Source organism: Podarcis vaucheri (assembly GCF_965113315.1).
Source record: "Podarcis vaucheri genome assembly, chromosome: 9".
In the NCBI taxonomy this organism is placed as follows: Eukaryota; Metazoa; Chordata; class Lepidosauria; order Squamata; family Lacertidae; genus Podarcis; species Podarcis vaucheri.
The window spans coordinates 45,086,214-45,149,349 of NC_138767.1; the positions used below are offsets into that span (position 1 = coordinate 45,086,214).

General features: G+C 45.4%; 1 protein-coding gene across 1 annotated transcript; it reads right to left on the reverse strand.

Annotated features, from left to right (window-relative positions):
* Window positions 1-41,362: 41,362 nt before the first annotated feature.
* On the reverse strand, window positions 41,363-60,397 carry TMEM192 (transmembrane protein 192). The gene is made up of 6 exons (XM_082237299.1): window positions 60,268-60,397; window positions 55,861-56,010; window positions 54,211-54,475; window positions 50,019-50,153; window positions 44,458-44,560; window positions 41,363-43,539 (listed from the first exon to the last, which is right to left on the reverse strand). The coding sequence occupies exons 1-6, from the start codon at window positions 60,328-60,330 to the stop codon at window positions 43,416-43,418; spliced, it is 840 nt and encodes a 279-aa protein (XP_082093425.1). The 5' UTR covers window positions 60,331-60,397; the 3' UTR covers window positions 41,363-43,415.
* Window positions 60,398-63,136: the final 2,739 nt, after the last annotated feature.

The window sequence follows — 63,136 nt, forward strand, 5'->3', positions numbered from 1 at the left end:
AGAGTTCAGTCCAGAGCACCACCAGCTAAAAAGATCAGGTAGTGCATGATTAGAAAGAGCTGTGCAAAACCTTGGGGAGCTGCTGTCGGCCAGAGTGGGCAGTACTGGTTTAGGTGGACTGACAGCCCGTCCTTGTAAAAAAGCAGCTTCCTGTGTCAAGCCAAGAATTGCTACTTACATCATCCAGATCATTGTGCATGCTTCCTTTGTTTTGTCTACAAATCCCATAAAACATACCCAATAAAAAAAAATCAAGCATAAAAGCCTATTTAAAAACAAATTGAATTCCAATACAGACTGGGATTTTAAAAAGCAAATAAATCTCTACTTAAAAGCTTGTTAGGAAAGTTAAATCATCAACAAACACCAATGATGTAACTGGAGGGAGTTCTGAAGGTGACATGACACTAAAGGTTTGATTCGTACATCATATGGAATGGACTTCCTGATGAGACAATATCTGCCAGAAGAGGCAGTGATCATTTGGCTATATAAGGGGTGTGGTCATTCTTGATGTGTCTTTGTCAGAAGTAATTTAGGGATTAGTACCCCAATACCAGCAACTTGAACCTAGCCCAGTAGCCAACTGGCAGTCAGTTCAATTTCTTTCATAGAATCATAGAGTTGGAATAGACCACAAGGGCCATCGAGTCCAACCCCCTGCCAAGCAGCCTAACATGATGCCAATATCCTGCCCCTGTTAATAAAATGTGGTGCCATGGAAGCAAAGCCAATTAAGTATACCAAATAATACTCCGGTTATTTTTTTTAAAAAAAATGATTTATGCTTTATGGCACAGTGTGAATACTTTGGCTGTGGCTCAGGAGACCTCACAAGTTTGAGGTTTCCATTGTTGGCTAAGGAATGGCAAATGCCTCATGAGCTCACAGGAAGCTTCTGTTTCCTATGAAGAACTTTGGAAAGCCATGCATGTGTGTGCATGTAATATTTCTGGGAACTAGTCCAGCATCATTGCAAGCAGGGCCAGCCCATGGTATTTTGCTGCCTGAAGCAAAGCACAAGATGCTGACCACCTCCCATTTCACATTCAGCAGAAGACTGGGCTGGCAGCTTAGTCACTCTTTGACAACGTGACAGCCATTGCTCCTGAGAGCAGCAGGCTAGCTTAGGGGAGCACTCACAGCTCGCTCCTTCCTTCCTGTAGCTCCCAAATTCCCCCTCCAGCATCGAGCCTAAAGCAACATCCTCACTCAGGTGAGCAAGGAATAATGGCAGCTATAGCACTGGGAACTTTGAACCCAGGCAGTTCTCCTTATGGCCAGGACTTTGCAGCATGCAAATTAATCTCTGGGCAACAGCACTTAGGAGGCTGTGCACTTTTGCATGAGAGTAAGGCCCGCTGAACACAATAGGATTTACTCCTGGGTAAATATCAGTCGCTCAGCCTGTTATGCAACTATCTGGCCATTTATGACATTCACATTGCAGTCATGTGAGAGTGGGGCCCCACTCTCTCCATTATGATTCTGTAGCCCCACTCCTGCTGTCTGTTATGCACAGGGATCCTATAAAAAGAAAGGTCCCCCAGTTGAGTTCTTCCCCATCATCACCATTATGGGTGGACAGCAGGGACAGGGGCTATGGAGCTGTGACAAGACACAAGAGGGGCAAGGCCAGTGAGCACATGCCACTCTTCCTCTCATAGTCATAATCATGGGTGGACTTGCAAATAGGGTGCATATTTATAGCAAGTCTAGGTAAAGGCAAAGGTAAAGAGACCCCTGACAGTTAGGTCCAGTTGCGGACGACTCTGGGGTTGTGGCGCTCATCTCGCTTTACTGGCCGAGGGAGCCAGCATACAGCTTCCGGGTCATGTGGCCAGCATGACTAGTCTCTTTCTGGTGAACCAGAGCAGCGCACGGAAATGCCGTTTACCTTCCCGCCGGAACGGTACCTATTTATCTACTTGCACTTTGACATGTTTTTGAACTGCTAGGTTGGCAGGAGCAGAGACCGAGCAACAGGAGCTCACCCCGTCGCGGGGATTCAAACCGCCGACCTTCTGATCGGCAAACCCTAGGCTCTGTCTACCCGTTATCAAATAGGCAGAATGGAACTCCAGGAAATGGAGGTGATTTTCTGTTTCCCCAAGGCAGAAGCGATTGTGTTTGTAGGCAGCCTGAGCAAAAACTATATGGGAACTTGAAAGAGTTTTGAGTGTGAGGGATTAAGGAGGAAGGGTATTTCATTTCCCCTCAGAACAGCTACCTTTCCAGTTCTCTGGAAAACCAAGGCAATTCTGAATGGTTTTCTTTTACATGTTAAAACAAAACTAACCATAAAATAAAGCTTTTTTAAAAAAAATCCAGACAATTATATAAAATTCAGCTAAAAGAGAATACACTGTTATAAATAAATCAAACTAGAAATATAACGGCAGAGAGGGAAGGAAGGAAGCATCTCCCAGCTGGAACACACTTGGGGAGGGGAATATGGGCAAGACTGTTCCATATGACAGGCAGCTCGGGAGAGAAAGTTTACCCTCCATTATTTATTAACTCTGTAAATCATTTTGTAGTACAGTAGGCAGATTGTATGGAGACTAAAGAGAGCAAAGCGTCCGAGGAAGACAGGGGGGAGGATCTGCATTTGCAACAGAGAAAAGCACCAGAAAACAGACAGGAATCCTCCTCAACAGATCCATAGGCAATTTTGAACCAACTACAGTGGTACCTCAGGTTACATACGCTTCAGGTTGCAGACGCTTCAGGTTGCAGACTCCACTAACCCAGAAATAGTACCTCAGGTTAAGAACTTTGCTTCAGGATGAGAACAGAAACATGCTCGGACGGCGCGGCACCAGCGGGAGGCCCCATTAGCTAAAGTGGTGCTTCAGGTTAAGAACAGTTTCAGGTTAAGAACAGACCTCCGGAACGAATTAAGTACTTAACCCGAGGTACCACTGTACAGTGGTACCTTGGTTTGCATACATTTTAGATTACAAACACGTCAAACCTGGAAGTGTCCCAATTTGCAACTTATTTTTGGATTACAACCTTTTTTTTTTTTTTGGATTATGAACAAAAAAAATTGGAAGCCCCATTGGCAAAAGCATGCCTTGGGTTACAACCTGTTTTTGTTTACAAACAGACCTCCAGAACGAATTATGGTTGTAAATCAAGGCACCACTGTAGTTCACCCCCCAACAGAGGCATGTAAGTTAGGACTTGAGCCAAGAGCCATTCTGCTGCAGATTTGGAACTGGAAATATTAACTGCATTTGTATTCACTGTTCACTCCAGGAACAGTTCTAACGTCTGTCTAACAAATCTGAACTTTGCCATGTTAGAAATCAGTTGCCTTGATTGCTAAACTGTATCTGCCTAAAAACCAGAGGCAAAGTTTCTCCCTGGCTTTTCAAGCCAGGAGACATAAATGCGATTCTCGACATAAGGTTCTTCATTTCTTTTGACTTGCGCAGCATGTTAGCAGCTTTCCCAGACATTCTGCAGGAACAGACTTGAATCGACACCGAATGTAACATTTGAACTAGGCTGAATCACACACAGGGAAGGAAGAATAGCACTATCAGGGTTCCTGAGAAATCACCTGCTTCTACAAAAGCCTGCCGCTGATATTGTTCCCTGCCAGACCTGTGTGCGATTATCAGGACTGCAGGGTGCAAACTGATCCTTCCAACCCCTTTCTTATTTAACAAATGTCTCGCTGCATGCTTTGAAACAGCTTACAATAAACATTCACGGTTATTTGAATATTCCAATCTCTAGAAGAGCCAGTTGGTCATCAACAAATATTAGGACTGGAGGACTTGACCTTGAGCTTCTCACAATAAACTGGAAACAGCTACAGCACAGGCACAGCCATATCTCAACCTAGCTATCACAAGTGGTTTCACACGGTACTGAATTCTAAAAGTAGGGTGGAATGAGCTGGAATGCATTTTTACGTGACAAATGGAGAGAAAGTAAGCTTCAGATGTGGCAATAGCTTATGCATCACCCCTCCAAACAAGTTACTCTTTTGAATGCTAGAATGCACACACAAGATATTTCATGTTTCCACTCCTCCTACACGCAGCTGACTTGTGAGGCTCATGGCTCTCTGTTTTGGGATGGGAACACGTGTTAGAAACAACAACACAGTCTTGAATTCCCTAGTGAATCTGGGGGCGGGGTGTGTGGTCTACAGTCTAATAAGTCATCCTTTTCACATAGCTGTTGGATTCCTCCTTGTGAAAGTCTCGGCATATCAAAAGATTTGGAGGTGGGAAGCAATGTCTGTTAGGAGGAGGAGGAGTGTTGCAGCATGAACTCAGAAGGAAGGCTGGCCTTTTCATTCCCCCCCCCCCCTTGGCCTGAAATAAAACATTCAAAAACTGAAGGACGAGTGATAAATGCTCTGCTTCTCAAGATAGACAGTCAAGATCAGATTCTACTTGGTAGAGGAGAGGCAGCCCCAAAGATGAAATTGAAGCTCTTTCAAGATCAAAGTACCTCCTCCTCCTTAAGGAATAGTTTGTGGATACCTAGTTGTAGTACAGTGCAGATGGGTCTTGGGCCTTCCAGCTGTCATCCAGCCATTTTCTACAGGATTAAAAAGAAGAAGCCCCTTTCCTTTCACAAAGCAGAGTCTTCACAGGCCATTGTCCTCAGGAAGTGCCCTCACCAAGAGTAATGAGCCAAAGAAGTACATCTAGGGAAGTGGAAAGCTTTGATAATACACAGAGATTAAAATCGCATTTGTCATCTCTTTAGCTGAAGGACTGACTTTCCCTGTTAGAATATTCAGCAAACCATGCCAGATAAATATTTAAATGAGTTGTATGTTGAATATCTTTGCCTATCTGAAGTACAATCTTTGGCAGCAAATTCAGAGTTCACAACATCAATGTCTATCACTCATGTCTATCAATGTCTATTCACATCTTTAAGACACATGGCATATCCACCCACATCAATCTCTAAAAATCTCTACTATCACAACAAAATTAGTCTTAAGTCTCCCACTATGAAGAAACATGCAGGTTAAAAAAAAGCTCCTAAGGCATGTGTATTTAATTGTTTGTGAAAAAATTAAATGATTGATTTGTTTGTTTTTAGTGATTCTTGTTTTTATCTGTAAGCCACCTTAAGTTCTATCAGTGAAAATTGCAGGGTTTGGATAATATTTCATGATTCTGTGCAAGCTTGAGTAATGAAGTAGAAATGGCAGGACCGCATATATTTGTTTTTAATCATACAATACATACAGAGATATTTCCATATTCATTATATATGAGAGAGAAATAAATGGATTGGGAATTCATCTTTCAGGACATTTACACCACCTTTGATTGCAGCAGAAACAGAGACTACTCGACTCCATTATTGCTCCTGCAGGAATCACCTATGCATGAGGACAGTATAATTTGTGAGCCAATCATTTGTGACATTCATCCACATCAACCACACAGACTTCAGTTTACATCTGAAAGCACCAGACACAAGTTAAAGTGCTGGAGACAGAGATTAGTGAGATACCATTTCACACACTCCCTTGCTCATGCAGAGTGCCATAAGGGAAAACATGAAGAACCTGCCCTTTTGTCTGCCAAGTCCTTTTCAGCTACTGACAGTTGTTGTTATTATTATATATACCCGGAGGTCTCAGGACAGTTCACAGACCAAAACCACTATATATATATATATATATATATATATATATATATATATATATTCAAAATAAAAGCAGCAACCCAATAATACCCTCCCCCCAATAACAGAGGGACCACATGTATTCAAGACCCAGTGCAGAAAAAAACTCCACTGAATTTGGTATGGGATACTTGACAATGTATAGCTTTGTTTTTTAAAAGATCAAGTTTCTAGTCCTTATTACTATGACTATAACATTTCACAATGTAAAAGCCATAGAGTGGCTCAGGAGGATGTTCCAGTGGTTGCAAGGGGCTTCAGTGAACAACCTAGCAAACCAATACAGAATATATACAAATTTACTTAACTTGCATAATTCATAGAGGATTCAGAATTTGATTTTGATGTGAAGGAAAGCTATCTTGACTACAAACTGAAAAGTTAATGAAGCAATGAAAGGTAACTAATGCAATTGCACTGCGTGTGAAGTAATAGAAGGAAAAGAAACACATTTCCCCCAGCAATGGGATTATCATCTATTTCATTCAGATGCTAAATTGTATTAGACGCCATGAACAAACCTCACCTGTTTAGTGAGATATAACAAATTGCAGAGTACTTCGTTTTATTTTGATGCTCAACCTAGGCCATATGAGGTCTTATAGTTTTGCTGCATTGAATTTAAAGCGCATAGAGGAGCAAGGTCACTCTGAAACTAACATAAAAACCTATAAGAGTGTGCATGGGAATGTCCTACTACATAGTAAAATCATGGATCCTGCATCAGACAAAAACAGCAACACTCAACCAGCTATTGTCCATTGCCTTGGCAGCCTTCACATCAGCCTGGATCTAAAGTTTACCTGCCACCAGTGGAAGAAATTTCCTCCAATGTAAAGTGTCTTCCAAAAATCCTTCCATTGGAGTAAAAGGACTTTTGGATTCATCCCATGAAAAGTGGGCCATGCGTTCTCTAAAAAGACTAGGAGAAAGTGCTAGCAAAGGTGACTGACTTCCCTTGGTCAATTACTAATCAGTAATTTTAAATGTTTCAAAGAGGGATCCCTCCCTATAGACGCATACACCTCTGTGGTGAGGTGGTTAGCGGTTCTTCCTAACAACACTGTACTTCTGAACATTGAACTCAAAGAAGTATAGAATTGGGCTGCCATTCAAATCCCTCCAAAACTTCATTTTTTTTATTTTGGAGATTTAGCAAACCCTAATAGAAAGCAATGCCATGGAAATAAAAGACACCCAAATTGGGAGGCCCAGTATTCCAAGACTTGTTTGTAGTTTATCAGGCACACAAGTATTATTCTTATTCTTACATTTATATTTTACCTTTCCTCCAAGGAGCGCAGGGGGTTGACATGGTTCTCTCCCTGCCCATTTTATCCTCATAACAACCCTGTGAGGTAAGTAGCTTGTAAAACAGTGGCTGTTCTAGGGTTACTCAGTGAGCTTCATGGCTGAATAGAGATTTGAACCCAGGTCTCCCTCGCTCTAACCACCTCACCACACCAGCTCTTGGGTCTTGGAGAAATATGTTTATTCCCAATGTTATTGATTCAACTTTCTAGCCGCCAATAGAAGTCAGCAATGAGGTCTGTACACTGTCTCAGAAGGTCCCATCACCATCCTGCCATTTTCTTTCTTTTTTCACTTGCATAGTGCCTGGGTGGCCATATTCCGAGAAGTGAGTGTCAAGGTTTGATATCCCCCACTTTCAATAGCCCCACTGCCCTCTGAAAACATTCCTGTGGGAGCAGCTGAAGACAGCTTTCCTGCTTCCCAGCCCACAAAATTAGACACTCCAAGGAGGCCATTTGAGTCAGAAGTTCTAATACCACATTGTTATTCCTTTCCTTCTTTATACAGACTACAATTCAACACACAAATTTACGAGCTACTGCAATGCGGTCGCATCTGCCAATCTAAATTACGTGAAAACAACCAGAGAAACTGTGATGAGAATGTAAAAAACCACGCATTTATAATTACTGAAAGCTCCAAGGACTTTCACCAAGCAAATGGTGTAACAAAAACGACTGTATGTGTGCTATAATCCCAGTTCCGTTATCATTATGCATCTTATGAGGTCCACAGATGACATTCAGACTGTAATTCTCCACACACTTATCTAGGAGTAAGCCACATGGAACACAATGGGATGAATTCTGGGGAAACATGCACAAGGTTGTAAGAAGAGCTCCTGGATCAAACCACCGGCCAATCTAGTCCAACATCCTGTTCTCATAGTGGCCACCCAGATACTTGTGGGAAATTCTCCAGCAGGATCTAAACACAAGAGTACTCTCCCCTCCAGGAGGATTACTCTTCCCCCGAAGGTGCGCTGGCAATCTCTGCCAGGGATGTGCAGGGTGAAGCATCACTCTACCTCATGGAAGGTTCAGCCCCACACCCATCACTATTGAAGAAAGGCCTTAACCATGAGCCCCAGTTTGTCCGACATTCTAGATCAGGGGTAGGCAACCTAGGGCCCAGGGGTCGGATGCGGCCCAATCGTCTTCTCAATTCGGCCCCCTTATGGTCCGGGAATCAGCATGTTTTTACATGAGTAGAATGTGTTCTTTATTTAAAATGCATCTTTGGGTTATTTGTGGGGCATAGGACTTCATTCATCCCCCCAAATACATATATAGTCCGGCCCACCACATAGTCTGAAGGACGGTGGACTGGCCCATGGCTGGAAAAGGTTGCTGACCCCTGTTCTAGATCAAACTATTGCTTAGCTCATCGCAGTGCAGGAGCAAGGGGGACCTGGGAAAAGCCAGGGTGTTCATGTGATCCCAGTAAATCATAATTTGACCTACTGTGTTGTGCAAACCAGGCCAATGTGTCACATCAGAAGCTGCACTTCAAGTAGCTAATGGTTGTTCGTGAGTAGAGACTTAAAGTGAAGCACAGTTATTGTTTGCTTCTAGTAAGCCAGCACAGTGTCCTCAAAGAGGGTTTAACCACCTCTTAATGCTGAATAGGGAATTTTGCACAGCTCTATGTGCTGTTGGCAAATTATGATGTCAGCACAATTTGGATTGGTTGCTGAATGCTTACATAACCGTTATCACACTATTGATTAACGTGTAGCCAGATTCTTGTAGTCAGCTGTCAACAGCCTGGACAACTTTAGCCACAAAAATCAGCAAAAATTACAGTGCTTGGAATTTTTAAAAAGTAAGGTTTCCCCAATCTTTAATGATTTTAAAAGCAAAGTACTTAATAAAATGAAATGTAATTCATAATGGAAGCAGACGTTTTATCACAATGGGCCTTTAAACATTCTGGAGAAGGAACATTAACTGCATATATTTGCATGCATTAACACATGCTGTTATTTAGCAATAAAGCCAAGGACCATTTGAGGCAGTGGAGGTCATGCTGGCACTCCAAGGACAACCATTTTTGAATTGGAACAAAAAGGCACCCTTGGCTGGCTGGCTCCATGATCAACACAGCATCGATTGAGGGGTTGAGTAGCAGCAGGGGTACCAACCTGAATAAAATTTGGGGGGGCAGGTAAGCTCTGCCCTGTATAATCAATCACATGATGTGGTGCACGCACACCATTTGAATGGCACTGCCCATCAACTGGGGGGGGGGGCTCCACCACAATTTTATTGGGGGAAGCTGAAGGGACCCTGACCCCTAGGAGTTGGCTCTTATGAGCAGGAGAGGGGCGATTGCACACATCATGCCATTGGACCCCATCCTCTTTTATAATGGCTCTAATTCCCACAAATAATAAATAAGAGAATTTTTACTTATATGCCAAAGCTGTGCCCAAAGCAGCTTACAGCCAACATTCAAAACATCCAAAAAGAGAGCATTGGATATACAAATATGGAACATACAGAAATGTAAAGTATTGCACTTGGGCAAAAAAAATGAGAGGCACAAATACAAGATGGGTGACACCTGGCTTGAGAGCAGTACATGTGAAAAGGATCTAGGAGTCTTGGTTGACCACAAACTTGACATGAGCCAACAGTGTGACGCGGCAGCTAAAAAAGCCAATGCAATTCTGGGCTGCATCAATAGGAGTATAGCATCTAGATCAAGGGAAGTAATAGTGCCACTGTATTCTGCTCTGGTCAGACCACACCTGGAGTACTGTGTCCAGTTCTGGGCACCACAATTCAAGAAGGACACTGACAAACTGGAACGTGTCCAGAAGAGGGCAACCAAAATGGTCAAAGGCCTGGAAACGATGCCTTATGAGGAACGGCTAAGGGAGCTGGGCATGTTTAGCCTGGAGAAGAGGAGGTTAAGGGGTGATATGATAGCCATGTTCAAATATATAAAAGGATGTCACATAGAGGAGGGAGAAAGGTTGTTTTCTACTGCTCCAGAGAAGCGGACACGGAGCAATGGATCCAAACTACAAGAAAGAAGATTCCACCTAAACATTAGGAAGAACTTCCTGACAGTAAGAGCTGTTCGACAGTGGAATTTGCTGCCAAGGAGTGTGGTGGAGTCTCCTACTTTGGAGGTCTTTAAGCAGAGGCTTGACAACCATATGTCAGGAGTGCTCTGATGGTGTTTCCTGCTTGGCAGGGGGTTGGACTCGATGGCCCTTGTGGTCTCTTCCAACTCTATGATTCTATGATTCTATGATTCTATGATTCTATGCCAGAACCAACTACAAACAAAAAACCAGCTGCACTGTTATCCAGGCAGACAAAAGGTGTCCCCCAACTTTATCATAACAAACCTGCCAAGATCAATGAAAATATTTGAGGCACTTCTGGTAGCTCCAGTTCAGCCTTTTTACACGCTTCTCCAATCCAGTGCCCTCCAGATGTTTTGAAGTACACCTGGTCAGCATGACCAAGGGATAGGGATGGTGGGGTTTGTGCTATGAAACATCTGGATGGCAGCAGGTTGGGCAAGGCTGTACTAGAGAAATTAGATACAGGTGTGATTAATAAGGGGGTGAGGGGGCCATTATCAATCACAGCACTGGGTAGGCAAGACATGTAGACAACACCTACCTGGGTAAGTGGTTGTGTAGGAAGGGGCATGTTAACACTGTGTCTCCTGACCCATTCAAAATATGTGTCCATAGACTCAGTGGTGTGAGAGGTTTCTTGAAGCAGAGCCCTTGGCCTGAACCCTTGGCCTACCTGGCAGCAACCCAGTATGCCAAGTCCAACGTTCAATGTTTGAGGGTCAATCCACACAAGCAAAGTCCAGGAAACACAGTCCAAGGCCACTCCAAGTAAGCCAAGTTAGAAGTCAGGATATAGTCCAGAGTCAAACCTGAAGCATAGTCCCATAGGGGTTCAGGCGCACTGAAGCCAAAGTCCATCAACATGGGTAGATGGGCAGACACAGCAGCTCAGCTCTGCTGCCCTTTTCTGCCTTGCCTGCTGATTGCAGCAGCTGGGCTTGATGAGGCAGGTGACCCAGCCATCACCTCTTCCAAGCCTACTCCAGCTGGAGAAATCATACAGCTCCTCCCAGAGCTAGCGAGCCACACCTGGCCAACCAGGGAGCTGGGCTGTAGGTCCTTGCCTGTCTCCAGCCTCCTAGAGCACAACTCCTGCTGCTCTCTACATCTCAGAGCCTGCAGTGTTCATGAGGACAGGGCCCACTCTGAATCTGGTCATGAGTCCTCTGGCTCTGGCTCTTGTGCACTGACCCCCACCCCCTCGCCATCCTGTGAGTACTTCCTACACCAACCATTCCTTCCCTAGCCCCTGCTTGCCCCAGTGTGTCCCAGTCCCAGCTAGATCTCCTGCCGGGATCCTCTTCCTCCTCCTCATTGTCCTGCCAGTTCATGACAACCCCACAGGAACTGTTCCTCATGGAACAGACGCCAAAAGGAATCAAAGGGAGTGTGTCTCTTTTGTAGAAAATGTATACTTTTTGTATACATTGAGCTAGTTAGGAATCCTAATTTAGTCCCCAAACCAAGCTCACCTGCCTTACACCTTGCAGTGCAGGGCATTAACTGATCCATACCACTGGAAGTCTACTCTTCCCCTCCCCCAAGTTTGCCTATGTGTTGTACAAAAACCAGTTTCCCTCGTGGGATTGTTTGGGTTTCTACTCCCACAAAAGTCTTGCCATGGGAAACAACCTCTCCGCTCTGTGTGGTTTGTTTCCAAGTGGTTGTTTGCATGTAGAAGCTGGTCAATGAGAACAGAGGAAGGGCGAAGGCAGTTGTGCCTCTCCAAGTGAGGATCTGCCATCATCCCACTTGAAAACCACAAATTCCTTTGGTCATGTTGTGGTGGGGGAGAAACCTAATCAGATCTGGCGAGGTTTTGAAGCAAGACAGGAGCCTTTATAGTATTTTCTCAGCTCATATTTCACCAAGGTAATTGTCTTAGGTTGTACTACGGTGCCAGCTGGAAAGGCTCGAGGGCATAAGAGCTACTTCAGCTTTAAAAAAAACTGCCAAAATACATATTTCCATAATAGGCGATCACACAAAGGGCTTTTTGCAATTGGTTTTTAATTCCAGAAATCCCCTGTTGTTTCCACTTTACTCTTGACTCACCCCCAGCACAGTATGGTTTAAAAAGTGGATTGTACCCACTCTGGCAGAATAAAAATAATGGAACAAAATCATAAAGTCTTACTGTACATTGATTTTTTCCCCTCTCTCTTTTTCTTACTTTGCCATTTGTTTATTGCCTCTTTCCACAACTATTTAGTTACTTCTGCAATATGCTTTTTATTAAGGCTGGATTCCTCCCCCTTTTACAAACAAAGTGAGTATTGGAATCAGTAGATAGTTAGCAGTCAAGTCCAAGAAGAGTGTGAAACCATATCGCAAACCCAATTGCTGACTGGAGTGCAATGTTGTTGGTCTTGGGTTTAACTCAACTTTTTAGCATTTTGTTTATTTCCTTGTTTGCAATGCAATGAACCCATTCTATATGGAGCGATGGGTTTTAATCTGAGAACACGCATTCAGGAAACAAATCTGTCATGAGCCAGTGCTGTAGAGTAGTTAGAGTGCTGGATGGAGACAGAGAAACCCATCTCTGTTCAACCAATACAAGGTTAATAATGACAAACCTGCTTGGGTTGTCTTCAGGATCAAATGGAAAGAATTTATGTGCAATGCTTTGTATACAGTGCTATACCGTATTAATACTATCTAGTAATATTAAATGGTATTTCCCTGCATATGTATTTATTGATTTATTTAAGAAGATTTATTAACCACTTAATTGAATAGGTCTCTAAGTGGTGTCCATAAGAGAACTGTAGATAAAACATACCGGTAGCTAAAATCCACAAAAACATTAAAAAAGAACATATACAGTATACTTAACATAATAATCTTTACAACACAGATAAAATCAGTAAAAGTGCCTATTTTAAAAAAGAAGTTTTCAGCAGGCTTTTAAAACAGTTTAACAAGGCTGACTGCCTAATTTCAATAGGCAGGGAGTTCCAGAGATTGGGAAAGGAGGAACTCAGATCTTCACAGTCACATCTAGTGAATAATCCACCTCAAAGTTTTCCACAAAGGTTTAGAAGCAATTGAAACGGTAATAACTCACTGCTGTTTTACTTTTTTCACCTGTGATGGCAATATTAGAAGGTCCTTCTGAGAAAGAGGAAGAAAAGCCTAGCAAAGAAACTCGGCAGTAGGTCTAAGGAAGCAGGAGCTGGAGACCTTTTCACAGAAGGCAAAGCTCAATTGAGCAAGCTACCGGGTACTTCGAATAAAACCTGGAGGGAAGATTCATATGCAAAATGTATTTGACACCTTAAGCCAAGAGTTGTGATTGTTTCTAGAAAAAAAGTGGATGCTTAAGACTGACTTTTACAAATGTAGATATTTTGACCCTAATAGACACCCCTCATATTTGGCTCAATATGCAAACTTGATTTCTAGATAACAGTGTTGCTTTATAATAATTTGCAGCAATACACAAGCATTTCAGTTGCATTTGCAAACCCCACTTGTCTTCCTCTTTAGACAGAAAACAAAGACTTGGAGTCATGAAGGACACTGGCCTGCACAAGCACATCCTACAACATAGAGAGGGTTTTGTGTTTCAGGAGTGAAGGAGAGAGCAGGGCAATGTGCTCCTGTTCCTTATGAATCGCATCTGTAGTTAAACGGATCTGGTCCTTGGTCTACTAAAATCAATGGCCCAAATTTTACAAGTTTGCCAAGAGTTTTATCTTCTTGGTCAGTTGCTAGAACTGGAGCTATAAAGCCAGGAAAGAAAGTGTGTATTAATGTGCTTGTTGTGAGCACATGTAAAGGCATTTTGAACTAATGGGGGCAGGGACTAAGGGGAACACAATATATACTGCTTTGTAAAATTTGGAATAGTTTTGGTCGCCTCACTTCAAAAAGGAGTTGGACACGGTTCAGAAAAGGGCCACCAAAATTATCAAGGAGATGAAATGACTCATCTGTGAAGAAAGATTGCTATGTACGGGACTTTTTAGTTTAGAGAAAAGGCAAGTACAGTGGTATCTCGGGTTACATACGCTTCAGGTTACAGACGCTTCAGGTTACGGACTCCGCTAACCCTGAAATAGTACCTCAGGTTAAGAACTTTGCTTCAGGATGAGAACAGAAATTGTGCTCCGGCGGCGCGGCGGCAGCAGGAGGCCCCATTAGCTAAAGTGGTGCTTCAGGTTAAGAACAGTTTCAGGTTAAGAACGGACCTCTGGAATGAATTAAGTACTTAACCTGAGGTACCACTGTAAGAGGTGACATGATAGAAATTTATAAAATAATGCATGGCATGATGAAAGTGACGAGAGAAAAGCTATTCTCCCTTTCTAATAACACTAGAACTCATGGAGGTCCAATAAAGCTGAGTGTTGGAAGATTCATGATGGATAAAAGAAAGTAGTTCTTCATGCAGTGCATAGCTAAACTGTGGAACTCACTGCCTGCTGTAACAGAATGGGAGACTAGATAGAACACTAACCCCAATAAAAAGCAACGCCCTTATAAGCCAGTTTCATTCTTTATTATAGAACAGCTGAGAGAGACAGGTCTTGTACTTTTATGAAAAATGAGCAATAGATTTGAGGCAAGAGGTCCAACTCAAGCAATGGGACTGTGTATGGAGGTATATGTGGACTAAATGGGTGTCCATTGATCTTTTTTAAAAAGCTTTTAAAATAGTCTCAGTAGTATCTAACTCCTTTGCAAATGAAGTCAGATTTATAACTTGGTGGACAACTCTTGGTGGCAAGGTGAAGGTGTCCATGCAGATTTCCTGCATATTTGGGGTAATGCAGTCTATTTGGACTAATGTTGTAAATTTGATTCATGAGATGACTAGCTAATACCGCAAAATCCGAAAATAGTATAATTATTATATTGGTTAATAAAAGTAGCCTTGAAATTGCTGGCATCAAAATGTGCATAGCAGCTAGCTGGAAGAAAATAGTTGATCCATAGATTTCCAAATTGTATAGTAAAATATGGAATACTGTTGTTTTATCAAAACTGACCTACAGCAGAAAATCAACTTGATAATGGAGAGCCAATGAATAAATGTATTGAAATGTTGACTTTGCAATAATTGCAAGTGCAAGGATGCTATTTGACCAGACACTTTCTTTTCTCCCTTGTATTTCCCTACCCTTTTTGCATATGCTTGTAGTTGTTGGTTCTTTGGTTTGTGATTTTAAAAGTTTATATAACTGATTTTTTTTAAAAAAAAACCAACAACAACCCAGCCCTTCAAACTATGGTGAATGGTCTTTGCTTTGTGTCACTGACTAAACCAGGGATCAGGACCTGCAAATGTTTCTGAACTACAATTCCCTTCATCCTTGAACACTGGCCATATTGACCAAGCGTGAGGGGAGTCCAATGACATCTGGATGTCCACAGTCCTGGGATAGCTCTGTTGGTAGAGCCCAATACTCTTAATCTCAGGGTTGTGGGTTCAAGTCCTGTGTTGGGCAAAAGTTTCCTGCATTCCAGGGGGTGCTCTAGATGACCCCCACAGTCCCTTCCAAGTCTACAGTTCTATGATTCAGATCCTCTACTTCTAAACTGAACAACAATTAAGGTTAAACACAGTTCCTAGTTCAAACATTGATAGCAAGTGATTACAGTTAGTTTAGAACAGAAGTGAAAGATTCTGATCTGACAGCTGTACCAGAAGAAGAAGGGACGCAGGTGACACTGTGGTCTAAACCACTGAGCTTCTTGGGCTTGCCAATCAGAAGGTCGGTGGTTCGAATCCCCATGACAGGGTGAGCTCCCATTGCTCTGTCCCAGCTCCTACCAACCTAGCAGTTCAAAAGCACACCAGTGCAAGTAGATAAATAGGTATTGCTCCGGTGGGAAGGTAAATGGCATTTCCATGCACTCTGGTTTCTGTCGCTGTATTCTGTTGCGCCAGAAGCAGTTTTAGTCATGCTGGCTACATGACCCAGAAAGCTGTCTGTGGACAAACATCGGTTTCCTTAACCTGAAAGCGAGATGAGCACCGCAACCCCAGAGTCTCCTTTGACTGGACTTAGTTGTCCAGGGTTCCTTTACCTTTACCTTTTTTACCAGAAGAAGAGAAGGCACATGAGCCCCACATTCATGCATGTAACGCTGAATTATTATTTAGCATTACGTGCAAAGCAGGCTGTTCTTCCTATCATGGTCAGCTGCCTCTCAGCTAAATTAATGCAGTGGCTGTGGAGTCATCAGAAAGATGGCTAAGGAATGCAGGCAGTCCATATTCCATCCTCCTCTGATCAACCCGAAGGTATGCAAATGAAATTGCAAAGCTATAATGGTCCTTTTTCTAAGAGGGAAGCCAGACAAAGGTAATTGTATGACTGAGATGGAAGCCAGTTTCCACAACTAATGATGCACCTGTGCACGAGATTGCTCTCACTCTAAAATGCAGCCACCACCTTTTCTTGCCTTTCCTCTCTAATGGCCAATAATGTGACATGAAGCAAACTCAACAAGTGCACCTTGTCCCAGGTTGGCAATACTCCAGTTATTTTTTTTTACTATCTGGCTGCCATAAAGCTGTTAGAGGCACAGCACCTCTGAAAGGGAACATCTGCAGGTTATATTAGGTTATGCTTCAGCAAAACAGCTCTAAATAGATTGCAACACGTCTTTCAAAGAGAAACCTGAAATTTAATCTGGCAATCAGCCATTGTTTCTCCACTTGGCTCTCCTTGTGTTTTTGGTTTACAAATTTCTAGCAACAGTCAGCCAGTTTTATAGCGACTGCAAAGAGATCCTGAGACCATTGGCTCAGGATTGCCGTAGATCTCAAGCACGTACTTTCTCATCTAGGAACTCTCCACTGTTGTTGTTGTTTTAAATTGTGGGTGTATTCTACAAATCTTGATACAATGATAGTGATGAATTTATTCTGCTTTGTCAGTTGTTCTATGATGCTGCCCCAGTACTATCACAATAAAAAATCACAATGATTTTTAAGGTAGCCTGGTTCCAAACTGCATAGGGTACACGAGTACCAGCACCTTGAATTTAGCAAGTGCAATTCTCCCAACAGCAGCCTGACATGATGGTGGTGATGGTCAGCCCCAGTAGCTGAACAGGAGCATTTTGCACTAGCTGCAGCTTCCAGGCTAACATTGGGGCAGCAGCCCAGATAGAACATGTTAATAGTTATCCAGTATGAAGGTTACTCATGCATGTATGACAGTTGTCAGGCTATCCTGGTCCAAAAATAGCTGTAAGTGTCTTAACCAACTGAAGCTGGTAAAAGGCAATTGTAGCCCCTGAGGTCATTTGAGTCTTTACTGGTGGACATGAGCCTGCTCCCAACTCTGGTCCCACCCACTGATGCCCCCTTAGCTTTAATAAGCCAAGATGGGCTCAAGGAAAACATGGTTGGGTACAGTATACCTGAAGGAGTGTCTCCACCCTCATCGTTCTGCCTGGACGCTGAGGTCCAGCGCCAAGGGCCTTCTGGCGGTTCCCTCACTATGAGAAGCAAAGCTATAGGCAACCAGGCAGACGGCCTTCTCGGTGGTGGCACCCACCCTGTGGAACGCCCTCCCACCAGATGTCAAAGAGAAGAACCTGACATTTAGAAGACATCTGAAGACAGCCCTGCTCAGGGAAGTTTTGAATATGTGACATTTTGATGTATTTTTAATGTTTGTTGGAAGCCGCCCAGAGTGGCTGGGGAAACCCAGCCAGATGGGCAGGGTACAAATAAATTGTTGTTGTTGTTGTTGTTACAGCATGCATGTTGCAAGCATGTTGTCAACATCATCAAGAGGCATCAATTGAAACTGATCCCATGACATCACAGAAGATGTTGTGTTGAACACCTCTCTGGGAACTGCCACAAATGTGGCATCCAGCTGGTTATGGAGCCAAGTGACTTTATCCAAGTGCCTTGCAAAGAAGTTAGAGAGTTAAAATGCTGCATACATTAAAAAACAGACATCTACACTACAAGCATTAAAAGTGGTGGCATAATACAGGTGGCACGTTTTGGTGATGGTACTCAGTCTGGGATCTGTGCTGAAATGCAGACTATGACTTGGTAAGGAGTGGGGATAGGAGTGTCTGCTTGCTTTAAGTGAGATGTACTTTTCAGACGTGGGTGGCGCTGTGGGTTAAACCACAGAGCCTAGAACTTGCTGATCAGAAGGTCGGTGGTTCGAATCCCCGCAATGGGGTAAGCTCCTGTTGTTCAGTCCCTGCTCCTGCCAACCTAGCAGTTCGAAAGTACATCAAAGTGCAAGTAGATAAATGGGTACCGCTCCGGTGGGAAGGTAAACGGCGTTTCTGTGCACTACTCTGGTTCACCAGAAGCGGCTTAGTCATGCTGGCCACATGACCGGGAAGCTGTACGCCGGCTCCCTCGGCCAATAAAGCGGGATGAGCGCCGCAACCCCAGAGTCAGTCACATCTGGACCTAATGGTCAGGGGTCCCTTTACCTTTACTTTTCAGACATATCTGAGGTTGTTGATATTTCTTCTGGCAATCTTAATTCCGGCTTGGGATTCATCCAGCCCAGCCTTTCAAATTCGGGAGGCAGTGAAAGACAGGAGTGCCTGGAGTGCTCTGGTCCATGGGCTCACGAAGAGTCGGACACGACTAAACAACTAAACAACAACAATAACTTTTCAGACAATCCTGCAGTCAGTACCCATTTAAACAGTCTTAAAGGACCATGTAGGCAAGCCCAGAAATCCCAGTTCCTGAATGAAAGAAAAATACTTGCCCCTACAGAAGAGGCGCATTACATTTAACAGCTTACATTTTCACTTTGAATAGATGCTACTTTGCAGCTAGTTGATAAGGGATAAAGATTTGCGGGGGGGGCGGGGGGGGCTCCACAAGAGGGGCCCACAATGCTTTTTGGTCCTCTTGAGGATGCCTTTTCAGAGATGGACAAAAGGAAAGACTTCCTGTCCCGTCCCTGGCTTTTCGCATGTGGGACCAACATGGGCAAACGCAGCAAAGCATAAACAGTTGCAAATGGGAGGAGGAAGGCTAGAGCTCGCTTTGCATATTTAGCCTTGCCTTGGAATGAATCGAAAGGGAAGTTGTTGGACCATTGTTCGTAGGGCTGCTTCTTTCACGGACGTTTACAGAAGCTGCAGTTTACAGGGGCTTTTCTTCCTGTTGTTTGCTTATGGAAAATAAGTGGGAGTGACAAAAAGGAAAAGAAGAGGGAAACAGAGGGAGGCACTGACCACAGTGCAGAACCAGTAACCTTGCCTTGTGTATGATCATTAACCTTGCTGAAAAAGGCAGCTGGAAGCTCATTCCGAAAGCTTGCCATTAGAATGTGAGCTGAGCCACAGATACTGCAGACACATTTCCGGGAGGGTGTCTGCAAATTGGCTGCAAGTGTTACAAATACTATCGGATCCGGTCTGCCAAAATGAGATTCCAGCAGCTCCTTTTGACCTGGTTTTTGCTCCTGGCTGGGGTGCTCCTGATCGACGGACAGAGGCCAGGTAAGGAACCCTGTGATCTGACTCCGTTTCCCCGTCTCATCTGTCTCTTATCTCCAGCGTGTGTATGGGCATTTCTGGGGCAGCTACGTTTGAAGCCAGTCTTTCTTTTCCTTTTTTTTTTAAAAAAAAAAAAAGCTGTTCGCCTCCCATAGTATTATTTTTGCAGCCATAACTCTCTTTTAAAAAGAGAGAATGGCTTCCTTAAGAGATGCTGCGCCTACGACATGCCACTTTGAGATTTCAGTGCAAAGCCATTTCTTTTCGTGCGCACGAGAAGATGGCAAATAAAGAATTCATGATCACATCAGCTCCTCCAGGGCTTGTGCAAGATGTTACATTTAAATGCTACATTTAACTAGCCTGGTAGGAAGATTTTACCACAATAAAGTCGTGAAAGAAGTGCAAACTGTAAATGTAGATGGGTTAATTCATCTCTATGTGCTGTAACCCTATGAGTAAACATCTGAAGAGGGGAGCTTGTGTTATGCAGCTTGTGTCCCTGTGCAAATATTTGTGACTCTTCTCCTACGTGTGTGCAATTATTTCACTGTTTTCCATTCCCTATAATATCTGGCTAATATCTGCCCAGACTGCTGCTTTATTGATTCCTATGATGATTTATTAGTTATTTGACTACCTTTATCAGGCATGGGGAGGTCAGACTTTGCTGCTTCTTTTTTATAACCTCCTGCCTCATTTGACACCCTCCCAGATTCCTACAGCTTTCAACAATTTTTAACAGAGCATTGACAGAGAGATGGGTGAAATCACATCATCTCATATACTGATTCTCCAGAGGAATAAGATATTTGCATAATTGCCCTCCCCGCCACTCCCCACTTTTCAGAGGGCAGATTCACTTTTCTAAGTAAAGCTGACAGCTCCCAGACCATACACTCTGCGGTAGTCTCCTTTGCTTGACTGATACAACTCTCTGGAGCAATTAGCTTGGAGTAGACGGAAGCCTTAGGCAAAAAGAGCAGTGCTTGAGTACTAGCTGGCGGGAATGTACATTCCCAGTCCTCTCTGGTGGAGAAAGCCAAAATGAAACAAGAATGGAACTGAGGGAATACAACAAGTAGCCATAGTTGTGATCCACCTTTTGGTGCACAGATGAAGAGGCAGACTTCCTCTATGGTGAATTCAGAAAATATTCCCTAAGGGAGTGAGTTGCCCTGAAGTCACCTGAGTTTTCCATCCTGCAAAGCAATTCTCTTAACTGAGCAGCAGGCAGAAAGGGATCTACAGTACTTAGTATGCTTTCCCAGATCATTTTGCATATACCTGGGTTTGCATAAACAGGTGGAGGCCTACAGTAAGAATAAGGAAGATGTGCTCACAGTCAGAGCAGTTGTCTATCCACCTTACCATTCCAGAGGCTTTGAGAAGACTATTGCATTTGTTATTTTGACTTGAAGGAACACAGAAGAACATTTTAGCTTCCCGACTCTCTTGGTAGATAGTGGCTTGCTGAGGCCACTCACTGAGCATCAGAACTGAGCTTTGAGCATTTCCCACATCCAAAACTAGGCTTTTAGTTACTACACTGGTCTGGGAACTTTATTTCCCCACCTTTCCAGTGCTGAAAGGCTCAAAGGCACATCAGTAGTGTTGCTTAGTACTTATACAGCACTTTCTCCCTAAGTGTTCTAACATGCTTTGCATGCCAACCCTGTAAGATAAGCCACTATTACAGCCACAGGGGGAGAGGGTTGATTCAGCCACCACCTCTTCTTGCATTTACTCTCTGATGGCCAATGACTTAACTTTTTGTCTTTCTCCGTGATGAATGTATGTCTGAGGTGAGACTACAACAAGCTCACAGCTCAGTATATAACCACAACACTACATCAGCTCTTTGGCTGATTAGGATGGTGCTACTCTGAATATCTCCCCCACTACTGGTGTTTTATTGCAGTCATTTTCTGCAACATGTTCTCGACTCAATAATGAGTGTTGGGTTTATTCTGCTTTAGTTTGTTCTGCAGTGCTTCCACAGTGCTGCCACATTACTGCTGTCAACAAAAGTGGAATAAAAATAAACCAGGATGCTATAACAAGTTGTAGGAGTTTAGTAGGAAGTTATGGGATAGGTTCTGATTAAAAATGAAGCGGTATGAAGGTGGAATCACATATAACTGCCTCAGGAGCATTGTGAACACAAATGGCCATGAATGTGCAATAAATGAGATGTCTGGAGGGACCCTAAACATGGTCTACTTTGTAAACTGCTTTGAGGGTTTCTTTTTCTTTTTTTACAATCCATTTGTAAATTTTATGAAATAAAAAAAATATTTACATCGTTGTCAGGGGTTCAGAAGCAGAGACGCAGAGAAGGGTGGAAACAGAGAGCGAGGGGGAGGAAGCCGAAGGGAGAATGAGTGATGATGACGACCCGAGATCTCCAAGCCTAAGCAGTGAGTCAGAGGACTCCCAAAAGGGAGCCCCAGTGAGCAGAGCAAGGGGGGGATCCGGGGGGACACCCCAGGAGGAAGGGAACAGAGGAGATTCAGAGAGCAGCAGCTGGAAGTCGGGACCCACGCTCAAGACTGAGAGCAGCAGGGAGGAAGGCAGCCAGGCATCGGGTTCCGGAGGCCGTCAGCAGGAGGGAGGGCACGAGTCAGGGGTGGTCACGCCCTCCTCAGAGAGCGAGGCAACGGTCAAGAGGAAAGTAGAGAGTTGGGCGCGCGCGCCAAGTTCAAATGCAGCGGAAGCTGGAGCAGTAAGCAGCCCGGAGAGTGAGCCAGGTCCCAAAGCCCGCCGAAAGGAAGCGGAAGGATCAGGGGGGTCAGCGTCAGAGGAGAGTAGAAGGGAGGAGTCCCAGGGGGGCAGAAGGACCCAGAGACGTAGGGAGAGGCGAAGGAGGTGGAGCAAGGCTAGGGTATTAAGCTGGTGTGCAAGAGGCGGGGACTCAGATGGGTCTTCGCCGACCTAGGGCAGAAGGTGTAGAGCTGCACGCTGCAGTTCGGAAATGAAACCTGTAACTCAATAAAGACTCTTTTAAAGTGGACGCTGTGTGGCGTGGTCCTATGTGAGCTGGGACCTGGTAGCAGCTCTGACAGTAAGACCCATCTCTTCAAAGCTTCAGAAACCTGAAACCTCGCAGCGGGAGCAGAAGCCGCTAGGGGAGGAAGAGGGGTGTCTGTAAGCAAGCTCACAAAGGTTAGCAAGATGACGGAAGAACAGAGGATCTCCGCGCTGCAAGAGGCAGTGACCCAGTTGTCCTCAGAGGTATTGGCTTCCAAGAAACGGGAGGAGGAGACTACAACCGCCTACAGAGACCTACACGCCAGGTTTGAAATGCTTGTTAAGCAAGGGCAACCGGGACCCAGACCGGAGGGCGTGGGATTGGCACGGAGAGCAGGAGGGCTTGTGGCTCACTTCGATGGGACTTTGCAACAGTACCCTAATTTTAGAGCAGACGTAATGTGCGCACTGCAACTGCTGGCAAAAGACTTTAGAGATGAGGAAGAGAAGGTGGGGTTCATATTGTCCCATTTGCATGGGGATGCCAAAGCCTGGCTGCGCAATTTGTGGAGGGATAAAGATCCGGCGCTTCAGAATGCAGATGCCTTTATCAAAGCGATGGATGCGTGTTTTTTGTCTACTATTGATGTGGATCTTGCCAGACGGGAGATTCATGGACTAAAACAAGGGAGGGCGAGCGTCCGGCAGTATCACGCCCGATTTTTTGCGCTGGTCAGTGCTTTAGAATGGGATCGGGATTCGCCCCCTGTCAGAGACCTCTTCTGGGAGGGTCTAAGTTCTGCGGTTAAGGATGAAATTGCAAGGGGGGAGAGGCCCCGAAGCACGCAGGAGGTGGTCCAAAGGGCGCTGACTGTGGGGGTGAGGCTGGAAGAACGTCCATGGTGCAGAGATGAAGGACGTGGAGGGCGCGAAGCAGCGAGAAGTTTCTCTTTCGTTCCGAGGGAAGCAGCGCGTGCGCAATCCACACCTCCGCCAGGAGGGGGAGGGGAACCGATGGAGGTTGGAGGTGCAAGGGCTCAGTCAGCAGCCAGAGCCCTAGCACCGGCAGCAGTGAAAGCGAAGCCTCCTAGAGGGAACAGGAAGTGTTACATCTGCGAGGATCCAGGCCATTTGGCGAAGGAGTGTCCCCGGAGGCTCCACAAGCACACTGCAGCCTCAGCAATGGTGACTGCAGCAACGCAGCAAGGAGAACCACAGCAGGGAAACGACGATGTCTGGCTGGAGACGGAGGCACTGGGGCCCAGCCAGACGCATCTGTGAAGCAGCCCCCAGCGATATTGCAACCCACGGATCCCCTCCCACCCAAACCAGTGGTGCAGCTCACAGCGTCTCTCCAGCTACCCAACGGCGTCACTATCGAAGTGCCGCTTTCTGTGGATTCTGGAAGCAACGCAGACTTTATAGCGCAGAGCTTTGTGGAGCAGCACGCTATACAGCTATTGCCTGCCACTCTGCCCCTGCAAGTCGTCACAGTGGATGGCAGAGAGTTGCTAGGGGGGCAGGTGGTGAAGCAGACGCCACCAATGGTGATGCGCCTTGGCAACCACAGGGAAGTCATCAGTTTTAATGTCACCCAACTGTCGGACACGCCCATTGTGTTGGGCATGAGTTGGCTGGACAGGCACAGTCCGACACTGGCTTGGTACCAGAGACAACTGATCTTCGGCTCCTCTTATTGCGCAGAACACTGCATCCTGCCCCGACGGGAGGGAGAGGAGGAGGAATCACAACTGCAGTTGGGAACGTTGCAAGCGGTCCCCCACAAATACGCGAACTTTTTGGAGGTCTTCTGCGAGAAGGAGGCGGACAAGCTACCCCCTCACCGGCCATATGACTGCAAGATTGACCTCCTACCGGGGGCGACGCTGCCGAAGGGGCGGCTATACTCCATGTCTGAAGATGAAATGCAGGAACTCAAACAGTTCATCAAGCATAACCTGGAGCGTGGCTTCATCAGAGAGTCCAAGGCAGTGGGGGGCAGTCCCGTTTTCTTCGTGAAAAAGAAAGACACGCCCCAAAAAAGACTCGTTGTGGACTACCGCCTTTTGAACCAGATGACCAAACCGTCTGATTACCCCATGCCCAGGATTGACGACCTCCTCGCGACGGTGCGCAAGGGACGCGTGTTCACCAAGTTGGACCTACGAGGGGCGTACAATCTCATCCGCATGCGGGAGGGCGATGAGTGGAAGACGGCCATGTTCACACCGCTGGGCACCTACGAGTACAGGGTTATGCCCTTTGGATTACAAAATGGCTCTCACTGTTTTCAAGCTTTTATGCATCACGTGTTGGAGGGACTCCTCTACAAGACATGCGTCTGCTTCCTGGATGACATCCTGATTTTCTCGGACTCGCAGCAAGCTCACGACCGAGACGTGAGGGAGGTGCTCAGCAGGTTGCAACAACATAGACTGTACGCCAAGCTGGAGAAGTGCCAGTTCGACACGAAGGAGGTGGATTTCCTGGGATACAAGTTGTCGGACAAGGGGATAGCCATGGACAGCACCAAGGTTCGTGCGGTATTGGATTGGAAGAGCCCGCGCAACCGGAAGGAGGTCCAGCGGTTTGTCGGCTTCGCCAACTTCTATCGCAAGTTTATCAAGGGGTTCGCGATGCAGACGGCAGCGATTACGGACACGCTCAGCTCCAAAAAAAAGAAATTCATCTGGACGGAGCAGGCGGAGCAGTCCTTTCAAGCGCTCAAGCGTCTCTTCGCATCGGAGAAGCAACTGCTGCATATCGACCCCAGTAAACCGTTGAGGGTAGAGACAGACGCGTCAGACAGAGCCGTGGGAGCTGTTCTGCTGCAGCGAGACCCGCAGGGGGTGTGGCGGCCGGGAGCGTTCTACTCCAGAAAGCTCAGCAAGTCGGAGCAGAACTACACCATCTGGGACAGGGAGTTGCTAGCCATTCATGCAGCTTTCAAGGCGTGGAGGCACTTCCTAATCGGCGCCAAGCACACGGTGCAGGTCTGCACGGACCACAAGAATCTGGAGCACTGGCGCACGGCTCAGTTCCTGAACCAGAGGCAGATACGTTGGGCGGAGTTCTTTGCTGACTTCAATTTCCGAATAGAGTACGTCCCAGGCGACACCAACATCATGGCGGATGCACTGTCCCGAAAACCGCAATACCTAGAAGAGGTGACGCCAGCGGCGGCCATGCACATCTTCGCACCGACGGCGTGGGCGTGTGCCTCAGCTACAGTAGACCTGGATGCGGTGCGACGTGCATTGCGGGACGACTCATTCGCACAAGACAAGATGGCGGAACTGCTCAGAGGCACGGCTACCACGGACGAGTTCCAGGTGCGGGACGGCTTGCTCCTACGCAAAGGGGCTGTCTATGTACCAGGAGACGACCTTCGCGCCAAGGTACTGCAACAGTTGCACGACGCACCCACGGCCGGTCACTTTGGCACAGAGAAAACGATGGAATTAGTCGCGAGAGACTTCTGGTGGCCCAGGCTGAGAGGGGAGGTCGCGGACTACGTCGCGAGGTGCGACACCTGCCAGAGGGCCAAGCCGGTACACAGACCACCGGCGGGACTGTTAGAACCGCTGCAAACGCCGTTTGAACCGTGGGAGAGGGTGGCCCTGGACTTTGTGACGGATTTACCCAGCTCGAGAGGCAAGACAGCTGTGCTAGTGGTGGTGGACTTGTTCACCAAGATGGCACATTTCATTCCGTGTGCGAAGGTGGCCACGGCGGAACAAACCGCCAAACTGTTCATAGATCACGTGTTCAAAGTGCATGGCCTGCCACGGTCTATCCTGTCCGACCGCGGACGCCAGTTCATCTCGTCTTTCTGGCAGAAGCTGATGGGTTTTCTAAATGTCAAGGTCAATCTGGCATCAGCAAGACACCCGCAGACCAACGGGCAAGCAGAGAGGGTCAATGCCATCATGCAGCAGTACCTGAGATGCTATGCCAATCAACAGCCTGCGACGTGGGTGGATTACCTGCCGCTAGCCGAGTTCGCTTACAACAACACGAAGCACGTGTCCACAGGAGTGACGCCGTTCTTTGCCAACAATGGGAGGCATCCCAGAACCTTCCCGGGACTGGAGAGAGTGGGGGAAGGAGAACCACAGACGGCGGACGCGTTCGCGTCAGAGCTGCAGGCGGTCCACGATCAACTCAGACGGCAGCTGGAGCTAGCTAAGCACGCCTACAAGGTGCAAGCTGACAAGCACAGGCGGGTTGGCGAAGTGATCCAAGTGGGAGACTGGGTCTGGTTGGCAGCCCACGCAGTGCCGACCAGGTCACTTGCCAAGAAGAAGTTGGGGCACAAGCAGATCGGTCCGTACCAAGTCGTAGCGCAGATCAACCCGGTAGCCTTCCGACTGGCGCTGCCGGAGGGTTCCAGAATGCATCCGGTGTTCCACAGGTCGGTGCTCACTCCCTACAAGGCACCTCACAGGTTCCAGGAGCCAGGGACGGCGCCAAGTCCGCTCCGGGAACGGACGGAGACGCGGGGGGTGAAGCACCAGGACCACATCAACGAGGTCACGGAGATTTTGGACTCCAGATGGGGGGAGGAGGGAGTCGAATACCTCTTAGCCAGAGAGGGCACCCGGGCCAGCGCCAATAGCTGGGTACCAGACTACGCTTTGGAGGAACCCCTGCTCAAGGACGAGTTTCATGCCCTCTTCCCACACAAACCCATGCCAGCGAGCTTCTTCGACGACTGGTTGTTCACACCCACACTTTCTTCCAGCACGTTCCATGGATTCGACTCAGAAGGGGAACCCGCACGGAGCACCCGTTCCCCAGAAGGTTCACCGGCAGGTTCGGCATCAGGCAACTCGTATTGGTGGGACGATCGACCAGAGGAGCAATGGCGCAGGAAGTGGCTGGAGATGCCAGGTCGAGCGACCGACGCAGAGACTGACATGGACGTGTTCGGGGAGGACCTAGGGTTCGAGCACGGCGGTACAGAGATGGAAGAGCAACAAGTCAACGTCGACGACCGCGAGGGGGAAGACTCGGAGGTTTTCAGTTGGCGGCCACCCACGGGGAGCGACCTGTATCCAGCATTCCCTCCCATGATGATGGAGCACCCAGCACCCACACCTGACAGCGGGGAGGGGGGAAGGGGGGGCTTCGAGGGGGGGATGGATGTCAGGGGTTCAGAAGCAGAGACGCAGAGAAGGGTGGAAACAGAGAGCGAGGGGGAGGAAGCCGAAGGGAGAATGAGTGATGATGACGACCCGAGATCTCCAAGCCTAAGCAGTGAGTCAGAGGACTCCCAAAAGGGAGCCCCAGTGAGCAGAGCAAGGGGGGGATCCGGGGGGACACCCCAGGAGGAAGGGAACAGAGGAGATTCAGAGAGCAGCAGCTGGAAGTCGGGACCCACGCTCAAGACTGAGAGCAGCAGGGAGGAAGGCAGCCAGGCATCGGGTTCCGGAGGCCGTCAGCAGGAGGGAGGGCACGAGTCAGGGGTGGTCACGCCCTCCTCAGAGAGCGAGGCAACGGTCAAGAGGAAAGTAGAGAGTTGGGCGCGCGCGCCAAGTTCAAATGCAGCGGAAGCTGGAGCAGTAAGCAGCCCGGAGAGTGAGCCAGGTCCCAAAGCCCGCCGAAAGGAAGCGGAAGGATCAGGGGGGTCAGCGTCAGAGGAGAGTAGAAGGGAGGAGTCCCAGGGGGGCAGAAGGACCCAGAGACGTAGGGAGAGGCGAAGGAGGTGGAGCAAGGCTAGGGTATTAAGCTGGTGTGCAAGAGGCGGGGACTCAGATGGGTCTTCGCCGACCTAGGGCAGAAGGTGTAGAGCTGCACGCTGCAGTTCGGAAATGAAACCTGTAACTCAATAAAGACTCTTTTAAAGTGGACGCTGTGTGGCGTGGTCCTATGTGAGCTGGGACCTGGTAGCAGCTCTGACAATCGTCAATGAAAGTAGCATGCATTTTTCAGAGAATTCCGTAAGTACTATTAGCCCCTGTTTTGTTCTGGGTGCAAAAGCGTTTTGTTTCTTGTTTGAAAAATGATATTTATCAGGTCTCCTCTGCCATTATTTATTCTGTTTACCAAATCCCCATTTTCCATATAAAATGGCTCTCCAGGTGGCTTACAAATTTGAAAGAAAAGAAAAAAAATTAAACCCTGAATGGATATTAAGACTTCTTGTACACAACACTTTTGTTCCATGCATTAAAATCAAAGAACACGACTCAGCCAAGTATAAACGCTTCTTAAAATTCCATTAATTTCCAGGAAACATGCAAGACAATTCATGCTGACTCAGAAGCCAGCCCCACTGTGATCATTAGGCCTTACTCCCTAGAACGTTTTGCTTAGGATGGCAATTTAACTTAAGCCCTGCTGAACTACTCACAATTTCCTATTTTGTACCCAGGTGTAGATTTCATGATATTCAGTACATGAACAAATGTGCAGAATCCACATAGGTTTAGACATGAAGCTTTAGTTGAGATTCATGCATTCCAGGGGGTGGACTGGATGACCCTTGGATCCCTTCCAACCCTACAATTGTATGATTCTATGAACTCAAATGTTACTTACTTCTGAATGGACATGTATAGGACATGTGCCATAAGAGTACTTAGGTTTGGCTGAACTACAGACAGCTAAAGATCCTGCAGTTCACAATGGTCTGAGACTTCTGAAAAATTGGGCAAATTATGGGATGGGAAGCCGAGTGCTTCTGGAAGAAGACAGACTTGCTACATTGGAATGTTATACTTTGGGATCCCACAAGTACAATGGTACCTTGGGTTAAGAACTTAATTTGTTCTGGAGGGCCGTTCTTAACCTGAAACTGTTCTTAACCTGAAGCACCACTTTAGCTGATGCTGCCGCTGCACCGCCACTGTGCAATTTCTGTTCTCATCCTGAAGCAAAGTTCTTAACCCGAGGTACTTTTTCTGGGTTAGCAGAGTCTGTAACCTGGAGCGTTTGTAACCTGAAGCGTCTGTAACCCGAGGTACCACTGTACAGGAAATAACATCTTGCAGAAAGCAGACACGCTTTATGCCGCTTCAGAACAGCAACCGTTATTGTTTACCTGGCGTTCATTTTGACATCTTGCTCTTTTCATGTTCTCTCTCTCCTGTCTTGCAGCTAATGTGGCCTCCAGGCGAAAACTCCACAGACATCACTGCTCCCACAGGAGATGCATGCCCCTTCATTCCAGAGTACCCTTTCCCTGAGGTATCCAAAAACCCTACAATGCTTGGGCTAATTTTAGGCAAAGGGTCATTCATAAGGGTTTGGTAATAAAAACAGGCGCCAGTAGGATGCGACTGTCGAAGGCTGCCCCTCCAGCATTGTTTTGGGGACAGCGTAGGGGAATGCCAAATGTGTTCACCAGAAAATATGCCCGTTTGCAAACTTATGCATTCATTTCCAAATGGTTTCGGGGGCATTTTGCTAACCTCAGACCGCAAACAATTTCCTTTGGCCTCCGTTCTTTGTGATTTTATTTGCTCTGAAAATAGAGCAACAGGGAGGGAGCGGTGGGGGTGGGAATGAACTCAAGCGGGGGGGGGGGGGGAAGGAACAGCACAATAAAAGTACTTGTTTTATGTGAACTCCGGGGCATGGTTCCAAATGAGTGAGTAGTACTGGGCTCTCTGTCAATTATTTCACTCTCTGAAGCTGCACAGAGAATGGGACCCATTTGATGCCCTGCTGTCTTTTTGCAGTTTTCCACCCCCCTCCCTCCAATCTTGCACATGAAAGTGATAATAATTCATTATTATAAAACCTGAAAGATGGAATCCCTTGGGCAGAACCATCCAACAAGTCTTATCTCGCTTAAGAATAAGGTGGACACAATATAAAAATTGGATCTACCTGGAGTATGTGGAATCCAGAGGATAGCATTGGTCATGGTGTAGACCATGGGTAGGCAAACTAAGGCCCGGGGGCCAGATCCAACCCAATCGCCTTCTCAATCCGGCCCGTGGACTGTCCGAGAATCAGTGTGTTTTTACATGAGTAGAATGTGTGCTTTTATTTAAAATGCATCTCTGGGTTATTTGTGGGGCATAGGAATCTGTTCACCCCCCCCCAAAAAAAAATATAGTCCAGCCCCCCACAAGGTCTGAGAGACAGTGGACCGGCCCCCTGCTGAAAAAGTTTGCTGACCCCTGGTGTAGACCCACTGAAATCAGTGGATTTAAAGTGAACTATACCATATTTTTCGTCCCATAGGACGCTCCGTCCCATAGGACGCACCTAGTTTTTTGGGAGGGAAATAAAGGGGGGGGGAATTTCCTTTATTTCCCCCCCAAAAGCAGGTCAGGGAACCAAACCAGGTCGAGGATCAGCAGGATGGTGGCGCTGCGCCTCCCTGCTGTCCCCCGAGCTTGTGGGGCTGGCCGATGTCTGCCTGGCACGAGGGGCGCCCTGCTTCAGGGGAACTCCTGCAGGGCTCCCCATGCTGTGGATATCTGTCCGACGCGCGGGGCGCTCTGCTTCAGGGGCTATCCGCAGCCTAGACATCCCTGTGGGACCTCCCGCAGGGCTGCCTGGACTGCGGATGTGTTCCTGAAGCGCCGGGCGCTCTGCTTTCAGGGCGCCCGACGCTCCGGGAAGCAGGCTGCTATTCCTTCGACCCTCTCTGAGTCAACCTATGGCAGGATTCATGTGAAATTGTATCAAGGATCTGATCTTCATGTGGGAAGACTCTCACTAGATTTTGTCATGCCCTTCTATTATTTTCACAGCAGCATGATACACAGCCATGTGGCAGGGAATGCTTTCCTGGCATTTATTTTATTTGTTGACTTTGTAAAGCTTCTATACTGTTTGATTGTAGAAAAAGCCTCAAAGCGGTCTACATATCTACATAAATCATTAAAATTATCACTAAGAAATTTACACGGAGATGTACAGCACATTAACTTTGTGGATTTCTTCATGCCAGATTGTTCTTAAAGAAACAGGATATATTTTTTAAAAAAAAAACCCAAAGGCAGCCATTACCATTTAGCTCTGTAACAGCCACCTTTGCTGAATGGACACTCTATAAACCAGGCATGGGGAATCTGTGGGCCTCCAGTTGTTGTTGAAAACCAGCTTCTATCAGCCCCAGCCAGTATGGACAATGGTCAAGGATGATGGCAATTATAACCCAGAAACATCTTCAGGACCACAGGTTCCACACTTCTGAATGTACACACTGAACATTTAAAGCACATGACTTCCCCTAAAGGATTTCAGGAGCTGGTTTCTTAAGGGTGCTGGGAATTTTAGCTCAGTGAGGGCGAAACTGCAATTCCCAGGATTCCTGGGGAGGGGAATAATGTGCTTTAAATTACGGTGTGCATGCTGCTTTCAATTCCATGTGGATTTCACCACTGGTAGAGCTATAACCACAGGCCTGTGTAGCTATCCCAGGGAAATATGTGTAGTGGCTAAGAGGTAGGGGTTTTTTAAGGGTTTTATCCAGCATGATGGCAAATTTCAGTCCATTAATTGAATGAGGAGGACTAGTGTTGGGAACAGTCCACCATTTGGAACTGCTCCCTATTTAATTAAAAAGGTATCACCTAGATTGATCTTGTTAAGCGGGAAGAACTCAAAGGTCCTTTGATGTGAGGTCCCAAGGAGCAGCTGTGTTATTCTAGCACAGCAGAAAGACAAAGCACGAGGGGGCATCGACTAACAAGCCTGTCATAGCAGGGGCTCATGTGCCATCCTATTCAAAAGAGTCGGGAGCAGGCTGTTGCATTGTGAACCTGAGAGCTCTTTGATTTTAAGATTGCATTCTGCGGTATAAAGCTGAAGTAGCACTTTTGAACCCAAGCGGGGCTTCAGCAGGTTAGAGAATAGGAGGTGCAAAGGATCAATGCTCTCTAGTCTAGAGGGCACCATATAAATGCAGATGCTTCCGCCGCTCCAGAAGCACACAGGTAGGACATGTAAATATGTCACAGCAAGGATCAAAAGGATGCCCAAACTGCCTTTTAGAGAAGCACACTATTTGCAGATGAATAAAACATGCACTTGATAGCTTTGCATCTGGCAGCGCCTCTTGTTATATACATCAGGATAATGGCATAGCCTTAGGTAGTTTGGCTGTAATAAATAAAAAATGACACAGGCTATAAGCCCCAAAATCAATTCTCTCAAAATGTCAGCTTCTTGGAACTAGCAAGACTAATCAGGAGTGAGTGTCGTTAAGGGACAGCAACTGGCCCTTCAAGGACACTTTACATTTTGCTAAGCAGTTCAGCCGAAGTCAGAATTGTGTTTCTGACAGTGCCGTAAGTTTTGTGAAACCTACCTGCATGAAAGCTGGGAAGAAAATGAAATCCATCCAAAACATTATATATAATCATCAGTGCTGCCCTGGACTTCTTGGGAGGAGCAATAGGATATAAAAATTAAAAATACATAATGCACATGCCATTTTACAGCATAGAAGAGTACAAGTCACTGTCTCAAGGGCTAACAAGAAGTCTGTGGTGCAAAAGCCCTGATGAATTGGACCAAAAGCCTATCTTGTCTGGTGTACTGTTCCCACAGTGACCCACCAGATGCTGATGGGAAGCTCAGAAGCAGATCATGAGCACAATAGCACAGTCCCAGCTCATGTTCCCCAGCAACTGGTATTCAGATGCTAGAGGTAATATATAGCCACCACGACTAGTAGCTATTGATAGCCTCATTCTCCATGAATTTGTCTAACTTCCTTTCAAAGCCATCCAGGTTAGTGACCATCACTGCATCTCTTGGTAGAGAATCCCAAGGTTTAACTGTGAGCAGAGAAGCACTTGCTTTTGTTTGCCTTGAATCTACCATTCACCATCAGAGAGCCAGGAGAGGAAGGGTGAGAGGAGGAGAGGCAGGAGTAAACAGGGAAAGAATGTGGGTTATTTCAGTTATACACACTTAGGCTTAGTCACAAAGGAAGCCGGTGAAGGAATTTGATAAGTGATTCTAAAGCAATGGGCATTCAGCCTGCACCCCAAACAGCCTGCACTGAGATACAACCAAGAAACCCACCAGAAAACAGTTGTTTGCAAGTCTCAAGAAGCCTCAGTCAACAACAAAAAACAAAAAATAAGGTTTCTTCCTTGAAAGTAACACCTTGGTTTATATGTGGTGCTGGAAGTACCAAATGTATTTAAAAGCTTTGTCTCCATCATTTTAAGTTTTTCCAAGATCTCAGCCAGCTACATCACTGTTTTTTTTAAAGAAATGTGCCTTTTTAGAATGATAAAAAGGGGGCAAGGTCCACCTGTGTATCAATTACAGCAGGCGGCAGATTAAGCGAGAGCGGATTGGTATCATCTTAAGGATCTCAAGCCAAAGCGACCACATCCACTCACTCAGCACTTTGGAGTTTAGGGGCACTGTGGAAATCAGAATTAGGAGGAGGCAGACTCCTCGAGTCACTAGCTTCAGAAGTGTTTCCGAGTATGGAATCAATCGTCTCCTTCCCCTACTTCCAGTGTTTCATGACTGTGCAGAGACAATCTCTAATGCGCCTTGAAGCATAATGCATGCAAGTTAATAGTATGGAGTCTGGGTGATAAACGTGCACTTAGGTGGATTTCCCATCCCTCCTTACAGAATATCTGTTTGCAAGACTAAAAGCTATTTTGTAGCTATTTTGTAGTTTCCTTTGGGGAAACTGCTCTGCCCTAACAACAGAGCAGAAACAGATGCTCTTTAACCATGACCTGGTCTAGAGATATTCTGAATAACTGAAATGTGTATTTTGGGGTGCCAGGGAAGGGGTGGGGACAGAGTTCAAGATTTCAAACCTGTCTACAAAAGTTGCATGGCGCATCCCCTACAACTATATGGGTTATGCTCTTTGTTGTGCATTTGTCTGCATAGAATCCATACACTTTCAAGCTGAACGCTCCCAGGAGTGCTAAGATTCTTCCAAAATTAACACTGGTTGAGTCTAAGCTTTGCCTGTGGTTCTGAACTGGTCAACAAATACTGATTAATCCACTAGAGCAGGGATGCTGTTGACCCTCCAGATCAGGGTTGGCTATCAGGGGACTCCCAACTCCCATTACCCCAGTCAGCACGGCCCAATGATAAGGAGGCTCTGAAGGGCTCCGTGTTAGCTCTTCCTGCTCCAGATATTGTTTGACTACTACTCCCATCACCCCTAAGCACTGCCCATGCTGGCTGGGGATGATGGGATCTGGAGTCCAATGTCATCTAGTTCTCCAGGTCAGCCGTATTCACGGTTGAGCTTATCTTTGTTGTTTCCCAGGCAGTAGCACCTTCAGATGAAATGCAGCTAGGCCTACCAGAAAAGCCTTTCCCTTTATACTTCCTACTGGCTAAGGGTTGTTCGCATGTATTCATCACACATATCAGTTCCAATGACAGCCCATGAGGCTCAGAGGCCATACTTTCAGCTAACTGAATGGCAATAAGTGAAATGTCCATTCTTGCAAAATTGCCAGTCTTGGCGAAAAGAGTTGTGTGTCAATGTAAGATTTACTGACATTTTGAATATTCCTTTTAAAACAAAAAAACTAGCCCAATTTTAAGAAATGTGTCATGGGCACAAATGTTTTAACTGTTAATGGGGAGGAAAATAATCAGCTCTCAAATGCATTCAGTCATTGCAGTGGCCTAATTTTGGGATTAAGATTATAAAAAGAATGTTCCTCCTGCTACACTTTTTACTGCAGGTTATGTATATATCGACCTTTTGAATTATTTAGATTTAGAGACTTTGGTTGCAATTTCTGATCATTTGTATTAGTCTATAAATAGTGTTTAGTGCCATTATTATTGGTCATCGTGTTGTGTTACTTTGTTCAGACTTTTTACTGCAGCAGCAGATTCATAATGTGTTTTGAAATCCTGGCCTGCTCTCTGAGATTGAGGATGAATTCCCACAGACACACAGAGGCATAAAAGGTCATAGCCGTGCCATGGCACTCAGATGGAAGGAAGCTCCGTTGAATTTAACAGAGAACAGAAATGCTATTAATAATACTTATACTGTGTCAGCAGCAAGCATGGCATCTCACAGAGTTATATACACAAGTCAAATCCCTGCCAGCAAGGAGTTTACCAAGTAGGAAGGCTGCTTAAGGATTGCCCCAAAATAGGAAAGTGTCACAAAAGGAGATAAAGTGAGGACAAAAGAAACAACAGGTTTTCATAAAATGTGTGCATACTAATTTATTTGCATACAAATTTAGAAGCAATTACTGTAATTTGAATTGTAATGCAATGCAGTTCACTGCAGTGGCCTATGTGCCTGCTCTGTTTTCTGGTGCTATTGGTGGGTCATTTCCAGGCCCCTCCTGCTCTCCCGTCTTGAAGTCCTAACCTTTAAGCTAGACTTAGACCAGGCAGCCCATCACATAGAGGGCCGTCCTCTTTAAAGCTGGATGTGTGCCCCAGTTCCGGGGGCAGGAGTATCATGGAAACTCCAGACTCCATAGAGATTGTACCTTTTCATATTTTTATACAAGGGCTCTCATTTAGGTCTAATGGACCCAAAATGGCTATGATCTAGAGTGGTGTTATGGTACAAGGACACTGGAAGGAACTACTTAAATTTCCAGAAATAGAAGATTCACCCATGTTTTCTATCTCCCGTAAACCCTTAAGATTGCAGATTGGGATCCACTCTCACATATGTTAAGGAGGAATCATCACAATAGGCCTGCCGTTTGGACCTGCCTTGAGAAAGAGCAAAGAGGCAGAAAATGATTTATTTGGGTAGCCAGATGAAATGGGAGGAAAGGCCTTCTGCACCTTTAATGGGGAATTTCAGGAGATTCTCTGAAATTCTTCTTTACAACTATTAAAGGTATAGGACATGCACACTGAAAATTTCAAACTGGTTTCTATTTGTTTGGAGTTGGTTTTTAAAGTGGGTGCAGGACCTTTTAGCATAGCCTCTTATTTGTAATGTGGACTATATGGGGGACTATTTAGCTGATCATATTAGAAAAGTGGTATTTCCTAGGGATACAACACTGTCAATTTGACAAGAATTTCCACCTGTTTCACAAGCAAATCTTTTGGAAATGCAGCAATTTGTATGTTTGCTCAAGTATTACCCTTCCAAGGGTCTCAAGTCAGCACAGTCAGACTTTTAGGCTCCTCTAAGCATCTATGGGTAGCAACCACTGTTTGAATAATGTACCTATTTAACTGGTTTTTAAACCGGTCAGGGGATGGGGCAAATGCATCCTGTTTACCTGAACCAAATCGACTTGTGCAAGCAAACCTACAACTATTGCACTTAAACCTCAAAATTTCCACTGAAATCAACTCTCATAATGGCTACAATTCTCTGTAGTTGCATAGAACTCTTCAAAGCCACAAATGCTACACAATGCAGGGCTATACCGAAGAGAGCAGCTTAAGAACAGAAAACGTCCTTTCCTTGGATAATAATATTTTAATGTTCATACCTTATAACTCTTTGCAATCACAGAACAGATGTAAAGTTTATTATGACTGGTCATAGAGGCGCGGATTCCTTGGCACCCGAAAGTCAGCTGCTGCCGCTGCTGGCTTTGAGAGAAGTTCAACTGTTCTCAAAAATCTGTTCTTCCCCCTACCTCTTTTAAAAGTTGAGGACTATATGTGTACAAGTGGGGTTCGAACAGGAGTTGTCAAGTTGTCAACCATCCAGGAGTACCCAACTCCATTCAACCCCTACCCCATCTCCTGTCAATTTCTTCACAACTGACTCTAAACCAGGGGTCAGCAAGGTTTATCTTGTCTGGCCCAGATCGGTCCCATGGAGATCCCTCTGGGTCTGATCACCTGTGTGCATGATTTTTGGTGCTGCGCAGGCGCAATTTTCGGCGCTGCGGAAGTGAGTCCTGCACTGCGCCAGTTTAGCGCAGCACATGAGCAGACAGTTCGGTTCGGGGGCGGCTCGTGGGCCAGTCAAATGACCTCCGCGAGCTGCTTCCAGCCCATCGGCCTTAGGTTGCTGACCCCTGCTCTAAACATTCAAATGCCTTCTAAGCATCCTTGTTCCTCATTGAGATGGATTTTGGTGGGGTGGGGTATTAGTGCCATATTTTTCTAATAAGAAGAATGGTACTTTGGCAATGCTTTTTTCCTGAGCCTGCTGATAGCTACGTCTTTTTGTGGCCCTGGTTGGCAATGTAATCATCACCCCCTGACCACCTGAGTTTGCTATTAGCTTAGCTTGTTTGGAGCTTCTAGCAAGGGAGTGCAGCTATTGTATACCCTTGACTCAAGAATCATATCTAGGATGGTTGTCCTCTTCCACCGTGTGTGCGGCTTTGGGGGGGGGCACACAGGGAGCGGAAGAGGACACCCACCTAGCTAGCCAGATCAGTCGAATCAAACCTGGCAATCAATGGAGTGACATGTCACAGCCAAATCACCCTTGCATCACATTTTTTTAAAACTTGTGCCAATAAAGGCTAGTAGAAACTATTAGGAGGAGGGTATAAAAAATGTTGACCATTTAAAATACACCAATTATTTTAAATCTTGTCTGGTTTACTCTTCCCCCAAATGTAGCTTCCACCAACTGACTGGAGAAAGGAATGGAGATGTGCCAATGACAAAATTTGATAGCGGCACTGTTGTAATCTATATAGGTGTCCCATAAGCCATCACCTGGAAACATTCAAAAAAATCTTACCAGAGGCCTGCTGAAACAAGCTTCACAGGTGTTTTGGGTTTCTCTAAGCAGGAATAAAAGCAATGAAGAACTTAGGGATCCTCTTCTGGACTTTGGAGAATCATCAGTGCAATATGATCACCATTCTTCTCTACACATCAACACTGGTAACCAGAAAGTGAACTTCACAATATTAGAAGACGTGTGTCATTAAAAAAAAAACAACCCAAACTATTGGTATATTAATAGTGTTTATTCACATGTCTGTATATCTTTTAACACCCAGCTAACAATATGCAAGAAAGAAGCCATTGTTTCATAAACATCATGATTCGTTGGAATATTTATAAAAATGCATATTGGATGTTTGAAGCTAGTGTAATTCTATCACCTTTCCCAGTCTTTCAAGACTAGTATATCTGTTGACATTACTAGGTGAATACTTCAAGTGGAAAATTCCTTAAATAATGATTAGCCTTAACTGGAAAGTCTTACAAGCATGACTGAATCTTCCACTCACACCAGTGGAAAATATGCCAAAGCTATGCTGGATACTAGCTTAGTAGAACCGGGGTCTTATCAAACAGATCAGCCTAGTCTTCCTTAAAAGTATTACTGGTTGTATTTGTACTAATTTTAACCTGTTTACAACTTACTTTGGGATTCAATTATTTCCTTAAAGCATGTTTGTAACTGTATATGTTGTAAAATGGTACTTCAAATAGCATTCTCATATTAATCTTTGTACAATTTTGTTAAAAAATTTGTATTCTGTACATGGAAATTGCCCATATCCAAAGACAAGTGAAATATTTGCCTAATTTGTAAATTTCATAAGGGATCAATGTAAACTTTAATAATTGATGTAGCTAAATAAAATATAGCTTAAATCATGCTATTAATTTTTCTTTTCTTTTTTTAAAGAAGCAACAACATTGATCAGATTTTGCAGCTTGCAATGCATTCATTCACTGTAAATAAGATATAGCTGTTGAGATTCTGCCTGGGGGCTTGCCACAGGCACCTATGGGAACAGAATACAGGACACCGCTGGCCTTGCTTTGATCCAAAAGCGAAGGTGTTTATATAATGCAATAAGGAAGCGCCACAGTGGATCCTATGCTAATGCCTGTGCAAGAAATCTTTGTTTTTAACCTGCAATCCTGTGCACAGTCACTGAGGACTAAGTCCCATTTAGCTTAATGGACCTTCAGGACAGATAAGGATAGGACTGTGCCGTCAGTCTCACTTTTCATGGACTAGGCAATCATAAGCTTTAAATATATATAAATAAGATCAGAGTCATTCTCCTTTTGCATACTTGCTGGCTGCATACCCTCCATGGCATCCCCTGCTGGCTCCACCTTCACACACTGGAGGGTCTGAAGGATCCTGGCATAATTAGAACTCTGATCCCACAGGGATTCTTCTCATCTAGAAGCTTGGAGGGTGGCAATGCCACCAAGCACAAGTGATGGCAATTGGATGAAGGGCTTATTTATTTACTTATTGTATTTATATGCAAGGACCTCAGTGTAGTGTAAGTTGTTCTTCCCCATCTCGATTAACCCCAACAACTCTGCGTGGTAGACTAGTCTGAAAGGCAGCGACTGGTCCAAAGTCACCATATGAGCTTTATGGCCAAGTGGGGATTTGAAAACTGGTTTCCCAGGTCCTAGTCCAACACTCATAACCATTCCACTCCACTGGCTATGACTGCAAAGGCCTAAGCTGGCCTATTTGGATGGGAGTAATGTACAAGCATTCAAAACGCTGGGATCAAAGGGACTATTCCCACCAGGATATGGTTCCAATTGCAAGAGGCTTGCAGGCCTGGGAAAGACCTCCATTTTCCTCAAGCAAATGAGAGGTCAGCTGGTATCGACTTCCATTTGCATGCTGATCAAGTGTTTTCCATGCTCTAATATTTACACACAGGAAGAGCAATCAATTCATAAGCAGTTTCGTCTCCAAACACATTGCAATGCACCAGAGGTACTGAACCAGTTCCCACAGTGACACTGCTTTCATGTCTCTGGGGTTATCTCAGGATTAGGCTATTTGATAGCCTTCCCCAGGCAGATTGATTTTCCCTTAAATTACCCTTCAGTGGAAAAGTTTTGAGCCTAGCTCCATGGACATCTCTTGAACAGGCTGCACTCCCATTTAAGGCCTTGAAACAATATGGCACAGATTTTTTTTATATGAAAAAATCAATCCAGCCAGCAAGACTGGCACAATTCACCAGGAGTGGGGAGACACAATGAAGGAAAATAGGTGCCATGGAGAAATGATGCTTTTCTTGACATTTCCCCACTGTTTCTCAACCTTTCAGCTCTTAAAGTTATCTTTTTTAAAAGAAGTTATAAACAATGATAAAAGAACTCAAATTATGTTGGGCAAACTTATTTAAAAAAAATATCTACTTCTCATGACACCTTCAGATGTTTCCATTTTCTCTCTCTTAAGATTAGAAAAAAAACTAAGGCAACCGTACTTTTTTTTAATCATGAAATCCTTCCCCATGCAGGCAGCTATCCCAATTGCTAATTTTTATTTCTGCATGATACTAATTAGTCTATGGGACACAACAATAAGCAAAGTTGTACCAACGAGTCATTTAATGCAAGAATCCAGTTTTGCATTGTCCTTTAACCCCACCAGCAATGGGGTGGGTCAATATTCACTTCTGCCAATATTTAATTTATGCACAACTCACAATAGCTGCCTTGAGAGAATTCTTGCTTCCAATTAATATATCTAGCTGCTATAGAGAAAACATTGTAAAAACCGCAGTAAATATATGAAAGCAAGTCGAACTCAATTGTTGCTTTCCAACTTTTGGAATGCAAAGTTTTCCCCATTATGCAAACGCTATTCCAGGGGTCGTCTTTCTAGCCAATAATTTCAGAATAATGCATTTAGAGGATGCTACTAGGCAAATGGGTTCAATGCAATTTAACAGGCTAAAAGAGTAGACCTGGCTGATGTCAACAGAATATGTGATTTAACAACTGGGTTCTACATGATATGCAGATTTTGCACAGGTGCCCTAGGTTCGCCATTCTGACTCAAGCCTTCAATTTAGTGTGACTTTCTAATGGTTCTAGGCACTTAGCTGTGACTTACCAGACTCAATGGCAAGAACAACACACCAGCAGGCGTTTACGAAGACCTCCAGTCTCAAGTGCTCTACCCCAATGCAAGAGCACAATAATCTTTACCTTTAGCTACCAGCAGACTAAAGTGAGTAGGGTTTGTTGCGTTTATTATTTCACATTTAGTACAAAACAGAGAATGATTCACATACAAATCAGATCAAAACCTGAGTGTCCTTTTAAAAAAGGAAAAGTATACATATTTCTTCCTCCACTTCTTAATAAAATCCCAACTGTGTTTAAGGCACAGCTAACAAGGAAAGAACATGTCAAGTGTCAAAAGCAGCCAGTTGCAGTTTTCTTATACTGTCCCTTAAACAATACTATATACATCTCTCACTGAGCAGTGGATTAACAGTCTGTTTGCATGAAGTGTGACAGAATGGTATGCTTTTGTTCTCTCTAAACTAGATCGCAGCACATGTTTGGAAAATCCTCCTGTTTGTTTAAGTGTTTGTCTTTCTACAGAAATATTGACTAAGATATACAAAAAAGAACAACAGAAAACAAAAAACCACCCAGCCTTTGTTGGCAGCAAAGTGGCATAGCAGACAAATGACAGCTGTTTGTAGCTGTATGGGAAACTTAAAGGGGGAATGTGTCCCAACGATTAGCATCTACAGAGTTCAATCAAATACATTCAAAGCAGAGTTGAACCTATAAACACTTCTGTGAGCCACTTTGCTTCAGGGGGGGAAATGCCGGCATTTTCAAAGACAGCAGACACTGGATACTATCCTGTAAAGTGAAATATTTGCAGCAACGATCATGGCAGATTCAAACTGTATGTCAACATTGTAAGAAAAATGCTTTTGTTAGTTTACTTTTATCCGTTTCTAAACTTCAGCGCCATGAAGCATGTGTGAATCACTGTGATGCAAATTTTGGAGGGTTTTCTTGTTTGTCCCATATGAAGGATTAGATACCCAAGTAGTTTTCCATGAGAAGAATTTAAGGGCTGTTTTTTAAGCAGGACACACCTTGGTGGCCAGGGGAGGGGGGCATGTGATCCCCTGGATGTTGCTGGACTGAAGCTTCCATCATCCCTGATTGTTGACCATGATGGCTGGGGCTGAAGGACCTGCAGTCCAACAACATCAGGAGGGCCAGAGGTACTCAATTCTCCCTGACATACTTTTACACGTAGCTTGTTAACATGCAGGTTCTTACATGCACTGCACTGTCCCCTTAATTGTTCTCACTTATTTCCCGCTAGCAAGACAAGCAGAGAGGTATAAGCAGAAGGGATAACTGGTCTGCAAAAAGAAGAAGAAAAAGCTGGAGGCAGTGAACAACATATTTTCAGTATGCAACCATTTGCTGACAACAGGATACTGGCATTTATAACATGTGATAATGTAACACGTGAACAAGCCAGAAGAACCGACTTCTCAGACTGCCAGCCTCATCTTGCCATCCTTGTCTGGAGTGATGCTTGAAATGTCATCTATACAACTGCCTTGGGACTAGCTACTGAATGCTTCACTTCTCTTTCCCACTTGTCTAAGTGTCGTCTCCATACCGCTTTGGATCAGTCCCTGAATTTACAGTGCTACTTGTCATCATGAGTGCACTTACATTGGTGAAAGTCTCCCGGAGTCAGCTGTAACACCCAGCAGCCTTTCCTATGGGATCTTGCCACTGTGAGGTCATCCATTGCAGCCGCAGTATAGAAACTAAAAATCCTTAATTGATGGCCTTACCAATTACCAAATAAATGCACAGTGTATTAACATTTTGATACTTGATACTCAGGTGTTTGCTTCATACTGGTTTGAAAAAGGATGGCATTCAAAACGACAGCTAAAATCTTTGGAAATCTGCATCACTTTCAAATCAGAGAGTTGAAAGAACCAAACAGACAACTGATTAAGGTGTTTTCCCCCCTGGTTAATGCCAGCTCTCTGTACAGGAGGGATTTTTTTGTGTGTGGGGGGGGGGGAATCTCAAAAATAAAAGTGTCCTTTAAAAACCAAGCAGCTTTAAGCACCAAGCCAGATGAGGTCCGACAGCTGCTCAGAACCAGGACTGGAAATCTGTCACTGCAAACTTGCGTAAGATGTGTTTGCTGCTGTCAGAGGACGAGTCAATATTCAAGTTAGTCCGTCATTTTTAACACTATTTGGCCACTGTTTCCTGGCCACGGCTAGCCCCTGCCCTGCTGGGATGTTAAAGCCAGCATCTTCTGGCTCAGTAGAGCATTGTGTCGTTTAAGGTATTCTATCACATCTCCTTGTTTCTCAACTACTTCTTCCAAGCTTGAGGCTTCCCTAAAAGACAAATTCAAACCACGTTACTTACAGAACATTATCATCTTCCATCTCAACCATGTGAAACTTAAGAAGGCAACAGCAACTCTTCCCCCTACTGGGCACCCTCCTATTCCCAAAATGCATTTACATACTGATCTCAGATTTGTTTAGTTATACGATGCCTTTTGGGGAACAGACCACACAAGGTGGAACACGGTTACCTTAACACAATGAATACAGAAATCTCAAATAATCAGAACAAAGGAGCATTGTTAACGCCTATTAAAAAGTCAAGTAAAACACTTACACCGACTCTTAGTAAAATAACCCTTATGCTTTATGATGAAGACAAATATGTGTTAAAAAGTTATATATTTGGTGGAATATAGAAATCTCAAGATATGTCCAGCAATATTACTTATAGTTTCAGCTCCTTGTTAAATAAAGGAAGGCAGTTACGCCATTTTGGTGGCTTACATATTTGACTGGTTCAACAGGTTATGAGTGCATTTATTTCTTGAACCTTCAATAACCACAGCCACTGCCAGCTGTCATATATCTATTTGGCACCAAGTGTCTTCCAAGCATATGAAAAAAATCACTGTGTCTTCAGATATGCACCAAGGAAGGAACAAATGAATTAACAAAAGTAGTGGATAAACACAGTTCCCAATTCCGAGGACGCACCTAAGCCCAAAAGTGTTTATGTAGATAAGCCACATACAGAGCTGTCAACTGTACGTCAATCAAGTCCAGCATGTCATTAACCATAACAGTACCAAGCTACACAAATACCAGTGATAGCTATTGTTACACTCTCAGTAATGGTGCAGAACATTATGTTGGCATCTATCAAGAAGCCAGACTTCATCTTTCCAATAAATGCTATTTGTTACCTAGTGCACAGTCCGAATAATGAATAACAGGAGATGTTACCTGAATCCAACTTCTGAGGTAGTGTGATTAGGATAAGCATACATCTGCTCTTCTTCTATGACATCAGGTCTTGGTTTTGCCCGGTTAAAGTTGCTTACCTTTACTGTAATTAGAAAAGGGGAAAGCTACAGTGTGTGCAGTCTGACAGCAGTTCAGAAGACTTTTAAATACAGAACCATTTTAATTTCTAGAACAATGAGAGGGAACCTGTGGCCCTCCACCTGTTGCTGCATTTTATTTCCCATCATTCCCGACCCCTGGACCATTCTGGCTGGGGCTGATGGAAGTCCCAACCACACCTGGAGGGCCACAGGTTCTCCATTTCTGTTCTACCATTTGCTCCACCACAGAAGAAAAAGAAGATTGCTACAAGATGGGACTTTACTTCTGGCTCCATTCCATACATGAACACAAGACGCTCCATGAGCCACGTATAAGTGACCTGAGTTACAAACATGCAATATCCTACTTTTCCACATCTGGACCACAGCCAATGCATGTTGAGTGACCTGTGTTCTATTCCTAGGCCTGCTTAAAGGTAAAGGGACCCCTGACCATTAGGTCCAGTCGTTACCGACTCTGGGGTTACGGCGCTCATCTTGCTTTATTGGCCAAGGGAGGCAGCATACAGCTTCTGGGTCATGTGGCCAGCATGACTAAGCCGCTTCTGGCGAACCAGAGCAGCACACAGAAACGCTGTTTACCTTCCCGCCGGAGCAGTACCTATTTATCTACTTGCACTTTTGACGTGCTTTCGAACTGCTAGGTTGGCAGGAGCAGGGACCGAGCAGCGGGAGCTCACCCAGTCGTGGGGATTTGAACCGCCGACCTTCTGATCAGCAAGTCCTAGGCTCTGTGGTTTAACCCACAGCGCCACCCACATCCCTTTAGGTCTGCTTATTGTTGTTTTGATTTACATTCAGTACAACAGGCCCCTGCCTAGAGAAGCTGACAATTGAGCACAGGGGAAAAAGAGGAAAAGGAAGAGAAGCAGAAAATAGGAGAAAGCAGGGAATGTGCAGCTGAATATGTTACTTGGGCAGATTTACTACCCATAGCAAGCCCATAAACAATGCTTGAGAGCTGAAGCCCAAGAGGGGAAAACTGATAATCTTTGCAATGAGCATGACAGTGTGAAATGGCAGGTTTTATACCACTTTTGGCCAGTTACAAAAAAATAATAGGCAGCTTAATTTTACAGACCAGTTAATGTGGTTTGGCAAGTCCCCTTCAACCGTCCCTAATGCTTAAATTCATCTGATCTCTTTGATAAAAGATGGTGGAGGAAGTTCCTTTTTAAGAGAGTTCCACTGTCAACACAATGCTTCATTCTTATCTACTCAGTCAGCATCTCCTTTTGAATAGGAACTTTCTTCTTCTCTCCCCCCTCCTATCTCCCCCATAGAATTACTATACTAGACCACCTGTTGTGTACAAGCAGGTTGCATGACTGATCAGAGGAATAACCAAGGCAGATGTGTCAGCAAGCTGTAAAGTAATCAGCTGAGTTTGGCTCTCAACAACATCAGAATTCAGCTATTCATGACCAGATCAGATTACCCCGGCACATGCATTCCAGGACATTTAAGGCAATTGTAACCCAACAGGTGTCCTGAAGGGTTCAGATACACAACTACTTCATTTTGGAAGGTTGGTGGTAAGAAAAAAGATCATGAAAAGATAAGAAAGTTGATGATTCTCTTAAAAAATTGAATTTTCAGGCAAGGGTGTCATTGCTCATGTAGCCCAAGCAGGGGCATCAACACAACAAGAGGTTCAGAGAATATCAAGGTTAACAGAAGAAAAATAAAGTCTTTAGAAAACACCTATAGGGGCAAGGCCCACAAAACAGTCCGATAAGGATCAAGGGCAACCAGTGGCCACAGAATGCTCACTGAATGTGTGCGATGGTGTGAAAATAAAAAAGAAAGGAAGAGGAAATGAAGCAACAAAAACCCTGAGCAAAAGGACTGCAACATTTTGTTATAGGTTCCACTTGTGAACTCTAACACAGAGGTCGGGAACCTCCGGCCCACCACTCTAATTAGGTCCAACATGGGTCCCAATTTGGCCATTTTCTCCAAACCATGCCCAGCTGCCCCATTCCTGACTTTATACATGATGTCAGGCAAGAAGAATGTGTATGGACATGGAATTCCTGGGAGCTCGAAGTAAGTTCTTGACTGTTCCTTTGCAAGTGAAGCATGCCAACAGCCCAATGGGAAAAAGTCAAGGGAGCTCACTGTCAGCAAATCCCATCTCATCCATTTGTAGGTGAATTTTGAATAGAGGTTCCCAGGGCCACTTTTACAATAGGCAAAGGCAAAATACACATGGCAAAGAAGTAGCGGGATTGTTATGTGCCTTTAGAGAAAAAACGACAACTTCATTTTCCCAGCTAGATCTACTTTCATGTGTGCATTTAATGCAGGCATCCCCAAACTCAGCCCTCCAGATGTTTTGGGACTACAACTCCCATCATCCATGACCACTGGTCCTGTTAGCTAGGGATGATGGGAGTTGTAGTCTCAAAACATCTGGAGGGCCGAGTTTGGGGGTGCCTGATCTAATGGAACCTGGTTTATACAAATTACTCATTTAATTAGGAGGGTGTGTACACGCTCCATACATCTGCATGCAGTCCCCTAATCCACTCTTTGTGCAAACTGGACAGTATGCCAAGCCACTGCAGTTAGCTATAGCTTCTTGTCACGTGAGAACCAGGAACAACAAGCAAGGAAGCAAAAGCTAACTTTAAACCATGACTTACACATGCTGGCTTGGCCACATAAGCCAGTGCCCACCACCACCCAAGCTACACCTCTGAAACACCCACCCACATTGTATATTTTAATCTGCAAATTCAAGTACACTAAATAAAGGTTTTGTGCTATTTAAACATTAAAAGAGAGTGCCTTGTGTAGTTTTTATAGGAGGCAAAAAAGAGAACTAATTAAAGGGTCAAACAACCCAGGGCTGTCTAATTCCCAGGGTTTCCCTGTGCATGCAGAAGAAAGCGCAGAGGATGTGTGCACAAACTGTGGATGTGTTCTGTCTTATTAAGACAGGATTTAATCATCCAGATGCGGCCGCTATCTGCGGCCATCGCACGTAAATTGTGGTCTTGGAAGCCCATGAACTTTGTGCTTGTCCTGGACTGTGACATCACACTGGGCCTGCATCTGTGTGGAGTTTCAGGGGGCCTCCGAAAGCAGCAAGGACAGCACAGAACCATCATACAAATTCTCCTCTCTTTAAAAACATGAAGAGCTCACTCCTTTAATCTAGGAGCTGACAGATCAATTATTTACACCCAAGATCTGCTCTGCTGGCACGGTCGAAAGTCAATGCGGTCTCCCTGGCCTCCCTCTTAAATCAGCAGCACTGCCACCGTTTCCTCTCTGCAATATTTTCAACGCATCACGATTCCCTCTTGCCTCCCTGCTAACGCTGTGAAGTTCGGCAGCTTTAACTTCTGTCTTCCTAAAGGAGGGAGGAGGCTCAAGAACTGCATTGCCCTGCAGGTGACATCAGGCTGCGGGGTCCAGACCTCAAGTTCTGTCAATTGTGCTGGCACTTTTCAGAAGCAGGGTCTTGCCTCCTTCCACGGCTGCCATACGTACAAAAACGAAGAGCCTTGCACTACATGGGCAGAGACGCAGCTGCCTATCAGTGCCAGGCAAGAAACCCCTCAAAACAGCTGCTCCTCCACAAAGATGGCTCTCACTGCCAAGCGAGAGATTTCTAGATCAACAGCTGCATTTTGTGTGTCCTCTCTTCGACACTATTAACTGCCCAAAACCCTTGGGATAGGACAGTGTTAAACAACGTCTTAGCGTTGGGCAAAGAACTCTATCCCTCCATCTGGGCATTTTGGATCAATGCAATAGAATGAAGTTAGAAACGCTTGAATGCGTTTCAGCTTCTTTGCATTTATCAAACGTCAAGTAGCTATGCACATTGTTAAAAATACACACTTTATCGACAGAACAAGGTTGTACAAACTTGAATCTGATAATTTGTCAGTCGGTAGAGCCTGAGACTCTTAATCTCAGGGTCGTGGGTTCAAGCTCCACCATTGGGCAAAAGATTCATACATTACAAGGGGTTGGATTAGATGACCTTTGGGGGTCCCTTCCGACTCTCCAATTCTATTCTTCTAAGCGGGTGGCGCTGTGGGCTAAAGCCTCAGCGCCTAGGGCTTGCCGATCGAAAGGTCGGCGGTTCGAATCCCCGCGGCGGGGTGCGCTCCCGCTGCTCGGTCCCAGCGCCTGCCAACCTAGCAGTTTGAAAGCACCCCCGGGTGCAAGTAGATAAATAGGTACCGCTTACCAGCGGGAAGGTAAACGGCGTTCCGTGTGCTGCGCTGGCTCGCCAGATGCAGCTTTGTCACGCTGGCCACGTGACCCGGAAGTGTCTCCGGACAGCGCTGGCCCCCGGCCTCTTGAGTGAGATGGGCGCACAAACCCCAGAGTCTGTCAAGACTGGCCCGTTCGGGCAGGGGTACCTTTACCTTTACCTTTAAGCCACATTGGGATGACCCTATCACGACTTTATAAAGCAATGTATGAACAAGCTTCATTCTTCCACATGGAGCCATTTTCCTTCTCCCCTTGCACAAGTGAGCTGGGAAGTCTCAGTTCACTACTGTTTCCTGTTATGTTTAAACCAGTAAACTGTGGTCAAAATCCGTATTAGGGCAGCCCTTTTATTACGCCAACCAAAATGTCACAAAATTATTTTTTTTAAAAATTGGATTTAATATCCCCTTTATCATTACCCAAAGGAGTCTCAAAGCGGCTAACATTCTCCTTTCCCTTCCTCCCCCTCAACAAACACTCTGTGAGGTGAGTGGGGCTGAGAGACTCCAGAGAAATGTGACTAGCCCAAGGTCACCCAGCAGCTGCATGTGGAGGAGCAGAGATGCGAACCCGGTTCACCAGATTAAGAGTCTGCCGCTCTTAACCACTACACCACACTGGCTCTCACATAGTGCACAATGTTTCAGTTCCCCAGAACTCATCAGTGTAGATGGGCAATCAAAGCAAGGAGGAAATGGAAGAAAAAATGTGGCTGGCAGGGAAGCCACTGAGTCGGCGTTTGCCAAGAATTTCAAGATGAAATGTGGGAGGCAGTAACATACAAATGTATGCCATGCAGGTTATAGGCTGCTGGGGAGGAGAATCTGACAATGGCCAATTCTGCTTCCACGGAAGTGTAAAATCCAGCTGTTCCCCAGGTCTTGGCCAGAAAACAGATTTCTTGATGGGGCAAAAACAGGAATAGAGAGAAACTAGGCAGAATAAGACTCCCCAGCTTGTTTGGTTACTAACATAAAGACAGGGTTGAAGCAGCTGCATATGAGTGCACAAGGCCCGTTCTTGTATTGCCTTATTAACTGAAGATACAACCATCCAAGCCATCAGATTATTAACTCTTAGCAGGCCCCTTGGGTCAAACTAATCTTAGCAATGAATCTGAAGAAAAATAAAGAGGTGATTCTGTGGCCTAGTGGACAGTCTAAGTGGCTTATACATGCAAGGCAATCCTGCTGTTCTTACCTGTGTAGACAACCACACATATCAACGAACATAGTAGTTCCACGCTCAAGATTCCCAGGATGAAGCAGAGGTACATTTTATTGTGATCAGGAAAGGAATGTTGCGCTGACAAGATCAGCAGTAAAGCTATATTACCTATTAAAAGACACAGATAAGTTAAGATGAGTTAAGAAACCCAGCCGTCTAGATAGCTTCCAGATAGCTCAAGATAACCCCCAAATACATAAACCAGCATTAACTTTGAACCAATAGTCATACCCAGCTGACTCTCTTGGTCATGAGTGAAAACAGGCACTGAGCACATTCTCAACCACGCACAGCCTCACTTAGATGACCAGTGGCTTTACTATAGGATAAGAAAGAGGAACAGACCCTTGTGTTTATTTCAGCTGCACTTTTCAGTTTTCTGTTCAAGCTAAATGGCATGGAAGATGTTTCCAAGTTGTCACTAGCAAATGTACCGTATTTTTCGCTCTATAACACGCACCTGACCATAACACGCACATCGTTTTTAGAGGAGGAAAACAAGGGAAAAAATATTCTGAATGAAACAGTGGACGTATCATTTTTGTGCTTCATGCTGTGGCCACAGACATGTGATCTGATGGTGAATTTGGGGTGACCCAATGCAAAAATCCTGAGAATCCCTGTGGATCCATGCTTTGTAACCACGTTTTTGCACCATTGCAGCCCCAGGCAACAGTGGGTGCGTGATTTTTTTTGGGGGGGGCAGGCTGTAGCCATGGACATGCTATGTGATCTGATGGTGAATTTTGGCTGACCCAATGCAAAGTTCCTGAGGATCCATGTGTACCCATACTTTTTAACCACGTTTTTGCACCATTGCAGCCCCAGGCAACAGTGGGTGCGTGATTTTGGGGGGGCAGGCTGTAGCCATGGACATGCTATGTGCTCTGATGGTGAATTTTGGCTGACCCAATGCAAAGATCCTGAGGATCCATGTGGATCCATGCTTTGTAACCACGTTTTTGCACCATTGCAGCCCCAGGCAACAATGGGTGCGTGATTTTGGGGGGGCAGGCTGTAGCCATGGACATGCTGTGTGCTCTGATGGTGAATTTGGGGTGACCCAATGCAAAGATCCTGAGGATCCATGTGGATCCATGCTTTGTAACCACATTTTAAGTGGGGAGGGAAGGAAAAACACAGAAGGCTAAGAATGCAGGAGAGGGCTATAACGTGAGGAAAGGAAGGCAAAAGTTTCCCCCCACCCACCCACACAAGCCAGCCACTGTTTAAGGATTTCATCCTTTTAAATGGAAGAAAGCATATTTGAATGCTGTGTGTCTCCAAAAACAAAAAGCAGGAAGTCAAATCAGAATTTTAAGCCGAACCTGTAATCTCTCTTCCCTTCACAAACATTGTTCCTCCGGAGCAGGGAGAGGATAGAAGGACGGACGCTCTGCTTTCCTCTCTTCTTGCCTGGAGGGGAGGGGCTTCCCCTGCTCTTTGTTCCGTTTGAGCAAACACAGCAACGAAACAGAGCAGGGAGGGCAGTAAGACCCTGAGGCAGAATGCAGGAAAGCTGCCACTTCCTGTCTCACGGAGCTCCCTTCTCCCTGAAGCGCGGTTTGATTTTTGCCTTATTTTTCGGCTCCAGAGACCACACATTCGCTGCATAACACGCACAGACATTTCCCCTTCCTTTTTAGGAGAAAAAATCTGCGTGTTATAGAGCGAAAAATACGGTATATTCAACTGCATGCAAGAAGATGCGGAGTCTGAACTTAAGGTAAAATGTTTTACAGGATGTATGGCTGAGGATTACTAAGAACACATCTGAAGTACCGGTTACATTTATCCATTGGACTAGATTTCGCCAACCTGATGCCTTCCAGTTGGGAATTGCAGCTGAGAACATATGACTGACAGTAAGATGCTGATGTCTGTATTAGACTGTTCCCTTCCTCTCCCCCTTCTCTTAACACACCTATGATCAGAGATCCTTACCCGCCTCACCACCCGTGCACCATGTTTGACAGGCCAAGTCCTGCACACATCAGGGCCCCCAGTTTCCTTTGGAATCAAATTGCATGGACAAAGGAACAGTTAATCAGCTGGTCTGCTGTGTTAGCAAAGCTCCCATCATGATGGGTGTTTGCAAAGGCCTTGCAGGAGCCTCTGATTATGGTGACTGCAAAACTCACTTTCAAGGAAGTCGTGTCTTTACCTACCCCCTATCAGGTGTGGGGCACATGCATGTGGCTTGGCTGAAGTGGCCTCACAGGTCAAATGGCGAGGGCTTGGGAAGCCTGAGGGCCAGTGGTTCCCCACTATTACACTGCTGAAGTCACTAAGGATTACTGTTTCGACCTCACATTTTGCCCTCAAGTTTTCACAGACATGTTCTAAAGTTTTTCAGCCACACAGTGCTTCAAGCACTAATCATTACTGTATACTGCAAGAAAAGCTATTGTCCTTATAACCAACACTATCTAGCCAAAAGCTACTTCTATAGTGTGATCTTTCATACTAAATCTCCAGAGCTCCACCTAGTGGCCACTTCTTAACTTACTTCACGCCTTACTGTGGCCAACTTGATAAGTAGGGCAAACTGCACACAAAGAAAGCAGCTCTATTTAAGTATTAAAGCCCAGAGTTTTCAGTCAATATGCAGGCACTTGCGTCCCCACTCTGGTTGTTACAAAAACAATGGAAAATTCATTAATCTGTTAATTGAACATTTCTTGCATCAGTAGACAGAGAAGGAAAATAACTCAACAAGAGCCCACCATTTCAATTTGAGCAAAAGCAGGCTTTTGACCAAGGCTTGGTTTGTTCATGAATTACTCATTATTCAGTTCTTATCTGAGATTATAGAGGGCATGATAGCGCTCTTCAAATATTTGCTTCTTAGAGGAAGAAAGTGACTAAATTCTGGGGCACCAGACATCTAATGGGTTTAAGTTAAAGGAAGTCAGATTTTGGCTGGAAACGTCTTGACTACAAGAGCAGTTCAGCAATGCAGCAGATTATTTAAAGGCGTGATGGGGTCTCCCATGCTGGGGGTTTTCAAGTCAAGGCTGAACAACCATCTGTTAAATGTCAACATGCAATGGGTTTATTACATACTGCAACATATTTCTATTGTACTTCTGCTTTCCAAGCATCAGGTTGAGGCTGTAACTCTGGGAGCGGCTGCCGAGACCACATAACACGTCTTGAAAGACCTACATTGGCTCCCAGTACGTTTCCGAGCACAATTCGAAGTGTTAGTGCTGACCTTTAAAGCCCTAAACGGCCTCGGTCCAGTATATCTGAAGGAGCATCTCCACCCCCATTGTTCTACCTAGACACTGAGGTCCAGTGCCGAGGGCCTTCTGGCGGTTCCCTTACTGTGAGAAGCCAAGTTACAGGGAACCAGGCAGAGGGCCTTCTCGGTAGTGGCACCCACCCTGTGGAACACCCTCCCACCAGATGTCAAACTGAACAACTACCAGACTTTCAGAAGACATCTGAAGGCAGCCCTGTTTAGGGAAGCTTTTAATGTTTGATGCATTACTGTATTTTAATATTTTGTTGGAAGCCGCCCAGAGTGGCTGGGGAGGCCCGGCCAGATGGGCGGGGTATAAGTAATAAATTATTATTATTATTATTATTATTATTATTATTATTATTATTATTATTATTATATTTATTATTATTTTATTTATTATTATCATTATTATCCTACAGGGCTCAGATTCCTACCACACCGCCATCTATTGTGATCAGGGTAGAAGCTAAAGTACCCACTCTTTCCTTGATCCATAGAGCCAGTGCCCCCCTTTGGGCTAACTGCAGTAAGGAATACCCTGGACATTATTAGGACAGTATGGCACATTTTGTCACAATGTACTAGTCAATTCCTGATAGCTATTGGAGCAAAACACCTCAAATGGCCATTTTTTGGCAGTTATGGTACCTGCAGTTGAGCTATTAGAGGAGAGATGTGGTATACATTAAGGAACAAAGTGGACTGAATACAAAATGCATTACAAAAATTACTGATAAATCTTGGCTTACCTTGAAGGCTTCATCTTGTCCAAGTCGGACCAAATACTAGAAAGATGCAGCGAAAGCTAGAACTGCACTGTTGTCATGACCATGTGAGATGCTTCATGCATGTACAGTAGAAGAATTCATATTTACAAACAAGAGATTGACAAGTAGGCAACGGGTTCAGGCTCACCTGTAGACTGAATTAAGAGTGGAAATCTCTTAAGATGCCTTGTGGCTCTGTAGATCTGGAGGTAGCCTTTCCTTCTGATCTTGCTATGGTGGAAGTGAATATACCGTTCGAGAAACAGATACAGGATCCAGAGAATTACTTTGGCAGTAACTATAACAGTTTGCACTTTAAGTGGGTAAGTGTAATGCTGAGGACACATATCTCCACTTGCATCAGGGTAAGAGCAGAATATCCCTGCCAGAAAAGCCAAAACAACAAAAGCAACCTAAGGAAGAAAAGAGAAAGAAAGAAAAATTTCAAATGCTAATCATCAAAGTCAAACACATCCAAGCCTGGCAGGTTTGCTCTAGCTTTATTTTACAGATTCATAACCATTTTCTATTGCTGATATGGCATCATTAGCCCATAGTACGTTCTTAAGCTTTCCCACTAGGAAGGAAAAATATAAGCCAACCTCCATCCTATTAGAATACTAGAACTGTAGAGGTGCAAGGGACCAGAAGGGTCATCTTGGCCAACCCCCTGCAACACAGGAATCTGATGCCCAACGTGGGGCTCAAACCCACAACCCTGAGATTAAGAGTCTCATGCTCTGCTGACTGAGCTATCCCAGTATTGACACGGTAATGATGGGATGTGACACATGCACATGCAAATGCCTGTGAGCTCAGCCTTCCCCCAAAGGAATCTCTGGGGCTGGTAAACAGTGGCCAGCAGAAGGGAATGAAGGTGACCCCCAACCTGAGCAGTACAGCACAAAATGAAGCTGCCCATTCTGTTACCACCAATTCTGAATGCAAGTACTTTAATCCGAGTGGGAGCCACCTGGCCATTACAGCTGCTGGTGGTGTGTGCATTATCCCAGTTCTCCACAGGAACAGTTCCTATCCCCCTCTTGCTTTTGCCACCAAGACAGCTTTGACTGTTTCTAGGGGAGGACTTTTGATTGCATAGCCCTCTCCAGCAGGATTTTTTTTTTTTGGTGGGGGAGGGAGGTGGTTCTTAACAAAGCAGTATTGTTGTGCTTATGAAGTCCCGGTAAACAGCTTTGGGGCAGCTCCATTTCACTTTTCTACTGATCAGCATGGTGCCACTAAGTTTGGTACTGGAAGGAAGGGCTATAAAAGCTTGATTCTGACTGACCAGGGCCACCAAGGGCAGGGAGCAGGATGGACATAGACACAATTCTTGTTGTCTGCTTGCCTCTCAAGCCAACAAATCTCTAGGGATGAAGGTTGGGCAGTAACAGCTTTCCCCAACTTGCTGCCCGCAACGTATTTTGAGATTTCATCCATGCCTTAGTGCTTTCTAATTTCCAGGTGCATCAGTTTGGTTTGTCATCCCACTTGCTCTGCATGCTGCCACCCTCTGGCCTTAAAGAGCAGGAACAGACAGAACACGCGACCACAACAGCACACTTCTGGAGAGGGCTCAGAGGAAACTGACTGGGCTGACCCTTCCGCCTTTTAAGTGGCCAAGGAGGAGAGCCATGTCACACTTGTCTGCTGGGGAAAGAGCTACTCTAGTGGCTGCGCAGGAGATGCCTGAGGAAGAGGCCAGCGCTGCTACTCGCTCGCTCAACTCAAGGCCTGGGGGCAAACTGCACCTCTGCATCACTGAATTTATCCAAATAACTCATCGGCAACTTACATGCATGAGCAGCAAAATATTGGCAATGCCGACTGTAGGTATGGCGTGGGACCTTGGACACATCCTGGAATGCAATGCATGAGGTGGAAGGAGCGGTGCATCAAGCAAAGGGTCGTCATCCATGCTCTGTGTTATCTCTGAAACAGATCCCTGAAATAGATTTAGCAACATTGAGTTCAAAACAGAAAACCAAGAGAAGTTTAACAATTGTGAAACAGTTCGATCATCAACCTTTGCATACATGTTGTTGTTGTTGTTTTTTATTAACTTACACAGGCAAGCTACATCAGCAAGCAAGTTTTTTAAATCTTCTCAGCACCATCCTATGTATGCTTAACTGGAACAATACTCAATGGGAACTGGAACTGTACTCAGTGGGAATTACCCCCATGTACAGGTCTGTTTTTGAAAGAGTGTAGTCTATTTTTGCAAACCAGTTCTTAAAGAACTGGGGTTGACCAATGTGAAATAGTCCCAATAAATTGAAGGTAAGCAATATTGCCTGAACTGGCAACAAATATTGCCCACACTAGTTTAGCACAAACACCAGTGCAGTTTTTCTACGTGAATATGAACTTGCTTAAGCTAATTTATGGTTTTCAATGTGTTCATCTACATTTAAGGTTTTAAATAGGAACTTAAACAGAACTCGTAAAGCGAAATGAGATAGAAGGAGTACCTAGGAGATCATTTATCTAACAAAAACCATTGAGGGTTTTTTTTTTTTTTTGGTATAAATTTTAAGAAATAACATCACACATAATCACAGGATAATTGCCCAACTCATTTTTCCTGTCCTACACAAGCATTTTTGGCATTGTCCTGCCAGAATGGAAAACTACTTCAGTTTTAGTAAAAAGAATTCAGTTTTAGTAAAAAGGAATGAGAAAGGCATGTGATCTAGTTTAGTCCTTGAAAAATTCAAGCAAGTTTACTTTAGAAGGCATCACTTGAGCTCTTTTATTGTTCCCAAAGACAGCTCAATCTTATCTAAATTAGCACAGAAGTCAACATTTACCTTAATGGGTAACCAACCCCATGCAAGTTTGGCACCACATGTAAAATAGTCTCTCTGCCCTTCAAACTTGTTTTAAACATTGAAACTGCTCGTATTTGGAAGATAAACATATTTCTTAATAATTCAGTTTAAATGTCCACTTTCAAATTTCAGAAGCTCCAATGTATTATCACTGTGATCCTCAGGTTTTGAAGATAAAATGCACTAAAGAAGGCAAAATTTCCTATACAGTTTTGGAAAGCTAGCCAGCACCTAATTTAGCATTTTAAAAATATAATTAAACTCCTGTCTAGTCAATGCAGGTACCCCAATATTTATTTGGAGCTGTATATGCATTGCATGGACAGCTGCCATATTACACGAGGAACACTACCATGTAGCTTCAGTCCTGTGTGAAGTGTTGCACAGTGGAGTGCTCCTGTCAGCCAGCCAATGCACAGCACACCCACCAACAGCCAGAAGTACATAGCCACAGGGCACCCACTGTTCTCAATGGGCTGTTCTGAGGGTTCTCCCTTAGGGTTTCTGCTTTAGGAAGCCACAGGGCTCTGCTGGCCCAGACAATAACCTTCTTCTTGGGCATGGATACCATGTGGGCTACATAAGCTGCAACATTCATACCTTAACATCAGAAATAGACATACCAATAGTAACTGTAGAAGGCTCAATAGTAATGTCTGCTTAACAGAACATCAAGAGTAATATTCAACTAAGTCTTACTTTGAGTAGACTCACTTAAATTAATGGATCCAACTTCCATCATTAATTTCAGCGGGTCTACTCTGAGTAAAACTTAGTTGAGTATCACCCAAACAAATTTACTTAACACACTTCTAATTTTCTCTTCAACAAATGGAGTAAATAAGTTTTGTATTCTCTGCTTTAAAAAAACAGCCCTCCCTTGGGTTCTAGAGAGATAGGCAGATGCCCAAAAATGTAAGATAGTTTTATATTTCCTAATGAAACTTCATTTCAACATAATACTGCAGTTTTCCACCAAGTTCTTTTTAAGGGGATAGAGCATGGTTCCTCCAACAACCACCAGTTTTAAAATGATTGGTCTTCTTTAAGAGCCTCGGAATCCCACCTTTCGCAAACTCAAGAGGCAGCCATTACAACAAACACAACTCTGCGATGCAAACACATTTTTAGCTTTGCTTTGAACATTTAAACCCAAAATAAAAGATATATTTGTAACATTGCTGAAAATTGCTTCCAGCATTTTTACCATTAGCTGTAAATAAAATTTGCTCCAGATAACAGGGTCACTTATATCTAAAAATTAATAATTCCAGTTCAACACAAGACCTTTATGTTAACCTGATTGAATGTTTTTCCCCCAGCTTTTGTCAAGGGCAGATATTTAAACATCCCCAGAAATGATAGACATTGCTTTGAATGTGCTGGAAACTGAAGAACATATTCTTTTTTTACCGTCCATTGTACAAACAGTGACGCAAATATGTGCTATCCCCTTTTTGGGGTAGTCTAACATCGCAAGACAATGAAAATATCAGATTCTATCTGTCTGACATTAACCTGAAAGTTACTGTAACTGCAAAGGTGGCTGAGTTTGGTCAATAGTCTCTCAGAGTGGCGAATGGCACTATTTAGTGAGAAGAAATCCCAATGAAAATCCTCATTATATATTTTACATGGCTGTTTATTAGTATATATTTCAAAATTTTATGTATGGATGTTTTATGATGGCCTATACTTGTAAAGTCTAACACAGTGGTACCTCGGGTTAAGAACTTAATTCGTTCTGGAGGTCCGTTCTTAACCTGAAACTGTTCTTAACCTGAGGTACCACTTTAGCTAATGGCCACTGCCGCCGCACAATTTCTGTTCCCATCCTGAAGTAAAGTTCTTAACCTGAGGTACTATTTCTGGATTAGCGGAGTCTGTAACCTGAAGCGTCTGTAACCCGAGGTACCACTGTAAATGTTTGGCGAAGTATGAATGTCTGTCTACAATATTTTACAATAGAGCAAAATATTTGCAAACACTTCCTCTTTTCCAACCCTACAAGTATTCTGGTGTCTGTTTCTAATTGTGGCCCAGTAACTGCATGACTGTCACGAGACTTGAGGACTTTTATGCTGACAGGCCTATGTCTGATATGTCCCCCAATTGCTTTTAAATGTTTATATGTTTATACACCACCCTGATGTTTTGCAAAACAGCAGAATATAAATACTTTTATTTTAAAAAAACCCAAAATAACCACAGATACTTCTCAACTCAGGAGCCGATTCTACTGTTAGGATCAACACCCCTTTACTAGATTTCCCAATAGTTTACCTGTTGCAGAGTCCTTCCCTGACATAACATTCAGAGAACTAACAAGCTTAAACAAAGCTTAAGTACATTCTTCATTGCCATTAGAGCCCTAAATGTCATAGGACCCAAATTCTTAAAGACATGTGTCTCCCTATACAAAGGGTGGGCAATAAACTTTATAATTAAAGCCCTCAAAGCAAGAAGTTCACAGAATAGAAGCATAGGACTGAAATTGCCATATTTTGGGGCTGCTGTGCTGGAATTCAATGAGCCCTTCAAGTAACTGGCAGACATTATGAAAAGATGCACTTCCAAATGAACAGTAAGCAGACAGGACTCAATGGCTTTCAGGAGTTTTAACACGACTTTTTCCTAACCATCGTTTCCCTCACAATCAAAACAGTTTCCACACAGCTGGAAGCAGAAACTGAGGTTTTCAAGGCAAAAGCAAGCGTGTGATAGAAATCTCTGCGGTGGAGTCTATAAACGTCCACGCCTTCTTTGGCCAACAGCTGCGGTGCAGCAGCTTCAGTGCTGGTCTAACACCTGGGAGACCAGGGTGCAAATCCCCACTCAGCCACGAAGCTCCCTGGGAGACCTTGGGCCACAGCTTTTCAGTCCAAACGTACCTCGCGGGGTTGTTGTGACGGGATTAAACTGAGGAGCAGAACCACTAATATACCACCTTCTATCCGCTGGGGAGGGGGCGGCGGATATAAATGCAATAAAAGCACCCTGTGGCGCAGTGGGCCAGTGCATCTGGCTGCGAGGCAGAAGGTCGGCGGTTCGAGCCCACCCAAGGGACGGCTATAAGCAGGATTCCTACATTGCACAGGACTGGGCTGGATAACCCTCGGGGGTCCCTCTCCCAACGCTGCAATTCGACCACTCTCCGTTCAAGGGAAGAACTCGTGGAAGCTCTCCGTTTTCGGGGATACTGGAGCAGCCACGGGGCTCAAAGAGGCGCGCCGTGCGACTGAGACGCCCTCCCGAGTCACGCGCCCTGCGATTCAGACGCCCTCCCGAGTCACGCGTCCTCCCGACACGCTCCACCCCAAAGCCGCCTCTCCCCGCGGAGCAGGACCCCTAAGCGCCTGGCGACTCACGTTATCCAGCTGCCGCGGCTGCTGCTGCTGCTGCCGCCCAGCCCCACTCGACACGCCGACCATCTTCTCCGCAGCTGCTTCCGGCCCCGAAGCGCTCCACGCCCGTCTCCCGCGCGGCGCTGTCAGGTGTAGCGGACGCCCCGCCCTCCCGTGCCCTCACGCAGCGCTGCTTCCGCCCAAACCTCCGCCCGCGACGCTATTGGACGGATGTTTCCCTCGCTCCGCGGTCTCTTTTTCCCTTCGAAGCTCCGCCTCCCTGTCTGGGTTGCCGGAGAAGCGAAGAGAGGCGTGGCATGAGGGGGGAGGCGTGGCCAAAGTGGACGAGCGCAGAGCGCTGGCGGCTTGGCAGCCGTTCTGTAGGGACGCCAGTCCGACCTGCAGATTGGATTTGAGACTTTTATTATATTTTTTGCAGGCGAAGTGCATGCCAAGGGTGGCGCTAAAGAAGCAATGGTTATTTAAATGAGGGTTCCTCCTGAGTACTCAGCAGGGAGATGAGAACAGCCGCGTTCACACGCCTCACGTTTAAAGCGCTATCGTACCGCATAGAACGCTCACCGCTTCTCGCAAAGCATTCTGGGAGTTGTAGTTTGTTAAGCGTGGTGAGTCCTGCCAGCCTAGCAGTTTGAAAGCACGTCAAAGTGCAAGTACAGTGGTACCTCGGGTTACATATGCTTCAGGTTGCAGACTCCGCTAACGCAGAAATATTACCTCGGATTAAGAACTTTGCTTCAGGATAAGAACAGAAATCATGCTCCGGCGGCAGCAGGAGGCCCCATTAGCTAAAGTGGTGCTTCAGGTTAAGAACAGTTTCAGCTTAAGAACAGACCTCCGGAACAAATTAAGTACTTAACCCGGGGTAGATAAATAGGTACCGCTCCGGCAGGAAGGTAAACGTTGCTTCCGTGCACTGCTCTGGTTTCGCCAGAAGCAACTTAGTCATGCTGGCCACATGACCCGAAAAAACTGTCTGCAGACAAAGGTCAGCTCCCTCGACTAGTAAAGCGAAATGAGTGCCACAACCCCAGAGTCGTTCAAGACTGGACTTAACTGTCAGGGGTCCTTTATAGTTGATTGGGAGCCCAAAGAGGAGGTGGCAAGGCAGGTCTAAAGTTGCAGGACGACACACAAACTTCAGGTGAGCAGGATAGGTTTCAGTGTATCTGAAGAAGTGTGCATGCACACAAAAGCTTATACCCAGAACAAACGTAGCTGGTCTCTAAGGAGCTACCGAACAATTTTTTAATTTATTTCAGGTGAGCAGCTTGCTCTGATGAAGGCCTTTTAAGCCTTTTGTCAACAGCCTACCTCCTCCACCCTTCAGCCATTCACCAAGGACTTCAGAGTCTTAAAGAGCCAACTCCTGCCCTGAAGACAGGGCAGCAGACAGGGCTTGCAACCCACTCTGGGACGGGAAATGATGAAGGGAGACCTAGAAACAATAAAGTAAGATAAATAGTGATTGACAGGAAGGCTCTTGGCAATGAAGTCAGAACCACTGATAATGCATGCCAACCATTCTTAAGTAGTACCTTATAATTGCTGCTTTTCAATTTAATTCTTTATTGGTAAAATTCTGCTCAAAAACTGAGAAAGTTGAGACTGTTGTTCAAATAAAGAAAGGTGCCTTTTCCCCATATAATTCTAATCCTCTGCATAGCATGAAACCCACTTTCTGTCACTTTCTGAGGAAGACCACTGTGCTGATAACTAGGAACGTTCATATTCAGGCTGATCTCTAAAATAAATAAATCTGCATCTTTCCAATTTACTGCGGGTTATATTCGAGAAGACACTTGAAATGCAGTTGAAGTAAGTTCAACAGAGTCTGATGGAGCTTGTTCTCTAGTGCAGTGTTTCCCAACCGGTGTTCCGCGGCACACAAGTGTGCCGTGAGATGTTGCCTGGTGTGCCGCGAGATGTTGCCTGGAGGGAGGCGGGCGAGGGCGTTTGCTTCCCGGAGGACTTGTGGGAAGCCGCCCCTTCCCTGGGCGGCGCGGTGGCTCCGGGGCGCGCTCAGCCGGGCCGCCGCGCGCCCCCGCTGCAGCTGCCCGGCGTGGAGGGCGACGCGGAGCCGGCCGGGCTTGGAGGCGCCCAGGTAGGGCCGGGCGGGGGCGGGGAGGTCTCGGTCTGCTGCGGGCGCAGGAGGGCGAGCGAGAGAGGGGGAGCCGTCGGGTCTCCTGGAAGGAAGCGAGGCGGCGGCTGAGGGGGATGCAGCCCCGTCCCCAGCAACAGGCGCTCCTCGAAGTGAGGCCACAAGTCGGGGCTCGGACAGGGCCTGGAAGCAGCGGCTCCGGCTCTTGGGAGCGGAGAAGGGGACTTCGAAAGCGGCCTGGAGGAGAAAAGCCCCGATGCAGCGAGAGCGGGGAGCGTGCTGCCTTGTCCAGGCCTCCTCGCTTTGTGCCGTCCGCTGCCGGGAGCAGGACACGGGGGCTCCTCGTTTGCATGCTTTCCCGGGTGATCGGTGAGGGTTAGGGTTAGGATTAGGGTCCCTCAGTCCCTCGCTTTGCTGCCTCCTCCCCCCCCCCACCCCCAAAGCTTGGAGGTTCCCCGGCAAGGGGGAGGGAAAAAATTTGAAAACTTTCACTTTCGTGCGTCCCTCCCGGCGTGACGCTGCGCGCTGACGTCACGGGGCTGTAATGGTGGTGTGCCGCGAGATTTTTTTCATCAAACAAGTGTGCCTTTGCCCAAAAAAGGTTGGGAAACACTGCTCTAGTGGGAGAGTTTAGGACTGCAGCTTTAAAATCATTCCCCCCCCCATTGAAACTGACTGTTCTGTATTATTTAATTGATTTGAGAAATATATTCACAGATGTCTCATTTTGTTCACTTTATTTTTTTAAAGAAAACAGAAGTGGGGCTCATGCGT

Excerpts from the sequence above, each read along its gene's own strand:
- TMEM192 (XM_082237299.1), bottom strand. The coding sequence starts at position 60,330 with ATGGTCGGCGTGTCGAGTGGGGCTGGGCGGCAGCAGCAGCAGCAGCCG. Across the intron at positions 54,476-55,860 it reads ATATTTTGCTGCTCATGCAT|GTTGCTTTTGTTGTTTTGGC; the intron begins GTAAGTTGCCGA and ends TTTCTTCCTTAG. Across the intron at positions 44,561-50,018 it reads ATGTGTGGTTGTCTACACAG|TAAAGGTAAGCAACTTTAAC; the intron begins GTAAGAACAGCA and ends TTCTAATTACAG.